Source organism: Budorcas taxicolor, chromosome 20 (genome assembly GCF_023091745.1).
Source record: "Budorcas taxicolor isolate Tak-1 chromosome 20, Takin1.1, whole genome shotgun sequence".
NCBI classification, from domain to species: domain Eukaryota; kingdom Metazoa; phylum Chordata; class Mammalia; order Artiodactyla; family Bovidae; genus Budorcas; species Budorcas taxicolor.
This window is the reverse complement of record NC_068929.1, coordinates 8,063,934-8,134,709: the sequence shown is the minus strand read 5'-3', so window position 1 is coordinate 8,134,709 and position 70,776 is coordinate 8,063,934. Positions and strand designations below refer to the sequence as shown.

The window sequence follows — 70,776 nt, the reverse complement described above, 5'->3', positions numbered from 1 at the left end:
CTGGGTGTTCATTGGAAGCACTAATGCTGAAGCTGAAACTCCAATACTTTGACCACCTGATGTGAAGAGCTGATTCACTTGAAAAGACCCTGATGCTGGGAAAGATTGAAGGCAGGAGGAGAAGGGGATGAGATGGTTGGATGGCGTCACCAACTCAGTGGACGTGGGTTTGAGTAAACTCCGGGAGTTGGTGATGGACAGGGAGGCCTGGTGTGCTGCAGTCCATGGGGTAGCAAGGAGTTGTACACGACTGAGCGACTGAACTGAACTGACTGATCCTTGCATCTCCTCATATCTAGAGAAGCACTAAATCCCTTGACAGTGACATCAGATCCTAACAAAAAAGCCTTTTGGAAAATGAGTACTTCATGGTATTGAACTCCCCCTTCACCAAAACCTTATGACCTTCCCCCACTGCTGCTCTGAAGCAGTCTCTCAGAGCTGAGATGCTGCCTCCCGGGCTGTAGGCCTCATTTTGCCCCAAATAAAACTTAACCTGCAACTCTGAAGTTATGCATCTTTTTTAGTTGGCAAATGTTAACCAATGTTATCTCAAAAAATAATAATAATTCAGCTGGTATAATGCTGTATCTCAGAAGACCTACATGATCGTTACTTGTTGACTTAAAAAATATTCACAGTCTAAAAGTTGAGAGTCATGTTTTATCCAGTGTGAATTTTGAGGACTTCAAGTCCGGAGACAGCATCTCAAGTCACCCTGAGAGAACTGCTTTGGAGGAGGCGAGGGGAGGAGCCAGGTTCTATAGAAGTTTTGCAACAAAGGGCAGGCAGTCTGAACATCAAAAGATTAGTGTTGAAGAAACCCAGATACCCCAAGTTAAGGAGTTTAGAGCTTTTCTATGTATGGGAAAATGCAAGAGCCTGGGCTCACTGAAATCATTCTTTTCATATGCATCTCCGCTTGCCTGGGCCGGCATCCTGCTGTTCACGTCCTGAGCGCCCCTGGGGAGTGGCTTGCAGTCCTGATGGCTGTCGGATATTCTTCTGCCTCCGGAGCATCCTTAGGGGTCAGAAGCTCATTTTGAGGCAAATGCTCAGTCTTTGTGACCCCATGGACTGTAGCCTACCATTCCTCTGTATGTGGAATTTTCCAGGCAAGAACAGGAGCTCATATTAGAGGGCTGATGACTGTGACATCCTTGTTTACTGATTTGGCAGGAAACACTGCATTTTTCACTAGCAATCACTGAGCATATCACTAAGACAGTTTGGGAAGATGGATAGTCCCGGGGTGCTGTACGGCTGTGGTCGGAGGGTGTGGATTTCTAACCTGTGCCCCGGCCATGTACCTGGCCATGCGGCATTCTCACTTTGAGAAGAGCTCCTGTACAAGAGGCCCGCTGGAGGGGTGGTCGGCTGGCAGGCAGGGTGTGAGCAGGGGCTCACCGCACCTCACCAGGCACAGCTGTGCCTGCTTCCTTTCCCATCAAGGGCAGGCAACGACAATAGGCACATCTTTGAGTCTGAGTGACACACGAGAGTAAGGGACCAGAACTGTTCCCAGGTGGTGCAGTGGTAAAGAATCCGCCTGCCACTCCAGGAGTCGCTGGAGATGAGCGTTGGATCCCTGGGTCAGGAAGATCCCCTTGGAGTAGGAAATGGCTAACCACGCCAGTGTTCTTGCTTGGAAACCTTCTTGCCGGGAGGAGCCTGCTGGGCTGCAGTCCATGGGGCCGGCAAGAAAGAGTTGGACAGGACTGAGTACGCACACATTCATTTTTCTTGTCCACTCAGGAGTCCTTTTTCAGGGTGGCCCCTTCCACAGACGTTTCGGGGCAAACACATCTGTTTTCCCCCTTGAGGCTCTTAGGCGCTGGTTTCCACAAGGACAGCGAGGACTTCCGCCATCACCCTGAGGTCTGCGAGAGGGAAGTACCAGCTCCGTGGGGCAGGCGCGGCTGACTCTCCAACTCCACTTGACAGATCGGGACACCGGGGCTGAACGCCCACTGCTCACACCGCGGGGAAGCGGCAGAGAAGGGAGTCGAGCCGGGTCTGAGCTTCCTGCTGCCCCGAGTGCTTCTGCAGGAGGCCGCCGTTCTGCCCGCAGAAGGAAGGAAGCGGTCCCGGGCCGCGGGGACCGGAGGCCGCCGGGCGGTTTCTCGGGGGACGGCGCCCTCTAGTGGTCCGCGTGCAAAAGCGAGACCGCCCGGCAGCCCCTCTCGGCCAGTCTTCTTTCCTTCTTCCCGCCTACCACAGACAGGTCCCGAGCGCCTACTGAGTGCTCGCCGGGACACGCTAGGACTCACAGAGACACGGTGGCTGCTTTGGCCGCAGTTACAGTCCATCTGGGAGAACAGAAGTTACATACCCACGCGGATGCATTCGGTTGGCCGAAGAGGTCGTCTGGATTTTTTACAGGGAATGGTACTGGAAACATCGAACCAACTTTTGGCCAACTTAGTTTGGGCTTCCCTGGTGGCTCAGCTGGTAAAGAATCCGCCTGCAATGCAGGAGACCTGGGTTTGTTCCCTGGGTTGGGAAGATCCCCTGGAGAAGGGAAAGGCTACCCACTCCAGTATTCTGGCCTGGAGAATTCCATGAACCGTATAGTCCATGGGGTCGCCAAGAGTCGGACAGGACTGAGCGACTTTCACTTCCACTTTCATAGAAATACAGCTTGTATTAAAAATTCATGGAGGAACCATTCCAGGTATACGAGCCTATGCCTGAAGCACTGACCTGTGGCTGGGTCAGCCAAGGCCTCTCTGGGATGAGAGGTTTGTTCTTCAGTCATGAATTTGCGTCGGACTCTCTGGGACCCCACGGACTGCAGCACGTCAGGCTTCCCTGACCTTCACTATCTCCTGGAGCTTGCTCAAACTCATGTCCGTTGAACTGGTGATGTCATCCAACCATCTCATCCTCTTCTCCTCCTGCCCTCAAATCTTTTCCAGCATCAGGGTCTTTCCCAATGAGTGCGTTCTTCGCATCAGGTGGCCAAAGTATAGAGAGGCTTGACTAGGAGTTAAGTGGGAGAAGGGGGTGGAGGGGGAGTGAGCATCAGTGGGGAGATTTGGGCAGAAGGCACAACACGTGTGAAGGCTCTGAGCTGGGGATGCCTGGGGGCCCATAGGCTGGAGGAGGCCAGCCAAGCCGGGCAGCTGGGAGTGGGCACCTCCATGGGAGGAGCGCTGGGGCGGCGGGCGGTGAATCTCAAAGAGCTTTCCGAGCCCCAGCCAGCAGGTCTCTTGGGTGCTAGGCACATTAGGATGGTGTCAGGATTACAGGTGTGTGGGCTGTGGCTCCAAGTTGCCCGAGTCTGAATCCTTGCTCTGCTTGTGCCAGCCAGGTGGCCTTCGGCAGGTAGCTGGCACTCTCTGTGCCACCGTCTTCTCCCTTGAATGATTGGGATGAGCATGCAGCCCTCGCAGGGCTCCTGGGAGGGGCAGGAGCGTCTGTGCAGGGAACATGCCCGCAGCAGTGCGGGGCCCTGAGTGCTGGCGGGTACTGTCAGTGTCGTCGTCACGGGGGGATTCTGGGGCTGCGTGGCAGGATCAGAAGCTCAGTGGGGGGACTCCAGCCTCGGATGAAGATGGCTTGTAGGGGGTGGAAGCAGGGAGACGGGGGGGTGGGCGCTGTTGCCCCCCTCCCAAGGGGGGATGTTGGCCACGTGAGCTGGGAGGCTCTGGGGGAGGACTAAACAAGACACACTGCCAGGGCGCTTAGGAAGTGAGGTCAACCCCCCGTGGTTGACGGACTGGAGATGGGTGTGGAGGGTGTCGACTTGAAAACAGAAACAGCCTAAACGTTGCGAGTTGTTTTACTCAGGGGGGATTTTCAGGACTGCAAGCCCGGGAGACATCATCTCAGGCGACCCTGAGGAACCGTTCCGAGAAGGTGGGGGGAGGAGTTGGGTCACTTAGGAGCTTCGCAACAAGGGCAGGCAGTCTGAACGTCAGATTATTTGTTAATTTAAGTTACGGAATTTAGCGCTTTTCTGTGTATGGGGAGATGCAAGCGTCTGGGCTTCCTTTCATATGCCTTTCCGCTATCTGGGTCCAGTATCCTGTGTTTTTCGCATCCTGAGTTCCTCTGGACTCCCTGTCGGGAGTGGCTGCAGCCTGGTGGATCACAGGGCTTCTTCTCCTTCCTGACTGCCCTGGAGGACTGGAATCGCTGATGACTCTGACATCCTTGTTTATTGATCTGGCAGGAAATATTCCAGTTCTCAAGGGTGAAAGAGAAAGGGTCCAACATGATTCCCATGATCCGGGACTTCACAACTGGCTAGAATAGGAGATGAGGCCCAGGGGGTTGCTGTTTGATTGAGTGATGGGGAGGGTGCTGGACCGTCCAGGGTCAGATTGCGGTTCCTGAGCGTGGACCGGAGCAGCTGGTCAGGAGATGGTGTCTGCAGAGTCCAGAGCTTGGAGAGTGGCCCGGGTGAGAAAAGGTTTCAGGATCACCCTCAGAAGGGCCCTTATTAAAGCTGGGGGTGAGGATGTGGAGGTGGGGCACCCACCCGCACCCCCACAGTGGCTGGCCACACAGGAACAGATGGGAAGGACCCCGGGGCTCGAGTCTCTGGATCTGTCAGCGCCCGGCCCGGAAGGTGCATCTGTCTGCTGGACTCAAGCGCTCCTCCCTCTGTGATACTGCTTGGCCTCAGTCCACTGCGCGCTTCTCCCGTTTCTTTTCGATGCTGCTCCCCTGACGCCTTCTGCCATCGCGTGGTCATCCTGGTAGCCTTTGCTTCCTCTCCTCTGGTTCCAGTTCCTTCCTCTGTGTGCCCTGCTCAGCTGACACCCCTGGCAGCTCTCCATGCTTTTCATCCTTCCAGCCCCCAGCCCCTTCCCCCGAGGAGGCCTCTTCCCTGAGGTCTCTCAAATGGGAGTGTTTTTTTTTCAATGTATTTTTGGCTACCCTGGTCTTTGTTGCTGTGCGTGGGCTTTCTCTAGCTGCAGCGAGCGGGGGCTACACTCTCGTGGAGCTCAGGCTGCTCACTGCGGTGCCTTCTCTTGTTGTGGAGCGTGTGAGCTCCGTAGTTTCAGGCTTACTTGCTCCACAGCAGGTGGAATCTTCCTGGACCAGGGATTGAAGACCTCTCCCCTGCATTGGAAGGCAGCGTCTCAACCCTTGGACCAACAGGGAAGTCCAGTGGGAGTGGTTTGATTTTGTAAAACTCATGGACCAGGGGGTAAGTCAATGGAGTGGATGTCTTCCTTGATTCCTCGAACCTCTCCAAGACCTCCTACTTCCTTGCAAAACGCCTGGCTCGTTCGAGCTCTAGGTGTTCAGCCACCTCCCCCTTCCCCTTTGCTCGTCGACGTCCTTGGCATCAGCGTCCTTGACCAACCTTCCATCCCACCCCTTCTCTGAAACTTCGTGGAGAGCTTCACACCCTAGGGTCTTCCTGTTCACCTGGAGCCTCGCCATCTGCTGGCCGTCGGGCAGGTCCAGCCCCTGGCCGTTCCTCCTCCTCCCTGTGTCCCTGGATTTGACGTTTCTTCCAGTTCTGTCAACTTTTACCTTACGTATCATGGGGTCACGTCATTAAGAGCGTGAAGACCTGGAACTATTACAGCTTCCTAATGGGCTAAACTTTTAATCATTATGAAATCACTCTCTCAATCTTTTTTTTTTTAAGTCGACTTTTGGGGGATATTAGTACATCTACACTTCTGACTCTTGTTTGCATGATGCTTCTCTTTCCATATTTTTATTTTCTACATTTCTTAACCTTACATTTTTTAAAAGTTATTTTTATTTATTTTTTTTAGTTTTAGGTTTTTTTTTCTTTTGATGTGGACCATTTTAAAGCCTTTACTGAATTTCTTACAGTATTACTTCTCTTTTTTTTACGTTTTGATTTTTTGGCTGTGAAGCACGTGGGATCTCAGCTCCTCAACCAAGGATCAAACCTGCACCCCCTGCATTAGAAGGCGAAGTCTTAACCACTGGACTGCCAAGTAAGTCTCATCTTAGCCTTACATTTAAATTGTTAAAAAAATTTTTTTCCTATCTGATATTCTTTGTGTTGATTGTAATACTTGAGCTATTTTCATTAAAGTAATCATACGCTTTGAGTTTATGTCTGCCACAGTAGCATTTCTTTCACCTATTTTTCTTCTTTTTGTTTTTGCCTTTTACCAGTTTTCTAGGGCTGCCATGACTAAGTGCCACAGACTGAATGGTTTAAAACAATAGAGATCTATTCTCTCAGAGTTCAGGAAGCCTTCTGAAAAAGCAGGGTGTCATCAGCAGCGTTGTTTCCTGTGGGAGGCGCTAAAGGAGGCCCCCCTTCCCCCATCTCTCTCCTAGCTTCCGGTAATGGCCAGCAAGCCTTGGCCACCTTGACTTTTAAACGTCTTTCCAATCTGCCTGCGTACTTATCTGGTGTTTTACTGGGCCTCTGTGTCTTTACATTGTTGCTGTGCAGCCACTGAGTGGTGTCTGACTCTTTGTGACCCCATGGACCGCAGCACGCCGGCTCCTTTGTCCTTCACCGTCTCCTGGACTTTGCTCAGGTTCCTGTCCAGTGGACCGGTTGCTGATGCTATCTGACCATCTCATCCGCTGCTGCTCCCTTCACCTTTTGCTTTCAATCATTCCCAGCATCAGGGTATTTTCCAGTTTCTTGGTTCTTTGCATCAGGTGGCCAAAGCATTGGAGCTTCAGCCTCAACTGCAGTCCTTCCAATGAATTTAAAGGGTTGATTTCCTTTAGGACTGACTGGTTTGCTACATGGTCATCTTACAAAGACACCAGTCTTATTGGATCAAGGGCCCATTCTACTCCAGTCTGTCTTACCTACTAATTGCATTAGCAAAGGCTATTTTCAAACAAAGTCAAACTCTGAGCCACTGAGAGTTAGACTCAACATATTATTTTTGGAGGGCATAATAATCTTCTCTTGAATTAAATATTTTTGGGCAGGGGGCTGATGCAGGGCGTAGCATGTTGGATCTCAGTTCACTGACCAAGGATCGAACCTGTACCCCCTGCATTGGAAGAGCATAATCTTAACCACTGGACCATCAGGGAAGTTCCCTGAATTAAATACTTTTTATTACTCCATTGTGTGTCTGATAATCTCTTAGTTACATATTTTATTACTATGTTTTCGGTGATTATCATAATGATTGCAGTGTGTACCATACTTAATCAAGTCTAATATTAATTAGTGTTTTTGCCATCTTGGACAATGCACAGACTTTGGAGCTCTGTAACTGCATTTTCTGTCATACTTTGTATGCTATTGTTGTCAAATATATCTTAACTCTACATATATTAAAAATTCCATGAAACATTATTCTTGTTTTATATAACCAATCTTTATTTACATAAAGCCTATAATTACCTTTTCCATGTGTTTTTTTTCTTCCTCTGATACTTCTATCTGAGCTTATTTTCTTTCTGCCTGAAGAAATTCCTTTAATAATTCCTTCACTTGAGGTAGGGGGACTTGCCTGGCTGCCAAGTGGTTAAAGCTCTGTGTTTCCACTGCTGGGGGCACGGGTTCAACCCTTGGTCAGGGAACTAAGATCCTGCATGCTGCAAAGCTTGGCCAAAAAAGGGGGGAAATCCTTTACTGGGGTCTACTGGCTACAAATTAGTAGTTTATTCTCCTCTCGAAATTTTTGTCTTCATTTTGGAAGGCAATATCCATAGCATGTCAAATCCCAAGTTGCAGGTTTTTAAAAACATTCCACCTCTCTTAAGACATTTCATTGTCTTCTATTTCTATCTTGATTCTTGAGAAGTTAGCTGTCAATTGAATATTCTTTCGAAATGAACATATCTTTCTTACTTATAAGAGTCCCTGTTTGATTTTCAGTCATTTTACTATGACTTGCTTAGGTGAGTTTGATTTGTTTTGCTTGGAGGTTCTTGGCATTTCTTGAAACTTTGGCTTGAGGTCTTTCATAATGCCTGAAAAATTTCAGCTACTATTTCTCTGAAAATTGCTTCCACTAACCGCAGGTATTCGATGTGAACGTGACTGAATTTGGAGGGAGGGCCTTTAAAGAAGACAATAAGGTAAAACAAAATCAGTAAATGAAGATTCTGTCTTACAGGAACTCCCAGGAAGTTTCCAAGACAACTACTGTGCATAGGCAAGAATGAGGCTGGTACATAGCAGCTGCGTGGCAAATGGTTATTGGACAAGGGATTGAAGGCCGCAAAGAAGCAGGGGTGGGGGGGGGATGTGAAAAATCACTCAGAAGGGTAAACTTACGGATCTCCCTGGTGGTCCAGTGGTTCAGAATCTGCTTTCCAATGCAGGGGACACAGGTTCAATCCCTGGTCAGGGAACTAGGATCCCACGTGCCATGGGGAAGCAAAGCCTGTGTGCCTCAGGTACTGAGTCCATGTGCCCCAACTTGAGAAGCCACGTGCCACACTGCAAGATCCCTCGTGCCGCAACTAAGCCCCAGTGCATCCGAAAACAAAGAAAGAGAAGAAAGGTAAAGCAGATTTGTACTTCAAGAGTTAAAGCAAAATAAACTCTAGATGATTCGATTATCTAAATGTTAAAACAGTAAAATGTACTAGAAGATAGTGTAGGTGATATTTACATAATTTTTGAGTTGGAAAGCTAAAGCTTCACACCAAAGGCAAAAAACACAAAGGAAAAGATTGATAGCTTTGACTACATCAATTAGACTCTTTTCTTCTATTAAAAACCATCAAAAAGGTTTTTAATTCAAAGTCAAATAATCAACGAGAAGCATTTTCAACATATACAACCAGCAAAGGACTGTTGCTTTTACTAGCATTCTTACCTAACCAATAACACTTTGCCAAAAAATCCCCAAAGGATAAGGAAAAGCAATTCATGATAAGAGTGCCCATACTCAAATAATAAAATGTGTATGCTTGCCAATAAGGAAGCAACAGCGTATTGCAACGGTAGTGAGATGCCATATATTTAAAGATCTAATTAATCAAAGATGAAAAATAAATACTCAGAGTTAGTGAGGTTACGAGGAAGTGGATATTCCCATAGTGCTGCTGAGGTTGTAAACCGTTTCAGTCTTTTCAGAAAGCATTTTGGCAGCACGGATCCAATGACTTAGACGTTTACATGTATTTTGACTGAACAATTCCTCTTCGAGGAACTTGTCCTGTGGAATCAGCTGTGAGATGAGTGAAAGGCTTCAAGGACCTCCATGACAGTGCTGTTAATCATGGGAAAAAATGCATAACATCAAAATGCTCACTTACAGGGAATGATGAATAAGCCATCTAATCAGTGGAATCAAGTGAAGACTTGGACTTGATGATAAAGACGTTCAGTAGCAATTTTGACAACGCGAATGCAGGGCATGGGACCCTGAGGAGCGGTTGCCGTAGAAACCACTGCTCGCTTAGGGTCATAGGAGTTGAGCAGGGTGAGACATCCCCTCTGACCCAGACCCTCAGGAGGACCCCTCATACCTCAGCCATCCCAGACCTTCCCTCAGCCCGGTCCCGCCCTGTTCAGCCCCTCAGCTGACCGGATCCTGCCCATCTGCCCTCTTCCCCCTCCCGCCTCCCTCCCTCCTCCCCACCCCATACAGTAAACAAACCAACCCTGTCTCCCGTTTACACACACCTCCACACCTCCACACTCACAGGCCTTCCCATACACGCACCTTCACCCCACACTCACCACCCACACACACTTTCGCTACACCCCCCCCCACACACACACTCACACTGGATAGCTCCACACTCACCCTCTCACACCCACACGTGTTCACTCTCACACTCATCCAGACTCCACACCCCTACCCCTACACAAATATACACCCATGCTCACATATACACACTCGTCCATGAACATTCACTCACACACATTCACCCACTGATGCTCACACAAGCGTCTGTCCTCACACACACACTCACATATGACACCATCCACCCTTGACTCATTCACATGCATGCTTACCACCCACGGTCACTCACTCACATTCATTGACACAGGCAAAACTCACGCATTCACCATGCCCCTCCCCCCCACCCCCCCCCGCCATCTACTGTTCTGTCTGAGGTCCATGAGCCTGCCTCTTCGCCCAGCTGGCTGGCAGCTGCTCTGAGCCGTCCCTTCCCTCCTGCCTGCCGGGATGCGGTACCCTCTAGGCACCTCAGGTGGGAGATGTTTCCGCCGCACACAGGTGGTGCCCAGGAGCCCGGGGGTGGATTCATACACTCCTGACTCCTCCTCCATGGGAGACTCTGCCACCTGATTCTGTCATCCTCTCCTGCCTCAGGGCTGCCTTTGCCAGTCTGCTGGACGCCCCCTAAGTCACAATGACTGAGGTCACTTGAAGGGACTCTGATGCTCATGGGAGTGGGTGACCCTTCCAGACCCCAGGCTCTGCAGCCTCGCCCCCTCCAACTCTGGTGACCTTCCCATCCCTGCACCTCAGCCACCTACCCCACTGCAGCCTTGGACTCTGGTTTCAGAAACTGCATCTCCGTTGATCCCTCAAACCCAAATGCCCAGCTCCCGGACAACACCTCCCGTCCCACCAGCTTACGCACCCAGGAGCCTCTGTCTGTTCTCACTCTCACCCTCCCCATTGCTCCTCCCTCCTTCCCCAGCTTAGATTTCAGGGCCCATCATTAACTCACTTATAAACGGCCCCCTCCTCTCCAGCTTGCTTGCCTGGCAAAACCCCGACCCTGATGAACCCAACACTTGGCTTCTGCAGACCCATCCCTGATCAGTCCCAATGCCTAGCTCACTGAGCTCACTTTCAGTTCAGTTTTATGATCCAAGCAGTCAGGAGGTCCCTCCCTGCTACACCACCGTGGTTCTCTAGAAGTTTCCCTGTTTCCATCCCCAAAGCACAGTTTTCCTGGGTCTCTTTCCTCAAAGCCCTGACATCTCCCACACTCTCAGCTGGTGACCTCAGCTCACTTTGCAGAGGAACAGATGTCTCTGGGGGCAGACCTCACCCTGCCACCATCACACCTCCCAACTTCTTGCCTCTGACCCACAGCGGCAAAAGTTCTCCTCACCAGGCCCACCACACCTTTGGGGTTCTAGATCCCCTCTAGCTTTTTCAGGAGACTTATTTGGCTTTTTCTTTCCTCAGCACCACAGATGCCTTCTTTAACTGGTCCCCACCAGCATGCAGCCATGCCAGGGCAGGGATCCACAAACCCCAGCTCAAGGGCGAAGCTTGGTCTGCTAACTGCACTTGTAAATAAAGTTTTATTGGCATAGTCAGACCTATCTGTATGGTACATCGATGGCTGCTCCTGCACTAGAGCAGCCGACTTTGAAAGCTGTGACAGAGACCTGACGGCCTGTAATGCTGAAAAATCCGACTGTCTGGCCCTTCATGGGCCCAGTTTGCCTCTCCTACAGCACTGGCTCCTGGCTGTGTTTTGGTGTCACAATTACACACGAGGGGGCTTTTGGAAATGAAAGGGGGTGGTTTTTGTTGTCACCTTGAGGGGCTCTACTGCCCTGTACTGGGAGGAGCCAAGGACGTTAACATTGGGCGGTACACACACTAGTCCTGGGTCACAAAAAACTCTCAACTGCCAATCTCTCCTATGATTAAAACAAATCAGTCCATCCCGCAGTTCAGACACTGTATGCTCCCAGCTACTCACCTTTGCAACCAAACTTGCAGAAAGATTTCATTTTCCCTTCCCCAGTCACTTTCCACGACACTTTGATCAGACATCTGTGTCCACCATTCCATAGAAATTGTTCTTCCCAAGTTCCCTAGTCCCAGCCCCCTGCCCCCCTGCCCACTGCTAATCTACTGGCCCTTCCCTGTTCTCACCATCAGAACCTTCTAGCAGCATCGTGGCAGTTCATGTCTCTCCTTGAGAAGCTCCGCTCAGCCCAGGACACCACAGCAGCCTGCTTCTCCACTGGCTGCTGCTCTCAGATCTTGGGGATCCCCAAGTGTGGTGCTGAGCTCCCTCTTTCTCTCCAGCTGAGCCTGTACAATCTCATGATTTTAAGCACCTTCTGTTTATATTTAAAATCCAGACTGGTGCCCCAGCTCTGGCTGGATTCATACGTCCATCTGCCTGGGCCACACCTCCTCTTGAATGTGTCACAGACAGCTCATAATGTATACATCTCAAACATAAAGCGTAGGCTCCTGCCTAAAACTCGCCCTCTCAGCCCACATTTACCAGCACCACCATCAACACAACTGCTCCAGTTGGAAACTTAGGAGTCATTCTTGATTCCTTCCCTTCCTTTCCCCAATATATCAGCATATTTTGTTATAAGCTAAGCTAAGCTAAGCTAAGCTAAGTTGCTCAGTCGTGTCCGACTCTTTGCGACCCTGTGGACTGTAGCTCACCAGGCTCCTCCGTCCATGGGATTCTCCAGGCAAGAATACTGGAGTGGATTGCCAGTTCCTTCTCCAGGGGATCTTCCCAACCCAGGGATCGAACCCAGGTCTCCAGCATTGCAGGCAGACGCTTTAACCTCTGAGCCACCAGGGAAGCTATTTTGTTATCCCTGCCCCTAAAACATACCCTCCCCCTGTCCATTTGTGTCTGCTGGCCCCAAGTCTCCTGAGTGCAGACCACCTGCCTCCCCTGGACCCCTGAGGGAGCCCTGCACGTCTGTCTGCCTTGCTCTTCTGCAGATCAGGTCACTGTCAAGAGCCCTCTTCACTGAACACCTACCATGAGCCAGGTGCCAGGGGAACAAAGCGAATGAGATAGACTATCTCTGCTTCCCTCACGTCCAATAGGGTGAGGGAGAGAGAGTGAACAGACAAAATGTGATAAATGCTATGGAAATAGGCAAAAATCCACATAGCGTGGTCATGAGGGGTATTCAGAGTAAATGCGGTTCAGGCTGAAACTTGGAGTTGGCAAGGCCTGGTGGGTCCTCTCTGAGGGGCTTTGGGCTTTCTAGGAGACTCTTTGAAGGATTTTAAGCAGAGGAATTATATAATCTGGTTTATGTTTTAAGAAAATCCCTCCAACTGCTGTGTGGACAGTGAATCTGGTGGGGCGAAGTTAGAGGAGGTGGAAGGCACTCGTTGACCAGGCCGTGTGCACAGCTCTCAGCCTCAGCATGGAGATCAGCCAGCTGGATCCACATGGATGGGGTGGGGTAGGGTGGGGTGGGGTCAGGTGGGTGGCTCCCCTGGGGAAGGCTGAGGGTGTTTCCAACATAAACGGAAAGAAGCCTGGGCAGGGAAATAAGGTCAGAGCTACCCACTTCGGGGACCAAGGGGAGTGCATCAGAGGCAGCATTCTGCCGATGAAGAGCGTGAGAGAATAAAGGGTCTTCTGCAGCTGCGATAAATGGGGGCTCAAGGAAACTGGGAAAGACTGAGGGCAGGAGGGGAAGGGGGCGACAGGGGATGAGATGGTTGCATGGCATCACCGACTCAGTGGACGTGAATCTGAGCAAGCTCCAGGAGATGGTGAAGGACAGGCAAGCCTGGTGTGCTGTAGTCCATGGGGTTGAAGAGAGTCAGACACGACTGAGCAACGGCAAGAAAACTTTACTGAATGAAAAGCGAACGCAGATCTAAAGCAGGAAGGGCTGTGCAGACCAGGAAAGAGAATCTTTCTTCTCTTCTGCTGATTTGGGAAGAGGGTGAGAGAAGGGGCGGGAGCTCTCTGCGGTGGTTCCTTAAGGATGTCTTGCCTACAGAGCTGCGGCCCACCTGGCCCAGCCTGAGAACACTGCTGTGAGATCAAGACCAGAGTCCAGTGAACAGAAAAGGCAGTGTCAACACAGTGCGATTCCTCCCCTTGTAGCTCCCAGTCACCACCGAAAGGACTAACTTCCTGCCTTCCTCTCCCACCCATAGTGCTCCTGCCCTGCCTCCCGAATTGCACCGTCCTCCCTGCATGCCTCTGGTGCTTCCCTGACGCTGCCTTTCTGCTGAGAATCTTCCCAGAAAGGAGACAGGGGGAAAGTGGGACGCACTGGGCAGGTGGGAGGCAAGAGAGTTTCAGAAAACATTCCCGGAGGAGTCACAGTGCCCTGGGCCTGGCCTGACCTCCCCCGGGCCGGTCTGCCTCACCCACCATGTGGTCGTTTGTTAAAGTGAAGAAGCGTCTGTGGGGTGCCTACCAGGAGCTGGGCACTGTTCTGAGCATCCTGGGGGAAAGATGAAGTGGAGGGGCTTCCCTGGTGGTCTAGTGGTTAAGAATATGCCTGCCAACGCAGGGGACACAGGTTCTGTCCCTGGTCTGGGAGGATCCCACATACCAAGGAGCAACTGACCCTGTGAGCCACAGCTACTGAGCCTGCGCACCTGGAGCCCGTGCTCTGCAGCAAGAGAAGCCGCGGCAGTGAGAAGCCTGCTCGCCACAAGTGGGAAAAGAGTTACCCCCTCTCGCACAGCTAGAGAGGGCCCACCCGCAGCCACGGAGAGTCAGTGCAGTCAAAAATACACAAACTAAATGCTTGAAGAAATGAACCAGGTATTTCCCCTGCCCTTGAGAAGCTAAGGGTTTACTGAAGGTGATGGAGAAGTAAGCAAATTACCGCAGATCCACCCAGCCTGGTGGTGTGGGAGTAAGGGGTGGGATCTGCCAGGAAAGGGTTTCTGAAGGAGGTCATACGGAAACTGTGAGGTTTGAATGGAGAGCAGGTGAGTAGGTGTGATCCAGGCAAACTGTGTGTGTGTGTGTGTGTATGAGAGAGAGAGTGTGTGTGTGCGTGTCTGTGTGTGTGTGTGAGAGAGAGACAGTGTGTGTGTTTGTGTGAGTATATGCACTTGGTATGTGGGTGGGGGAACATTCCGGAGAAGCATGCGGACAATGGGAATGACTTTCGCTCCATTAACCCAGGCATGCATGAACTTCATTTTTATTTCGAGACCCCATTCCGCTGGGGTTCTCTCTCTTCCCGCAGGGTCACGGCCAGGCTCCAGGGGTTTGTGCCATGCCAAGATGCTGCTGGGGAGCAGGTGTGGGACACAGAGCCAATTCTCAATCCCAGCTGCCCACATGGCAGCAGAAGAGTGCTAGGCCATCTGCGAGCACTGCGTCCTTGCACCCTGGCTGCTCCCTGCCCTGTGAGAGGGAGGGAAGTGCCGGGGCTCGGGGAGACTCAGGCAGTATTAACAAGTGGGAGCCCGCTGCATTCGTAAGGCAGTGTGCTCTGCATAGCAGAGTGCATAGCGAAGTGGAGGCTGGTGGGGGTGCAGAAGCACGGGGAGGGTGGACCCCACACATCCTCTGTCCTTCATCCATGAAGAAGGGGGTGGCCAGGACTTGACAGGCATCCCTGCTCTCTCCAGAGGACGTGGGTGGGCTTTTTAAGGCCACCTGGGGTCTCACAACTTCACTCTAACCAAATCACGCAATAAGAGGTTGTCTAGGTTGTTTGGGGCTCTCACATATCTATCCTGCCATCGGAGAAACTGAGGGGAACAGGTGCCGAGGACTAGTCCACCTCTTACCCCCAACCCAGGGCACCACGTCTTCCCTGGCAGACAAGTAGGGAATGATACACAGCCCTGGAGAAGGGGACTCCCGCGTCTGATTTAACTGAACTTACCCTCTGAACATTAGCTGGGCAATTTGCAATTTAACGACGAAACCACAGCTCTGGGGAGAGGTTTAACAAGTGAATTAGAGCTTAAGTGTTTACCGTTCTATGTGAAGTAGAAAACAAAAGTGAAGGGAAAATAAAAGGGACTATATTCAAAACATATTCAAAAGCTATCCTCAAAGTGGAGTATATCTCCCTCTCCAAACTGGCTCCTGTTTTATCTTTGATGGTTTTGTTTGTTTCTTGGCCATACCACAGGGCCTGCGGGAGTCTCTGCCTGGGGTCGAACCTGGGGCACAGCAATGAAAGCACCAAGCCCTAACCAGTAGGCCCCCGGGGGCCCCAGGTTTTGTTTGTTTGTTATTGGCCCGATGAGCCACTGAGGCTGGAAGGAAGGGAGGCCCCGAGGTTTCTTCTGCCTGGAAACCACCTGTCCCCTTTTAAGATGCTCCTCAAGAGTTCCCTCCTCCTGGAAGCCTCCCTCACCGTCTCAGCATTGATGAGCGCGCCCACATTGTCCTGGGCTTACCCCAGCCATGGCGCGGGCCGCTCTTGCACCGTCTGCTTCCGCGTCTGTCCCTGCCCTCTGACGGTGAGGCTGGTGCGGACAGAGCCTGTGTGTATTAGACACACAGGGCCGCACTCTGCCCACTCTCTCATCCTGCCAGTTCTCTTTGTGTAACTTCGTTCTCTTGCCTTAAAGAACTGTAATAGTAGTTTTATTTTTCTAATGGTGATATATATTCCTGATAGAACTTTATTTTTTACATGCAGAGAAGCAAAAGAAAATCAAACCATTCAGGGCACCACCATCATCTCTCTGTCAAGGTAATCACTGTTCACATTTTGGCATATTTCTTCCAGCTTTTTTTCTGTGTCAATCATTTGTGTTTATTTTAATGTTACCGATTTGTTTAGAGGGTCTGTATTTTCCGCTTTTAATAGCTCATCAATATTCCTCTCCTGTTAAGTGTGCTCTGATGAGGTGGACTCGCAGGAATTGAACTGAGATGCCGGGAAGAGGAGCTCTGAGTGGAGGCTGGGAGGGTGTGGCCCTGGAGGGTCAGGACTCCCGTGTGCAGAGGCGGTCCCGGACGCACCCGGCCAGCCTCACCTGTGGGTTTTCCACTCCACACCTGGCCATCAGTACCATCCATTACTTCCACCCCGCAGGCTACTCGTACTGGGATTTCTCCACTTCCACCCAAAAATGGTTGCGTTTACTGGCTCTTGGCTTGTCACAAACCTACATCAGACTTCCTGACTGGCTTATCTCACTTAGCAGAAGGACTCGAGGGTTTTTCTTTGTTGTCTTCCTTGCCTTCCTTTATTGTGCCTGACACAGGGTTGCGTGTGGGTTAAGCGGAGCCAATCAGACCAGTGGCCCGAGGTGGGGACCAGAGCTAGGAGCCGTGTCCCACCCTCCCAGCACTGTGGGGTCTGGGAAGGATCCCGTCCTGGGCCCAGCCTGAGTCCACTGCCACTGTGTCTGCCACCTTGGTTCTAGCCCGACCCCAGACTCAGATGGAACCTCAGCACACCGTCACCCTAACATGCCTCCTCAAGCTTACGCAGATCCGCCCTGCCATTTGCAGAAGCCTGGATTCCCGGGTCACCTGGGGACATCCGAACACTGCTGGGGATGGGGTCGGGGGCAGTAGAGCCCACCCAGCACGTGGACCTTGACTTTGATTTTTGCCACCTTGTGCCAAAGCCACTAGAGGGCAACAGTACTCCAGCTTCTAGAAAGAAACCTCCGCTCCCTCTCAAGGAGGAGCCAAGAAAGCCCCCTTCTCTGGAGCGTGGGACTTCCAGGGTCACTGCCTAATGGTGGGAATGGGGAAAGGTGATCCCAGGAGAGGGCGCCCCCATCCAGCATCACAAGGCCACCCTCCAAGGGCTACTCTCTTGCCCTCGGCCCACCCTTCTGTCTGTCCCTCCTGGAGCCCTGTCTTCAGTCTGTCCAGGAGCCTCCGGGTAGGGGAGTCGTGGGAACCTCTTGGAGAAAGAGAGGCTGGTTGGAGCAGAAGGAAAATGTCTCTGGGGACCTCTGCCCCGCCGTGGACAGCTCCTTAAACAGCTGCCCGCAGCCTCTGTGCTCACACCACTCTGTTGCTGACCCCACTTGCTCAGCCCGATCCTCTCTGCTTGCCAACAGCTGTCCATCCTCCAGGGCCCAGCTCTTGGGCGACCTCCCCAGGGAAGCCTCCCCCAGCACTGGCGCCTCTGAGAACAACCCTGGGGGTAGGCAGTAGGGCTGACAGCAAGGCTGGGCTGGAAGAGATGGCCCTGCAGTTGGCTCCAGACAGCCTTGGGACCACCTGTTGGGGGACAGAGGCTCGGGGGAGACCTGGATTGTTCACAATTGTAGAGAAGATTCCTTTTCTTCTGGAGGTGGGGATGACCGTAGCAAAGGGGGCGGCAAATCAGCTACCGCCAGGAGCTGAGGGTAGATGGGATCGCTAGAGCTTCTCCCCGGCACCTCCCTGCATTCCTGCCCTGTGGTGGCATTGGGCATCCCCTCTCGGAACCCCGTCTCCATGGCTCCACGGTGGGGCAGGTCCCCCTTAGGGGATGCCAGAGGGGATGCAGGCCAGTGCCGACTTGAGGATGGCCTGGGGGCGGGCAGCTCCCCGCTCAGCTCAGTCAGTGGGGGAGGCCTGGCCCTTCCCACGCCCTTCCTGGAATGCAGGGTTGCTCCCGGGAATTGAACGAAAGTGTGACTTTCCCTCTGGAGTCTGAGGTCAGTCAGCCTCCCAGGCCTGGGCCAGCATTCTTGACAGGGAGCCAAAACAAGCCCGGGGTGAGGGGCTGGGGCCAGCTCAGAGGCCTGGGGGCCCCCGCCACCTGATGGCCCCTCACTTTCATCCCTTATGGGTGGGAGGTGGGCTACTGCCAGAAATCTCACGCTGCGGGAGGGAGACGTTGAAGTCAACGTTCTGCTGTTGGGAGCCCTGGGCTGGCCACCAGCAGGGGCTGCCAGCAGTGCCCTGAGCGCACTCCTTGAGGGAGGGCAGGCCCAGAGGGAGGTCCAAGGGGCTGCAGCGGGCAGAGGTGGCCCCTGGCTAGGCTGGGACAGGGAGAGGGGAGTGGCGTGGTGGGCCTACAGTCCCGGTGGAGACAGTGGCCGCCACGCTGGGCGCCGCCGACGGGCCAGCCACGTCCTGACACAGAGCGTCCTGAGCATCCGCGGGGGCTGACACCCCTCCCTCAAGGAGGCGGAGGCTCAGAGGGGGCCCGCGACTCGCTCCACAGCAGAGGCGGGGCGGGGCCTTCAGGCCTGTGTGTCTCCCGAGCCGCGTTCTCACCTCCGACCCCCACCCCGTGCTAGACTTCATCACACTGGGTCCACCTGCTGGGAACCGAGAAGCCAGGGTGTAGCCCCCTCAAAGGGCTTCCCTGGTGGCTCAGACGGTAAAGAATCTGCCTGCATCGCAGGAGACCCGGGTTCGATCCCTGGGTCGGGAAGATCCCCTGGAGAAGGGAATGGCTACCCACTCCAGTATTCTTGCCCGGGAAATCCCATGGACGGAGGAGCCTGGCGAGCTGCAGTCCACGGGGTCACAAAGAGTCGGACACAGCAGAGCCACTAACGCTTTCACACCGGCTGGGTCAGGACCTGGGGAGTGAGTGCTCTACAGCCCCACCTAGAGGCAGTGAAGCGAGGCGCAGAGAAGGCGCCTCCTAATCTCATCCACAGACTTCCAGATGAACAGCATTCCCTGGAGGCATCTTGGGGAGACCAAAGTGCCCCAGCTTGTTGTTCTGAGTGTGGCCATGACCTCCGGCCTGTCTGGCTGACTCCTGAGTAGTTCCCCCAGACTCCTCAAAGGATGGCTGAAGTCTTTCCCTAGCACGGGAGAGAGGCGAGAGGGGAGTCTGAGGCTCTGAATTCAGAGAGAAAGGGTTAGACCTGGGCAAGTCATAGCCAGGAGGAGCAGGGGCTGAGGAAGTGGGACCAGCCTGCTCAGAGCACTATTTTGCAGCTGCCCCAGGGGCTTCTGGAAGCTTCTCCTGGGTGCATTTAACAGCCAAGATTGGGGCTTGGTTCCCATAGCTGGATGCCTGGAAAGTTGATGTTTTCCACATCTCTGTGTGGGAGCCAAGATCAGCTTCCAAGAGCCAGGAGACTTGAGCCTGAAGGGAGAGGCAAAGATCTCCTGTCCCCGGAGTTGGACTAGTGGGCGTTATGTAAGCTGAGGACCCAGCCTGACACAGCTTTTCTCGCTCCTTCCCCTTCTAGGTGCTGAGTCTGGTTCCCTCCCCTCTGCTTCTCTTCCGTCCCCTCCTCTCTCACTTTTCCTGCTCTCTCTTCTCTTTCCCCTTCTTCTCTTCCTCCGCACCCCCCTCCCCACCCCACACATAATTTACTCGCAGACAAGCTGTGATGCCATGCAAGGAACCAGACTTGATTCATATCCTGGGCTCCACAGCTCACAAGTTGTGTGATTCAGGCAGGGCATTGTACTCTCTGAGCCTCTCTTTCCTTGTCTGTAAAATGGGACCATAATACTTCCCTGAATGGCTGTTTGTAGGTCAATGAAAACACAGGTGCATATGTTTCAGGCCCACTTGCCCTTGAAAAATCACTAAGTTCAGATTCTGGGAAATCACTGCTAAAAGAAAGAGAAGAAATTATTTTGTTTTTGAGAGGCCATAGACCATGGGAAAAAGTTACTTAAGCTCTCTGAATCCTGGTTTTCTCTCCATTAGTTTTAGTCGCTAAGTTGTATCCGACTCTTTGACGACCCCATGGGCTGTAGCCCACCAGGCTCCTCTGTCCATGGGTTTTCCCAGGAATACCGGAGTGGGTTGCCATTTCCTTCTCCAGGGTATCTTACCAATGCAGGGATTAAACCGCTATCTCCTGCATTGGGAGGCAGGTTCTTTTACCACTACCACCACCTGGGAAGCCCTACCACATAGTAAGTGGTCATTAAATGATTTGCTATTATCGTTGATTGTTGTCATGCAGGAACCCAGGGAACGAGGGAAAGAGAAATCCCCATGTATGCACTGTGGCAAAACTCCTCTGAGGCCAGCTGCATCAGGGATGCTCAGGGTCAGGGCGTGGGCTTTGCCTGCTGAAGCATTAGACAAGAATATGATGTGACTGGGTGTTCAGCTTGAACTTCCAGGAAAAAGAGGGATGCTTAATGTAATTATCACCAAATGGTCCAGAGCCTTTGTTATTGGATTTGATCCAGGAGCCTCAGAACTCCACTGCTCTGGACATGTCTGGTTTGGGGGCTTCCTTCCCTTTCCAGGTTGGTTGATTCTTGAGGGAAAAGGCCATGTCATACCTAGTTTTGTATCAGGTGTGGGTATGTGACAGAGATTGGTTCAGGGGATTAAGCTTTTCACTGCAGTGGTCAATGGAAATACAGACGGCCCTGAAATTTTCCTGAAACTTTCGAAAGAGTTACTAAGCTGGCATGATATGAGTTAGGAGCTCCTGGAGGATTTCTTTGTTACCACAAAGGGAGAGCCTGCCTGAGCATGATGTCAACCAAGAGGACAGTAGACGAGAGAGACAGGGGTAGATATCCAATAGCATCATGTGAACACCTGGATCCAGCCATTCCTGAAGCTGAAGGACTTGTTTAGTTGTGTGAGTTGTTTCCTAGGTTAGGTTTTTTTTGCAGCTGGGTTTCAGGCTCTTATAACCAAAAGGACGAAGATAAATATAGTCTTCCCCCCGCCCCCAGTTTCCTTAAAAAAGTCTTATTAGATGGCATCCATGAAAATATCTCCTGGCCCAGTACAAGTGGCTGATATCATGAAAAGGATACATAGGAGGCGAGAAAGATGCCTATGTTCCGGGCAGACTCTGCCGTCGAGACCTAAGGGATAGGTGCAGATTGTACCTCTGAAGGATTCTGCCTTTCCTCTGGAGCAGGCATTTGTCGTTGTCACTAAGCCACGTCCAACTCTTTGTGACCTCAGGGACTGCAGCCTGCCAGTCTCCACTACCCTCTGCGGGAGCAGGCACACCTGGGGCCTAACACTTCTTATACCTTGGAGGGGGTCCGGTTCCCTCCCTGTCAATTAGGGAGACAAATATGTTTGTGAAGATTCATTGAGAGAATGTGTGCAAATCATGATTTCTTCTGTTTAATAAATCCTGGTTCATTTCTCTTTTGCCCCTAAAATTCAGTCACCAAGCTGGGCTGTTCTAACAAGTCAGGAGGAACATGCCTGGGCAGTAATTTCACTTTCCCCTTTGCCCCACGCCTGATACCACTGCAAAGTTCCACCCTGGAACTTTGGGCCATAAAGCCTGTCCTGGTGGAAGCCCAGCCAACCTGGTCAGCCTGGCCTGGCCTCACCTAGAAACTTACAGGTCCTTATCTCTACCATGACTAAATTTGGATCTCAAATGCAGACAATCAGCCTGGGAATTTCTGATGAACTGCAGCAAGGGCCAGTTATTCCTGTTGGTTTTTGCAGAGTAGAGAGAGAATTTTTCCTAAGAAGTTTAAAAGTAATAATTGGTTATTAAATAAAAGTTGGAAATCATAATGGGAAAAAAGTTACCAATAATGCCAGCAACTGGATACATCCCCATGGGCATTTTGCTTCCTTTCTTTTGATCATTCCAATGCTTGGTCAGATTTTGAGGCTATTGGTCGTTAATTTTTTAAAACATCCATGAGATCAGAGTGTATGTGCAACGTTGTCTTTTGTTTGCTTTCATTTTGTCTTGAATTTTTATTGAGGTGTAGTTGATTTACGATGCTGTGTCCGTTTCAGGTATAAAGCAAAGTGAGTCAGGTATACATACACACAGATCCAGTCTTTTTAAAAAATTCTTTTCCCAGGTAGGCCACCAGAGTACTGAGTAGAGTTCGCTGTGCTCCACATCAGGTTATTATCCGCTACCCATTTTGCACATAGTAGTGTCTATATGGGGCTTTGCAGGTAGCAGGTAAAGAACTGCCTGCAATGCAGGAGACCCCAGTTCGATTCCTGGGTTAGGAAGATCCGCTGGAGAAAGGCATGGCAACCCATTCCAGTATTCTTGCCTGGAGAATTCCCATGAACAGAGGCGCCTGGCAGGCTACAGTCCACGGGGTTGCAAAGTCAGACACGACTGAGTGACCAAGCACAGCACATCACAGTGTGTATATGTCCGCCCCAATCTCCCCATTTATCCCACCCTCCTCTCCTTATCCCCTGGGAATCATAAGCTTGCTTTCTACATCCATGACTCTGCTTCTGTTTTGTGAATAAGTTCATTTGTTACCCCCCCCCCCCTTTTTTTAGATTCCACATATAAGCAATATCACGTTTGTCTTTCTGTGTCTGACTTACTATCACTCAATATGGTAATCTCTAGGTCTATCCATGTTGTTGCAAATGGCTTATTTCACTTTTTCTAATGGCTGAGTAATATCCCATTGTGTGTCTGTACCACATCGTTATCCATCCCTCTGCTGATGGACATTCAGGTCGCTTCCATGTCCTGGCTCTTACAGACAGCGCTGCAACTGGGATGCATGCATGCTTTTGAATTATGGCTTTCTCTGGATATATGCCCAGGATTGGGATTGCGGGGTCATATGGTAGTTCTATCTTCAGTTTTTTAAAGAACTTCCGTACTTTTCTCCATAGTGGCTGTACCAATTTACATTTCTACCAACAGTGTAGGAGGATTCCCTTTTCTCTACACCATCTCCAGCATTTATAGTTTGTAGATCTTTTGATGATGGCCATTTTGACCAGTGTGAGGTGATATCTCACTGTAGTTTTAATTAGCATTTCTCTAATGATTAGCGATGCTGAGCATCTTTTCATGTGCTTTTGGGCCACCTGTATGTCTTCTTTGGAGAAATGTCTGTTTAGATATTCCCCCATTGTTTGTTGAGTTGTTTTTGTATGTGTAGTTTTATATCTTGATTTCCCCAGTATATTTTAATATAAACATGTTCCTGTGCACATCACTTGAATGAGCTCAGTAATACATTCATCCTAAAACCAGGAGCTCTTATTATTCTTGCTTTGCAGGTGAGGAAACTGAGACACAAAAAGGTTAAGTGGCCCAGTGTCGCGGTGAGGACCTGGCTGTCCGGCTCCACAGTCCATATTATTAGCCGGGGATGTATCTTTATCATGTTTTATTCAACATTTTTTAGACATCTGTTGTTCCCCCCTGCCCAGCTTTCCTTCATTGCTCCAATTTTCCCTTCCAGTCGGTGAGTCCCACCCCCAACTCTTAATTGAACAGGTGTGGCTATGGGGTGCAGGTGAGCGCATGCCCTGCGTCTGACCAGTCAGCGCCCTGGATCTCCCTGGCTTCCATGCCTGGCTAAGGAAGGGGCACATGATGCAGTCTGGTCCACTTGGGGACTTCCTCAAAGGCAGGGTGTAGCCTGGACCTGCTGTCAGCTGTCTCATGGAGCTTCCTGGGAACGGGGGACAGAAGAGAGCAGAGGTAAAAGGGGCCAGGCCACATCCTGTCGCAGCTTTTCAGATTCCAGGTCAAAGGCACCCAAAGTGAGTTCTTGGGTTTTGATATGGAACGCCTCAGTTACCTGAGCCTTTTAATCTCCCCAAAGCCAGTTCCAGCTGGGTTTCTTTTTCTCTCTCTTTTTTTAAGAATAGTAAAATATGTTTATCAGTTTTCACAGTCAGACAAAAAGTAAAAGATAATTACAATTGCAAGCCATAATGGAAACATGACTGACCTAACAATATAAAGTAATTACAGTCTGAGGGGGTGAAGGAGAGTGATGTGGTAAGTGCAAGTGCATACATGAACATGTTCTCATCCACCCAGCCATTCCAGTCTATGTCTTTCGGTTGGTGCACTTAATCCATTTACATTTAAGGTAATTATTGATATGCATGATCCTATTACCATTTTCTTAATTGTTTTGGGTTTATTTTTTGTAGGTTTTTTCCTTCTCTTGCATTTCCTGCCTAGAGTGGTTCCTTTAGCATTGGTTGTGAAACTGGTTTGGTGGTGCTGAATTCTCTTAACTTTTGCTTATCTGTAAAGATTTTGATTTCTCTGTCAAATCTGAACAAGAGTTTTGCTGGGTAGAGTAGTCTTGGTTGTAGGTTCTTCCCTTTTATCACTTTAAATATATCACGCCATTCCTTTCTGGCTTTTAGAGTTTCTGTTGAGAAATCAGCTGATAATCTTATGGGAGTTCCCTTGTATGTTATCTGTTGTTTATCCCTTGTTGCTTTTGATACTTTGTTTTTGTGAGTTTGACTAGTATGTGTCTCAGTGTGTTCTTCCTTAGGTTTATCCTGCCTGGGACTCTGCACGTCCTGGACTTGGTTGAATATTTCCTTTCCCACGTTAGGGAAGTTTTCAGCTACTATCTCTTCAAATATTTTCTCAGGTCCTTTCTCTCTCTCTTCTTCTGAGACCTCTATAATGCAAACGTTCGTGTTTAATGTTGTCCCGGAGGTCTCTTAGGCTGTCTTCATTTCTCTTCATTCTTTCCTCCCTATTCTGTTCTGCCGCAGCGCTTTCCACCGTTCTGTCCTCCACGTCATTTATCCGTGCTTCTGCCTCAGTTTTTCTGCTATGGATTCCTTCCAGTGTATTATCCATCTCCGGCTGTTCTTCAGTTCTTCTGGGTCTTTGGTAAACATCTCTTGCGTCTTCTCCTTTCTTTTTCCGAGATCCTGGACCATCTTCGCTATCATTATTCTGACTTGTTTTTCTGGGAGGTTGCTTATCTCCACCTCATTCAGTTGTTTTTCTGGGGTTTTATCTTGTCTCTTCCCCTGGGGACATAATCCTCTTCATTTTCATTTTGATTACTTTTCTGTGATATAGTTTTCATTCTGGCAGCTACAGGATTGTGGTTCTTCTTGCTTATTCTGTCTGCCCTCTGGTGGATGAGGCTTGTGTAAGCTTCCTGATGGGAGAGACTACTGCTAAGTCACTTCAGTCGTGTCCGACTCTGTGCGACCCCATAGATGGCAGCCCACCAGGCTCCCCCGTCCCTGGGATTCTCCAGACAAGAACCCTGGAGTGGGTTGCCATTTCCTTCTCCAGTGCATGAAAGTGAAAAGTGAAAGTGAAGTCGCTCAGTCGTGTCCGACCCTCAGCGACCCCATGGACTGCAGCCTTCCAGGCTCCTCCGTCCATGGGATTTTCCAGGCAAGAGTACTGGAGTGGGGTGCCATTGAGAGACCAGCGATGGGAACAACTGGGTCTTGCTCTGGTGGACAGGGCAGTCCTCAGTTAAACTGTAACACAATCGTCTGTTGATGAGCGGAGCTCTGCTCCCTCCCTGTTAGTTGTTTGGTGTGAGGCAACCCAGCCCTGGAGTCTACGGGCTCTATAGTAGGGTTAATGGTGACCTCCAAGAGGGCTCATGCCAAGGAGCACCTCCCAGGACTGCCGCTGCCAGTGTCCCAGTCCCCACAGCGAGCCACTGCCACTGTCAACCCGTGCCTCCACAGGAGAGCCTCCGACATTAGCAGTTGGGTCTGGCTCAGTGTCTTATGGGGTCACTGCTCCTTTCCCCTGGGTCCTGGTGTGCACAAGACTTTGTGCCAAGACTGGAGTCTGTGTAAGCCCTGTGGTCAAGTCCCACTGGCCTGCAGTCAGATTCCCTGGGGATTCCTATTACCTTTGCTGGATCCCCAAGCAGGGATGCCTGCTGTGGGGCTCAGAACCTCACGACACTGGAAGGACTTCTTTGGTAGAACTGTCCTCCATTCTGTGGTGGCCCACCTAGTGGGCATGGAATTTGATTTTATTATGATTGTGATTTTATTATGACTGTGTCCCTCCTGCTGTCTCACTGCGGCTTCTCCTTCGTCTGTGGATGTGGGGGTATGTTTTTTTTGTGGGTCCTAGCATCCTCCTGTCAATTGTCCAACAGCTAGTTGTGATTTGGGTGCTCTCACGGGAGGAGATGAGTGCATGTCCTTCTACTCCCCATCTTGAACCAATCTTCATGCCAGCTGGGTTTCCGTCACTTGCAACCAAGAACTCTGACAAGTACAGTTGGTTCTCCGTATTTTCAGGCTCTGTATCTGTGAATTCAACCAGCCTCAGATGGAAAGTATTTGAAACCAAAATTTCAGAAAATTTCCAAAAAGCAGAACTTGAATTTGTTGCACTGGCAGCATTTAAATAGCATATGCGTTGTGTTAGGTATTATAAGTACTCCAGAGATGATTTAAAGTATACGGAGGGTGTGCCCAGGTCAAATGCAAATACTACACTATTCTATATAAGTGACTTGGGCATCTGTGGGTAGCCCAAGGTGGGGTGGTGGTGGTCCTGGAGCCAGTCCTGTGAGCAAAGAATGATGAGGGACAACTATATAGCCTAGTTGTTGGTTATTATGGTTATTTCTAGTTTTTCACTATTATAAATAATGCTGTAATGACCATCCTTAAATATGGAGCTTATCCTCAATAAGAATTAGTTCCTGAGGTTATTTTCTTAGGAGTTACTAAGCAAAAGGTTTGAATATGCTCAGGGGTCTATAGACATTTTGCAAATTATTTTCTCAAGGCTGGCGATGATTTGTATTCCTCACCTCCACTCCCTGTCAATGTAGGTAACTGTGATTTTTTAAAACAGTCCTGAAGAGACTTTCTTTTTTAACAAGCCAAAGTTGTATTTGTTTTTTTTAAACAGGAAAATTATGTTAATATAAAACAAATAAAAACAGACAAAAATAGAAACACACAACACGCAAAAGCACAACACACAGGACCAGCGCAAACCCTTCCCAACCCACTGCCCTCAGGTTTTGAAACCTTTATTACAGATCCCCAAAGATTAGTCTGTATTGGAGAGGTCACAGTATTGAATCAGAAAAATAAGAAAAACACATGTTTTAGAAGGTCTGTACACAGGTAGTGGAGGGGTGGGGTGGGGAACATACACTTCTTCACGCCAACATTAAACACACAAGGCAGAAGCTTCAGTGAAACACCACCATGTATGCTAGCTCCTGGCCCACTTTTTAAAGTTGCTCTTAAAAGAGGGTTAAAAGTGTACAGACACTTTCATAAGGCACAGACAGATTGTGGTACAAGTCATCTCGTTAGAAAGACGGTGAGACAGTTAGACACGGAGAGAGGCCCCGTGTTCCTGAGCCAGAGCCTCTCTGCCAGAGCCAGGGCGGAGACCAGACTGAGCAGCGGGAGACGGCCTCTCATTTGCCAGCTCTGTACACTCCTGTTCTGGAAATGACTGCGGGTCCCTGGCCACTTGGGGATTGATCTCCAGCCACCAGCCCCAAGGCCTGAAAGTAGCAGCTAGCTCTCTCCCCACGCCTCCCTCCCTGGCAGGGCCTGAGGGCGGCCACTAGTTGGTGGGGCCCTGAACGGGTCTTCCCAAGGCCATTTCAGCAGAAGTTTGCTGCCTATAAGGTGCCTGGCATTCCTAATGCAGAGAAGGGTTTTTGAAGTGTGCAGGGGTCTCTGGGTCTGGAAAGCAGTTGTGCACTGACCAAGATAGACCCCCGAGGCAACAGAAGGGCCAAGAGAGCCCTCGAACTCTGCCCCAAATGTCTCATGTTGTCCATCCTCTGACGCCAGAGCTGGGCTCCTGTCCCTCGGTCGGTCCTCCTCGTACTTCACAGGCAGTAGACGCTCAGCACATGTTCACTGGATGACTGTGTGCACGTGTACGTGATGTTTTACCAAATCCTTGAACACTCATAACCGGATCTCTGGACTACTCAGGAAACCTTTAATGAGTACCTACTATGTGCCATCACAGGACCCAGCGCTGGACGGGCCAAATACACGTCTACAAACCTGTCCACCTCCTGCTCTGCGCCACGAGCTGCCCGTAGGCTTGTCTTTAGACCCAGTTCCCGTCCCTGTGTCCAGAACACAGGCCACGCTGACCAGGAGTTGTGGATGGCTGAAAAAGCCTTGCTACACTTCAGGGAGCAGTGCCCCAGGTAGCTAAATCCCAGAAGACTCCCAGGCCAAAAATGGGCTAGACAAAGGAGTTTGTCTTGACTTGGAAACAGCCAGATTTCTCTGGTGGCACCAGATCACAACAAAGGGGGCATCTTCCAGTCTCCCCTCCCCACCCCCCAGGGGGCCCTGCTTAACAGGGTGGTGGTCACAGGGCCCAGGAAGGTGAATGGGACAAGGCTCTCCCCCAGGCTGCCCAGACGGGTGCCTGTGTGTAATAGCAAGAGGCCAGGAGAAGGTGGCAGTGGGCAGATGAGCCTGAAAGAAAGGACGTGAGTCTTCCCAGGCTTCGGGTGGCAAAGAGGCGTCAGTCTGGGGCTGGAACCCTCACACAGGGGCATGTGCCCGGCTCTCTCCAGGGGCTGCCCAGGTGAGCTTGAAGAAAGAAAACTCAAGCAATTTCTTGAGCTTTCTGGACCTGGGGAGAGGCAGTGGAGAGCGTGGGGTTCAGCACCAGGCACCACCAGGCTTGAAGCCCAGTCCTGCCACCTCCTGCTTCACTTCGTGGACCTCAGTTTTCTCACCTGCCAAATGGGGGCAATAGCAGATTCCACTGATTCTAAAGAACACAGCTTTTCTACATAACATGTCTGAATAAAATGCATTGTATAGCTGTGGCACCTTACAGTTAAAATTGGCAGTTTTTCCCTTAGTGGCACACAGAATGGTGTTTTATAATTGGTGGTGTTTTCAATATAGTACGAAGACCTGCCTCGCAGGATTGACATAGGGAAGCACCTCTCCAGCGCCGTGCAGGGCACATAGGGCTGCCAAATAAAGGAGCATGGTTCCCGTCCCTTTACTTCTGCCCCTTCTCCAGACAGAACCTAGAGGGCAGTGTGGGCAGCTTCTCTGCAGTGCTGAATAAATCAGTTTAGAGGAAATGTCTAAACTGGAAATGTCTGGTTTTGAAAAGATAAACACCCCTTTAATTCCTCTTGGAAATGGGGATGCTACTAATAGCGGCTGCACAGTGAGTTACACAGGCCATGAGCTCCCTCCTTCCCAGGTGACAAGTCACCAGGCACGTGTCCTGGTCCGCCCTGGGTCCAGGCCCCAGGTCCCTGAATTCCTGGCCGTGGCTGCACTGAGCCTGGCTGGAACCCGAGGTGACAGGAGAGAGGCGCTGGCTGCAGAGACTTCTGGGGCTTGTGACTGTGGTTCAGTCCAGCCAGGGGAGTTGCTGCCTGGAGAACACCAACCCAGGGGGGTGATTAGCCTTCTCTCCTGGGGCCTGTGCGTGGCTTTGCCCACACCCAACACGAGGGGGGAAAGAATTCTGCTGGCCGCTGAGCACTGCCTAGGTTTGCAAACTCAATCTGGCAAATGGTGAGGTGTCAGTTGCTCCCCTGAAGGTTCTGCTGTGAAATTAAAATCTGGGTGTAGTTCCCAAGTTCATGAGGGGAAAAAAAAAACCAATCAGGGATTCCTGCAGGGGCAAGAGGAGGATTTCTGAAGCTGAGAGCAGGTCAGAATACCAGGTGAAGAAGCAGATAGTCCAAGACCCGGAGCACCACAAGGGCGTGGACCGACTGGCCTTAGGAGACTTGATCTACAGTAGGGGCCTCCAGACACCCAGCAAAATGTGTCATATGAACGCATAAACTCTGAAAGTCCTCCTTTGCTTGTCTGCCTCAATAGATGAACAGATTAGGAACTGGACTAAAAATACCTGTTCTTCACAAGGTATCTTGGACTTTGTAGAATGTTGTGCTGGTCCTCCCAAAAGCTCCGGAGTGGGCAGGTACTAGGTTTCTTCTTAGACAGATCAGGAAGTGAGAAACACAGAGGCTCAGGGCCCTCTAAAGATACAGCACAAGACAGGGGGAAGGTGGGGCCCAGAACTGGGGCCTAGATGGGAACTGCAGGCCGGCCAACTCGTCAACCCAGGCGTGGTCTGGGAGTCTGCAGAGATGGGCCGGGGCAGGGGTGAGCGGGTAAGGGAGGGGAAGCAGGGCCAGGGGCCTAGAAAATGCCCAACAAATTGCCCTGGGGAGGGGGAGAGTCGCAAGGTCAGCATTTTCAGAGAGTGTCTCAGTTCCTAGCTAACATCCTAATGATCAGTTAACATCTCAGTAATCAGCAGGGGAAGATGAACTGAGAATCAGAACAAAGATGGTGGCAAAGCCGCGCTTCCTCCCTCTACTTGGCAGCAGGTCACCTTGGTGATGCTCACAGCTGCTGGCGAATGCCAGACCTAGCATTTCAGCAGGAAATGTGGAGAGCTGAGGAGTGGCCCTTTCCAACCCCAGGGGGCTCACTGGAGTCTAGGATTCTTTCCCTCCCCCAGGAAAAGGGGACCTGCTGTTTTATTTTCCTGCAGATGGTGAGGGTGGTACAGACTGAAAGCATTTATGGGTGGAGTCAAGGGGTGTAGCACTTATTATTAGGTGGTCTGGGGGTGGAGGGGTGACAAGGCTTCTAGAGGGGACACCACCCAGAGCTCTGGCCCCAGCACCCGTCAAAACTGCTCTCTGAGCCTGAGAGACTGAGTTACATACTAAAAAAGCAAATTGTTCTTTTAGGTTCTCCACCCACCTACCCCCCGCCCCCCTCTAAGGAGCTGCCGCTTTGGAGCTGTAAACAATGAGCTATTTTTCCCTCGCCTTAGAAAATCTGAGTGTCCCTTTCCTATACCATCCGTGGGAGTTCTGTTTAGGTGCAGGTTCCGTATATTCAAAACCAGCTGACGTCATAGCCCCAGAAAGTGAACAGCTTCTTGTCCCGCTGCCGTCTGGGCTCCAGATTGCACATTCCTTAGTGTTAAATAACCTCCCAGAGCCAGGATCCCTGGATAAATACCAATGGGTTTCTCTCAGTCATTCTCAGCCCGCCCCTCTCGCACACACACTCAACCAACCCCAGCAGAAGGCATTGCACACAGGACAGTTTCCCAGCTGAGACCACCGGGGGACGGCCTTTTGGGGGCACAGCACTTTCAGGCCAGAAGCAACCCTCACTTGAACTCGGGCCCCCGGGGGCCTCATCTCCATGACTGTCACGCCGTGCCCACCACTGCAGGGTGGCGGGCGAGATGGCAGTGCCCTTGGGCTCCCTGGCGGCCATGGTGGTTGCCTGGCCCAGGGGGTGGGCTTCAGAAAGCTGGCCTTGCTCTGGCCACGGCCCGTGGGCGGGCCAGGCTACGGCCTGTAGGTCTTAATGACGTCCTTGATGGGCCGCCGGCAGATGGGGCAGCAGGCCCGGGCCTGCCTCTTGAGCCGCAGGCCACAGCCGTGGCACAGACACATGTGTCCGCACGTGTAGATGACCGTGTCCACCTCGCCGTCGAAGCACACGGTGCACTCGCTGCTCTTGCCGCCCCCCAGCTCCGGCGGGGAGGACATGGGCGACACCGGTGGGCTCAGCGGGGAGCTGGGTGCCGTCACTGCAGGGAGGGAGAACAGGCAAACCTCAACTCGCGGTTCCCAGGTGGGCTCTGCTGGGCAACCCCACGAGGGCAGACAGAACCCAAGGGGGATAACTCTGGGAGACACGGAGTTCAGTTTTTCTCCTTTTCCTATGCTCCTACCCCCAAGCAGCAAGCACCGTAATCACCCTTTGGAACGCCACATCCAGATGCTTCTCCTTCCTCCAGGAGAGGATGCGGAGCTGGGGGCAAGGTCAGGAAGGGCTGGCACAGCCACCAGTGCAGCCCATCTCCCTGCACCCCCGAGGGTCCACACGTCCTTACCCAGGGATGACTCAGATGCTGAGGAGGACTGGTTGACACTGAAGGCCATGTCGGAGTCGCTGTCGTCCTGGGAGCCGCTGAGGGACCCTGACGGGGATGTGGTCGCAGGGCTGGACTGCAGGGTTCCTGAGATCAAAGAGAATCCATCAGGGACATGGGAGGTGGGCGCTGCTCTGCTAGTCCCTGGCTCTTTACTGCTTTGCACCTTCACTTCCTCATGGATCTAATGGAGAACAAGAGCTACTGTGTAGGATTCTGCTAAGAATTGATGGCATCGCACAAGTGGGGTAGACATCTGGTCTGTGTCTGCCTGACCTCCATTCCTGTTTCAGAAACAGCACTGGAATTTTGTTGGAGGTACTACTTCACCCTCATGCACACGATCCAGGCCAAGCCAATAAGAAAGAACTTCTACCCTTGGTCTCAATGGTGGTTCAGGGAAAGTGGAAGTGAAAGTCACTCAGTTGTGTCTGAATCTTTGCAACCCCATGGACTATAGCCTGCCAGGCTTCTCTGTCCATGGAATTCTCCAGGCCAGAATACTGGAGTGAGTTGCCATTCCCTTCTCTAGGGAATCTTCCCAACCCAGGGATTGAACCAGGTCTCCCGCATTACAGGTGGATTCTTTACCATCTGATCTACCAGGGAAGCCCAGGAATACTGGAGTGGGTAGCCTATCCCTTCTCCAGCAGATCTTCCCCACCTGGGAACTGAACCAGGGTCTCCAGCATTGCAGGTGGATTCTTAACCAGTGAAGGGCACAAAACTCAAGCAAAGCCTGCAAGCCCAAATTCTGTGACTTTCACTAGCACCGCTAGGAAAGAAGGGACCCATTCCATCGAGGGAAAAGTGTGGTGCTGTAGGGTGTGTCTGAGAGGGAAGCCAACACAGAGGAAAGTAGAGCTTAGAGATGGAAAGAGAAGTAGAATCCTGATGACATACTTTTAACACCTAGATCCAGCTGTTCCTGAATCCATCCAATACACTCCCAGACTTCTAAGGTATGTGGGTACTCCCCAAATTCCTTTTGCTTACGGCACTGTGAGTGGGGTTTTGTTACTTGCAACTACAAGACTCCTGACTAGTGTTCAACGTGGATGGGTTTTCTTCCCTGAACTGTTGGTTCAGGAAATAATGGTTATTTCTGATGTGAAGAGACACACCCCGTTCTGCGCCCTACTAGAGGACTGATAGGCAGATTACAGCACCAGGGCTGCTGTCAGATAGGGATCAGGAGGGCAAGTCTCTGGCCTCTGAATGCTGCTCTCTTCTCCTCCTGACCACTCAAAGGCTCATCCTGGTTCTCCCAGGGGTGCTGGGGAGAGGGAGAAGGACTCTAGGCTTAGTTCTTGCAAAGCCCCAGTGGGAACTCGGGCAACTTATTTCAGGATGAAATGATGACTATATCTGATGGTCCCTTAAACAAACCCCAAACCAACCAAATGACCACCACTGCCACCCTGTTCCTGCTCTGTCCTCAGTTAAACAGCACGTCACTGTCGTTACTAATGCTAAGTAGCACTAAACACGCTGCATATGGCAGGCACATGCTAAAAGCGTTGTATACATCATTTTATCCTCACAACCGCACGATGCGGGTCATCGCTCCCTTTCTACACGGAAGACATCTTCATGGAGAATGATACTGGTTTTACAGGGGTATCAGGAGGATAAAACTGAATGACGTGACATATGAAGCGTTCATTATTTCTGTCATTGTTTGGACTTTCTAAAACTTGAAAACAGAGTTATGCTCTCTGGAAGCCTTCCCTGAACACCAGCCCGGCTCCACCAAGCTGGAGAAGCCCCTCTGCTGTAGCGAACATCACACCGTGCAAATCTCCATTTGGGTGCCAGAGAGGATGTGAGGAGGTCCAAGGTCTGTAACCAGTCTTCTGCCCTGCCCATCTTGGGAGCTCACGGACTGGCCCATAGCTGGAGGCGGGGTGCACTGTGTGTTTATGTGTGGCATGAATGAATGCAAAACTCCATCTCAAAAGGTGGTGGGTCAAGCCTGCACCCCATTTTCTGTAGATGATGGTATTCTCATTTTCCTCTTTTAAATGTAGCTGTATTTTCTTTATCTCTGGCACGTAACATACTCTATATAATGTGAAAATATGCATATAATAAAGCATAATAATGGGGAAAAAAAAATGCCAGGTCCTAACACCAGCGGGTTACTTGGGTTGGTATGCCCAGGGTGTGGTCCAGGGATAGGCATCCGCAGGGCCCTGGTTAAAAATGCATCTTCTGGGGGCCCACCAGTACTGAATCGGAAACTCTAAGTGGAGGCCAGAAGGTTCTGCTAAGCGCTCAAGTCTGGGGGACTGCTGGCTGGGCTTCAGCGGCCGCAGGAGCGGCTACCTATCCCGCGGCGCCGGGTTTCGGGGACGAGCCCCGCGCACGCGCAGTCGGGGGACTCACCAAGGAGGCGCAGCTGGCCGGCGGCGCCACCGCGCACGGCGAAGAAAGCCCAGAGCGCCTGCGTGGTGTCGACGCACAGCAGGCGGCCGCGCGGGCGCCCGTTGACGCCCAGGAGCACGTCGCCGCCGGGCCGCAGCGTGAAGCTGAGCGCGTCGCCGCCGCTCGGCACCGGCCCGGCGCGCGCCACCACCCAGTACTCCTTGCGGTCGATGAGCGCGTCGGGGTCGGCGGGCAGCTCGGCGGGCCGGAGCCCTCCCGGGTCGCACGACGTGATGCCGAAGGCCAGCGCGCCGGGCGCCGCCAGCCCCGGGCGGCCCACTTCCACCAAGAGGCTCTCGCCGGGCCGCAGGGGGCGCTCGGAGAAGACGAGGGTGCGGCCGCCGTCGGGGCGCGGCGCGCAGGCCACCTTGCGGTCGAGCGACAGGCTCACGTCGGGCCCGCGCGTCGCGTGGAAGCGCAGGTCGGCCTCGAGCAGCGCCGGCGACGACGAGGGCCGCTGGCGCTCGCGCGGCCCGCACGGGATGGCGGCGGCCGCGTGGTCGGCGGGGGCCGGGCCTGGGGCGCGGCCCAGCGCCAGGTGGCCCAGCTTGGCCACCACCTGGTTGTTCTCGAGCTCGTTGTTGTCGAAGTTGGCCGCGTCGTGGCTGCTGGGCGGCAGGCAGGCGCTGAAGCGGGCCTGGCCGAGGCGCGCGGGCGTCAGCGTGTCGGCGAACCCGCTCTCTGCGCAAGGAGGGCAGAAGATGGGCGGTGAGCGCGAGCCCGCAGAGCAGGCCGTGACCTCCCCGCGCCCCACCCCGCCCGGCCCGCCGTTTCCTTCCCTGTTTCCTTCCTTATTTAAGATCTCCCGGAGCGTAGACTTGAATTAAGCATCGCCCCCTCGTATCTTTGGGATGGTGCGACCAGGCCCTTCCTCCCTTTTTCCTCCTCTTACCCGCATCCCTCCATCCTTTCCTCTCCCTCTTTACTCTCTTCTACTTTCCACCTTTGCAGCATCTCCTCCTCCCTACCCCCCCCCCCCCCGCCACCCCCCCGAAGATTTTGAAGATTTAAAGGGCCTTTAAAAATCACTACTCTCTGCCTCCCCAACGAGTACATAAGCTCCTAGGGAAGGAGCAAACCCTTTGAGTTTGTGGCCTTACTCTGACAGGGTGTCACTTCAAGTAAGCTTCTTTCCACAGATTCTCATTTAGTCTTCATGCTACCTCCGAGGTGTGTACTGTTCCCACCCACCATTCATTCAGCAAAGAAGGGAGCTGAGGCACAGAGGGGCTAGGGAACATGACCAGGGTCGCCCAGCAACCAGGTGACAAAGTCAGGACTGGACCCCGGGGCTGTCAAGTTCATGCTGCCTCTGAAAGAAGGCCTGTCCTCACTGCTGTGTCTGCAGCAGGGAGCGCGATACTTGGGTGCTATTCAAACTTTTAATGTGTAAGGTTTCTGCAGGAAAGGGACTCATTTTATAGAACAGGACACCAAGGGGGAGTTTTTTAAAAAAGTCACAGTCATGAAGATATTTTTTGAGTAACTTAGTAATATGAAAAAATGCTCCTGATCTATATTAAGTAAAAAAGCAAATAAAAAGTGTTTGTCATTCAGGTAATAGAGGTCTTCATGCTTTGGTAGATTACTTGTTGATCATCTCCCCACCTACACCGTGAGTCCCTGGAGGGCAGCGTCTGTGACAGTCTGTTTACCACCAAGTCTCAGGGCTTAGCAGAGTGCTTGGCAGATAGCCTTCATTATTATGTAGTATATTAGATGAGGAAGTGAATGAGATCTCTAGGTCTGACTGCCAGTCAATAACAGATATCAGGGAAAGAAAGAATTAGTTTGAAATTGTTTTTGTGATAAAAATAATTCTTGTTAACAAGTAAATGAAGCAAGAAAAAGTGTTTTCTCAAACTTTTAAAACTGGACCACTCCAGCTAAGATTTTCTTAGTGTTCTGTCATTTATATCATGGGAAAAAATATTTGTTTCTCTTTAGTTTTTCAAATATTAAATCATAACGTGAACATGATTTTCAAAAAGCACGCCTGAACCGCTGGTGAGAGCCTCATATGTTATTCCCTACCCTGACTCCCTCCATCACCAACTCAGTGGACATGAGTTAGAGCAAACTCTGGGAGATGGTGAAGGACAGGAAAGCCCAGTGTGCTGCAGTCCATGGGGTTGCAAGGAGTCAGACGTGACTGAGGGACTGAACAACTCCCTCCATGTACAGGGCGGAGGTTGCATACTGGCCTTCCAGGTTCTGATGCTGGTTCACAGACCTGCCTGGTTGGCCTACTGGTGTTCTTCCTTGGTTTTGTTTTTTAAACTTTTTGAAAAAAATAAATGCATACAATTGATTATCGCAAACATACCTAATCATTGGTTCTTCCCCAGAGTCCACAGTTATCATTCATGACCAATCTTGTTTCATTGATGCCCCCATCATTCTCCCTCCTATTACTATTTTGAAGCAAATCCTAGACATGCCATTTTATCTTAAAAAATTTCAGTATGTCTGTATCAAATTTAAAGACTTCTTGTCATATTGTGTGTGAGAATATGCTTTTTTCCCAGTTTGTTTGAATGAAGATCCAAATAAAATCCACTCATTGTCATTGGTCTCTTTTAAGCTATGGATGTCTCTTTTCCCCCTTTCTGTTGGTTTGTTAAATCAACACTTGGTCTTTAAAAAAAATTTTTTTTTAAATTCATGGCCAAGACTTGTGAGTCAGGATATTTCACTTTAAACTGGATTTGCAGCCTCTTTTGGAAAATCAGTTCTGGTAACGCAAGGGTCTGAATTCCAGCATGTCACCAGTGGGTGAAAGCTTGCTCCCTTTCCCCATGGCCATGAGCTGCCCCCTTCACCCATCTCGGCTACTTGCTTGGGCTCTGTGGGCATTTGAGTTTGTCTTGTGTTACAGGATGTTTCCCTGTAACATGAAGGAAGAACAACGATTTCAGTTTGGTCCTTAGTTTGGTGCTTGTGTCTCTATATCTGTCTGTACTACTATATGTGCAGAGGAAATCAAGGTCTAGAAAACATAAAATGTTAATGGTTATTATTTCTCAGGTGGGTAAGGTTATGAGGAATTGTCTTCAGATTTTTCTGTATTTTCCAACTTTTCTACAGTAAACATGTATACTACAAGGTTTTATCATCAAAACCCCCGATATTTTTAAAAATCAAGTTTTCAATCAATATTTAACAATGTGGGCAAATGCCTGTGATACTGAACAACAAAGAATACTAAACTGTATGATTTGGTTCTAATTATGTGGGAAATGTGTGCATGGGATGCACAGGAAGGAACGAAATACATAGAGATTTGAGGGTGATTGTCTCTGGGTAGAAATTTGCTTCTTAAGAGTTCAGATGTTTTCATTTTTCTTTAATGAACAGATACTGATTTTCTGGGGCTTCCCTAGGAGCTGGTGGTAAAAAAAATCCACCTGTTAATGTAGGAGACATGGGTTTGATCCCTGGGTTGGGGAGATCCCCTGGAGAAGGAATTGGCAACCCGCTCCAGTATTCTTGCCTGGAGAGTCCCATGGACAGAGGATTGCACCTGTGGGCTATAGTCGCAAAGAGTTGGACATGACTTAATGCCTCAAACAACAAAGCAACTGATTTTGTAATCAGATAAAAAAACAACAACCCAAAATGAATAAGAGTAGACTAACACACGCACTTCTTTTTTTTTTTTTTTTGATAAAGCATTTAGGACAAGTGGATGTTTCCGTGAGCCTGTTGGTGAAATGCATTTTCTCAGGGTTCCCTGCCCACCACAGTCATCCTGTGAGGCCATGCCCAAAGCTCTTCTTCCTTGCCCCTAAGAGCTCCACAGAAGAACCCTTTCTTCAGTAGAGCACCCTAATTAAGATCATGGCCTGGAGATGGCTACACTTAGGTTCAAGTCTTGGCTTCAGCCCTTCCTGACTATGTGACTATAGGTTAGTCACTTCACCTCTTGGAATCTCAACTTTCTCAGCTTAAAATGGAATAATGATGATACCTGCCCTCCACACGTAGCCATGGTGTTACAGAGTTTAAATTAGATGCTTTTGTAGAGTCTAGCACAGCATGGCACAAAGTGCTCAAAAGCTGTTGATTATCATTATTCCTTCAACACTCACTAACAAAATGTATAGAGTGCTTGCCATGTGCCAAGCAGTGTGCTGGACCCTGGGCGAAGAGGACAACAAGCAGGCACAGAGCTCCCGTTCCAGTGGGAGGGACAGACGGTAATGAAGCATCTGACAGAAAACTAACTCTTCTTCCCAACTCTGACGAGTGCCACCATCACAGGTGAGAGCTGCCATCTCACGATGCTCTGAAAAATGGGAACATGCCAGTAGGGGGTTTTGGAGACTCCGAGAGGCAAGGTGAGTTACTCCAAGTCCCGCATCCAGGCAGTGACAGAACTGGTATTCTCTGAGTGTATCAAAGGTCAGAAGGGCCTGAGAATGGGTCAGAACAGCTCTCTTGGAGCCAAGACACAAAGGCTGAGGGAATGGTGGCTGGGGGTGGAGCGTGAGCATTCCAGAAGAAAGAACAGCGTGTGCGAAGTCGGAGGCAGTGCACGCTGGTCTGTTTTCCAGGCTAGCATCAGAGTGTGTGACAGCACCTCCCCTCGGGCCTGGCACCCAGGAGTCCCTCAGGAAGGCTGGGTCTCCCTGCGTTATTCAGGGTGCTGTGTCCCCATCAGGCGCTGTCCCTGGGCGAGACAGGCCCAGGATGGCAGAGTGCTGGCTTACGCCTGACACGAGAATCTACCTATCAAAGATTCCCTGTGGAGCATCTGACAGGTGGCTACAGGCAGAAATCCAGCCACATCAAGAGACCACCAAGGAAGCTTATCAAAACTGCCTGGCTCTAACCTGTGACTCGACTCCAAACCCGCTCTCTGGACCTGGTGAAAGTATATACAGCCATTTACTTAAGCATCAGTCAGAAGCAACTCCATGCATTCATTATCCTTAGCAATCCTTAACCACTATCCCATGCAAGCACATTTCACAGTGGGAGAACACAGGCTTTGCGAGGTAGAGTGTTACTCAAGGTCACCTAGCCAGAGTTGACGGAAATGGGATTCCATCTCAGGCTATGTGACTCGTAAGCCAGGCTCCTTTATACTAGTAATACTGCCCCCAAATGTAGCTATCCTTGTTGTTCTTTGAGCTGCCCAGCACGGGGACTCAGTCCCAGGCCAGCTGGAGCTATTGCCCCCAGGGGGCCTGATTTCCCTAAGGAAGCGTCCAACAGGCACCCCTTCCCTCCACGATCATCCGCCAAGCACCGCCACAGAGCAGCAGTCCCAGGTGCGGCACGTGGAGGCTGGACTAGCTGGGCTGGTGCCCTGACTTCCCACTCTCTAAACCACCTCCAGGCCTGCTTCTGGTCTGCGATGGAGTTCAGTTCCTCCCCTTCTTCCCGGCTTTCCCAGGTCAACCATGTCTGGGCCTAGCAGTAAAGCAGAATTTATGCCACGAGAGAAACTATCTTTGTGTGAAGATGAAAATGAGGACTGAAGAACCGGAGACAAGGGACCACCCCCCCAGTCACTTCAGTGTGTCAGAAGGACCGCTTTGGGATGTGTCCTGGAGGCAGACGTGCCAGAACAGTCTCACAGGAGGGGTGCTGGATGAGAAATCGAGCATGACTCTTGAAGTTTGGACCGATTCACCAAGTGGGTGGTGCCATCCACGGTGACGGCTGTCTGAATGTGCTCTGTGTGGGAAGCCTCTTCAGACGCCAGGAGGAGATGTGAGTGGGCAGGGCAAGTCTGGAGTTCAAGGGCGGCGTTAGGGCTGGGAATATGGATTTGGGAGCCAGCAGCTTAGACATGGGATTCAAGGGCCAATGACAAGCTCAGACCATCTGGAGAAAGGGGAGATAAAAAGAAATACTTTGCCAACAAAGGTCTGTCTAGTCAAAACTATGGTTTTTCCAGTAGCCATGTATGGATGTCAGAGTTGGACTATAAAGAAAGCTGCGCACCAAAGAATTGATGCTTTTGAACTGTGGTGTTGGAGAAGACTCTTGAGAGTCCCTTGGACTGCAAGGAGATCCAACCAGTCCATCCTAAAGGAAATCAGTCCTGAATGTTCATTGGAGGACTGATGCTAAAGCTGCAACTCCAATACTTTGGCTACCTGATGCAAAGAACTGACTCATTGGAAAAGACTCTGATGCTGGGAAAGACTGAAGGTGGGAGAAGGGACCAACAGAGGATGAGATGGTTGGATGGCATCACCGACTCAATGGACATGAGTTTGAGCAAGCTCCGGCAGTTGGTGATGGACAGGGAGGCCTGGCGTGCTCAGTCCATGGGGTCGCAAAGAGTCGGACACGACTAAGCAACTGAGCTGAACTGAAATAGAAATGGCCTTGCCTCAGCTGTTTAACTGTACAGTTGTGTATGCACTTTCCTCCATGCATATTTAAGTAAGAGGACACTTTAATAGTGAGAAGGAAAGAGAATGAAGAGGGCCTAGGACAGAATGCTGGGGCTTTCAGCATGTGGAGCCAGGCAGGGAGGAGCCAGCAAGTGGGCCCAGGAGGAGAGGTGCAGGAGGTGGAAGGAGAACCAGGAGCTTTGGAGGCCTGGGGCCAGAAGCAGGGTGGCGAGGCGGGAGAGGTCACCTGGGGCAGGAGTGAGGCCTGGTGAGAGAATGGGGACGACCGCTCTGGGCTTGGCAGCACGAGGCCGAAGCCCACGGAGCAGTGGGGACAGCTCTGCTGCAGCCAGATTTTGGTACATGAGGGAGACATTGCCTAAGATGGGAGAAGGGTTTCTGGTGGTCCACGAGCACTGGCTTCCCGTGTGCTACTATGGCGGCTGGGAACACCTTTCTTCATAGCACCTGAGGGTGCCGTAGCCAGGAGGAGATGAAGTTGAAGGGCTAACACTGACCCAGCTGGGGCGTGGGGTGAGTCAGGCCAGATCGGATCACTGTGCGTAACTGGTAGAGATCAAGTGTTGAACCTCCTCGGTACCCATCCATTGCTGCACATACGACAAAGCCTTGGGAATATAAGCAGCTGTTTTTGGTTTAACTTCAAGAGAAAGCCTTGTTGGCAGAACCTAAAAATTACCGGCTGGTACCTGCCCCACTGTCTGAATGGACGATACACCAGGCTACGGACCCACCGTTTCTTGTCTCCCTCGGCTCCTAAGCAGGTTCAGCTTTACCCACGACTGCAGTCCTGTGCCAGTGCAGAAACAGCAGAAACGGTCTGGAAGCACAGCGATACGCAGTGTAGAACACACATGGTCAGAGAGGGTTTGGGGCTTGTCTCCTTCCCTGTTCTTAAGTTGCTAGCTATACTTTCTATTGTTTGAATAGTAATTATGAGAAGTCAGAGGGGGGTGTAAAGGTGATAATGTTTCATTTCCTTTGGGATCTACTCATACTGTTTTGTACAGTGTTAAAGAAAGTTGCTTTCTATTTGTGTCTTTTTAATTTCACATTCAACTTTTTTTTTTTTTTAATTAAATTTCACTGGGCTGAGCTGAAGCAGGGATTGGGAGGGGGCAGTATAGACAACACCTTTAAGGAAGTTTTGCTCTGAAGGAGAGCAGAGAAATTGGTAGTAGCCAGTGGAAGAGATTGTCAAGGGCATTTTCTTTAAAGATGGGAGCTACCAGAACCCTGTGTCTGCTCATGGGGATGGTTCTGTGGAGCGGGAGCGGGAGGCTGGAGAAAGGGATAAATGACCAGAGAATGTCCCTAAACAGGCAGAGAGGACAGGAGCAGAGCTCCTTCCACCACGGGCGCGGGAGGGCAGGCAGCAGGCAGGGTGCTGGGGACCGAGACGGAGTGAGGATGTCGGGCACCGAGCCTGTGCTTTTCTGCATGCCGCCCAAAGGTGGCTGGACAGGTCGACAGACAGACCTCGGCTGGTCCCTGGCAGTGCTGGCTGTGGCCTCAGCTTCCCCTTGCAGTGTGGGGAGCCCCACCCCTGCCTCACAGGCCTGTGGGGAGGACGGAGGGCAGAGCTGTAGAAAGAGTAACCGTGTGCCTAGCGCTGCACCCGGCACACAGTGGGCCTTCAGGGCCCCTAGCAGGACATGGCCACAGAGTGGCGATCCCACACCTGACGGGGAAAGAAGCCTTCAGGCCAGCCTGCCAGGCAGAGGCCTGACTGTGGGGGTGGGGCTGGGCGCTGGGCTGGGCTGTTTGTAAAGGAAACTATACCGACGCCCATTGCTCTGAGCGGGTCCCCTTCAGGCCAGATCAAGCCAGCAGCAGCCACTACCGCCAGCCTGATGCGGGTGCTCACAGATCCCACGCCAAGGCACTTCTCTGCGTCCCGGGCCACACCCTATCACCCCATGGCCACTGGTGAGCTGGCAGGTCCCTGCCCCTCTTTGGGCCTCAGTTTCCTCATCTGCAGCATCTGGAGTGATGCACTCAGACCAGCAGGCCATGATTTAGATCGACACGTTTGTCTTTATCACATAATTTGTTCCTAAGCCTAACGAACAGATACTGACTCTGGAACCACCAACCGTTAGGTGACCTTGGCCAAGTTATCCATCCATGCTGGGTGTGCGGATGGGGACAAAACTGTTTCCTATTTCACGGGGTTCTTGTGAGGACTGGAGGACATCACCAGGTAAAGCCCTCAGCATGGTGCCCGGGCTGAGTAGGTCCAGCAAGTTAACAGAAGGGCTCACGGCTTTCAAGGTTGGTTAATAACTCCCATATAAAGCCTTTGGAGAGCTGCTGTTACTGGCTTCTGGCATCCAGTCCCTGCTGCTTCTGGTCTCAGCACCAGCTTTTCTTTAGAGGGAACTACTCCCCGCCCCATTTCCATTCAGTACCTTGAGCAGGGAGCCTTCACTTGGCCAGTCCCTCTAGCTCATCCCTCTGGCCGTGGAGATCAGTGAGGCCAGATCTTGAGATCACAGCAGCTTTCCTGCTAGACTTGTTAAGTTCACGAGATATGGAACTGGTGGCCTTGCCCCCATCCCAACGGGAAAGCCTGCTGGAGGATGACACAAAGACAGGAAAAGGGATAAAGGCAGGCCAATATTCTGGGTGCTATTCCTCGGGCCCCTGCATTGAGCCAGGCTAACAAGCAGCTGCTTCCTGGAATTTGCAGTCCATGAGACATTAATTCCCTTTATTTTTGCTTCAGTGAGATTGAACCAGTTTCCATCTCTTGAAAGCAAAGGTTTCTGAAGCCCAGTCTGTGATGCCATGGCCTTGGGCTGGTGGCCTATGTTCAGTCTGACCAGCATTCTGCCACTGGGCAGCGGCCCTGATGTGGACCACTCCCGAGCTGCCTGGAAGACGGACAGGGCCACCCCAGGACAGCATGAGGCCTACACTCCAGAGCTCGGGGAAAGGGCTTCTTCAGAGGAAAAGGAGCCAGGAGAGGGGGGACAAGTGTGCATGACTTGGCTGAACCTTCCTCTCCTGGGTCCCAGAACTGCTCGACTCAGCAGAAAGTAATTTGCTCCTTCTCTTTGGTCCAGAGGAGCATCCAGGGAAATCACAGGCTCTCAGGATAGACCACTCTGGGCCCCAGTAAGCCCATCCTGATCAGTGCCCCAGAGAATGTAACCTCAGCAGCCACAGGGCAGCCCTGGGGAAGAATGTTTCCAGTAATGCTGTCTGCATGGGGGCAACCCAGGTATCCATCAGTTAGGAAACACGGAACCAGACAGACACTGATAAATCTTAAAATGGGGCAAGTGAAAAAGGAAAACAGTAAGATCTTTAGCACGATGCCATCCACCTATGCATGCCAATCATACAAAATAGCTCTATGTATTTTTTAAAAATACATGCTCAAGGACTTACGCCAAACATCAAGAGTGGTGCTTATTTGGGCAGGGGAAAGTGTGAGTGGGAGTCAGGATTGGAGATGAAGCAGAAAAGTCAAAACAAGAGAAGGAGCTTGTGTGATGCTGCCATGCCCTGAACTAGAGGTCTGAGGAACTCGGTACCAGAAAGGGAGGAGGAACAGGCGCTCGTTCAGAGAGGATCATTGTGATCACAGTCCTGGCTGCACCCGGGGATCACCCCAGGAGCCTTAAGAAGTCTGGATGCCCGGAGCCAACCCCCAGGTTCTGATCTAATTGGCCTGGGTGCAGCCTGGAAAGTGGAGTTCTGAGAGGCACGACCCCCACGCCCCTCAACAGGCGACCTCAATATGCAGCCAAGGCTGAGACCACCAAACTAAAGGGAGACGCACCTGGCCTCTAATCCTGGCTCTGTCACTCTCAAACCAAGATATTCCCTTCTCCAAGCCCTCGACTGCTCATCTAGAAGGGCCTCAGTTATTTCCTCCGCGAGGGGATCTTCCTGACCCAGGGATCAAACCCCTGTGTCCTTGTCTCCTGCATTGCAGGTGGATTCTTTACCCACAGCGCCATCAAGAAAGTCTTTCTAACATGAACCCACAGTGATGAGAGAACAGACTCTGATTTCAGTACTTTTAGACCATGAAATTATTGTACTTTATGTCCAGGGTCTCCTAGTTTACAGTCTATGGGAACCTGAATAGAATCTGTATCCTACTCTTGCGTGAAAAGTGTATAAGTCTTAATCATGTTGAACTGGTTCACGGTGCTTTTCAGGTCTGCTACATCCTCCTACTTTTCTGTATATCCATCCTATTAATTTTTGAGAGCTTGATACTGAAACTCCAACTAAAAATCTTCATTTATCTACTTAAAAAATAATTGTAATATATAGTGGAACTATAAAAATAAATAAAAAGGGGCTAAGTCACCCTATCTTGAGGAAAGACTGAACATCACAAGAAGGGGAACCTCCGGGTCCGGCCACAGAGAGGCGGTGCTCTCTGCTGTAGTTGGACCCCCTCGCAGGATGCTGGGCTGAAAGCACAATTCCAGCATGTGAAAGAAACAGGCAAGGACTACGAATCCCTTTTTATTTCTGAGACTTAATTTTGGCTCAAGATCCAGGGTGAATACAGGGCACCCCCATTCCATCAGATGAGAAGGACACTTCCCAGGTGAGGGCTGCCAGATAAAGTATAGGAAGCAAAGTTACATTTGAATTTCAGATAAACAACACATTCTTCTCTACCGAGTTTTCTGTAATATATGGGGAAAGAATCTGGAAAAGGATGGATATACGTATAACTGAATCACTTTGCTGTACACTTGTAAATGAACTATATTCCAATACAAAATAAAAATTAAAAAACCAAATTCTAAGTACGCCCCCAAAATTGCTTGGGATATACTTAAGGAAATTATTCATCATTTTTCTGAAATTCAAGTGTAACTGGGCATCCTAAACCCGACAGCCTTACCCAGAGGCTGCTGTAGCTTGTTGGTGTTGAGGCTGTATCCAGTGGGACCCGAGAGAGGCGAGGGAGGGACAGATGGACGTCGCTGCACTTGAGTCATGTCTGACTCTTTGTGACCCCGCAGACTGTAGCCCGCCAGGCTCCCCCGTCTATGGGATTGTCCCTGCAAGAGGACTGGAGTGGGTTGCCACTTCCCTCACCAGGGGATCTCTGGACCTGGGGTTTGGACCTGTGTCTCCCGCTCTGCAGGCAGATCCTTCGCTGCTAGCGCCGCCTGAGCCGGGGATGAGGGGTCCCTATTCTGGAGTCTCACGGCTAAGACTCTAAAGGAACTGTGTTAACCTTCTTGTTCCTCATGAGAAAAAGGAGGCCAGAGCCTCCTCTTATTGATCCAGGCGGTACAGTGGACACCACCTTCAGAAGCCCAGTTCTTCCAGCAACTGGGAGGGAGGGACCCCACTTATGGTGGGATTTCTGTGGTTCTTGCGCTGTGCTGGCAACAGCTGAGTGCCTACTGCCCGGACTCAAACCGTACAGAATCGTGACTACTTTGCCTCCTTATTTTATTATAACTTCTTTTTCTGATTATAAATCATTGTTGATAACTTGGGAGAGGGAAAAAAAAGAAAATAAAAACACCCATAACCCCTTCACCCTGATATAACCAATGTCAATTTGCTCTTTCCCTGGGAAGGAAACATTTATTGAGCCTCGATCACATGTCAGTAAGTTCTCCATTATCTCATATAACCTTCAGAAAGGAAAATAACTTTATTGCCCTTTCTGCTTGTAAAAGCAATATCAGCCCTTTCCATATATATTAAAAAGATAACTCAGAGAGGTATAAAGAAGGAAGTGAGATTCACCTATGCTCCCTTCCCCCGTGGATGGCATTCTTTCCGATCTCATCTTCCCTCTTGCATGTCATTGTGAACATTGTCCCACGACACCAGTGCTGGGTGCCCCGCGTCAGCCGCCCATCGTGGGCACCACTGGCAGATTAGAAAACGGAGGCTCCCGTCTGCCCCCTGACGCTGGTGCTCCATGGGCCCTCTCCTTTCCTCCCAGGGGTGTGGGGTGCTGGAGAGGCTCAGTAAAGGCAGGGAGGAGAGGATCCACGACTCCTCACAGGTCTGTTCAGTTCATTAAGGCATCAGGAGAGGCTGCTTCCAACTTGTATTTTTTTTTTTTTTTAAATCCTAATCCACTTGTGCTGATTACGGAGTGGCTGTGATTTCTCAGCTGGTACCAAGACTTGGGCTGCCTGAAGGAGCAGGTGAATGAGGCCCGATTGTCTCCCCGCTCCATAGGAATAAAGAGCTTCAAAAAAGAGTGGTCTAGAGTGGGGTCTAGACAGGGGATCTAGAGGAGGTTTTTAGAAACCTGCATTTCCTGCAGGTAAAATACCAGAACCTTCCATGGAAAAGAGCATGGGGGAACACGGCTGAAATGCCCGAGTAAGGCCCCAGCTTGGAGGATGGGTAGCTACTTATACTTTGGTCTGCCTAAGCCTGGATTTCAGACATATGCCTTAGCGCCTGTGCAGACGGGCAGAGATTCTCATTTCTTAGCTATTATTTCTTGAGCGCCTTCCATGTGCCAGGCTTCATGCGGCATCCCTTTCATACACCATCTCATACACCCTGCTAACACTCCCATGAGGTAGGTACTATCATGAACTCATTTTACAGATGAAGAGACTGAGGTACAGAGAGGTTTGGTCACCTGGCCAAGGCCACTCAGCTGGCAAGTGGAGAGCCAGGTGTGCGGCAGAGATCCATGTGACTCCCACCCCTCTCCTCCCAGCTGCTCGGTTCTGCTGCCTTTCTTCTTCTGGGGAGTTGGGGCCCGAATGCATGCATCTCCCCTCCCTGCCCAATGGTGGTGTGGGCAGTGCCGGGGGCAGCAAGGAGCCCAGGGCCAGGGTTTTCCCTCAGGATGCAGGGCTGAAAGACCAGAAACTGCCCAGATATTCAGATACACAAACTGTACTCCATCCAAATCAAGGCATACTCCTGGGCAATGAAAAAGGAACACATTTCTGATACAGTAACAACATGGATGAATCTCAAAAGACCTTGTGCTGAGGTTAAGGGGCCAGACACAAATGCATATACTGCATGGTTCCATTTATGTGACGCTCAAGTAGTGGTGCAACAGTCTATGGTGAAACGTCGGAACAGTGGCTGCCCCGGTGGGGAGGGGGCTGCCTTAAAGGGGCAGGCAGCAACTTGGCTTATGGTGTACTGTGTATGCTGCTGCTGCTGCTGCTAAGTCGCTTCAGTCGTGTCCAACTCTGTGCGACCCCACAGACTGGACTATGCAGCCCACCAGGCTCTGCCGTCCCTGGGATTCTCCAGGCAAGAACACTGGAGTGGGTTGCCATTTCCTTCTTCAATGCATGAAAGTGAAAAGTGAAAGTGAAGTTGCTCAGTTGTGTCCGACTCAGCGACCCCATGGACTGCAGCCTACCAGGCTCCTCCGTCCATGAGATTTTCCAGGCAGGAGTACTGGAGTGGTGTGCCATTGTATAACTCCATCAAAATTCAAACTTTAGATCTGTGCTTTCATTGCAGATAAATACATATAAGGCTGTGTCCCCTGAGAAACCTGCTCTCCTTTTTCTCCCCCAGAAGTGGAGGCTGGGCTGCTCACGTGCAACCTGAGTTCAAGAGCTAATGTCACAAAGAGAAAGCAGGCCAAGAGCTGGGCGGAGGATGGGAGCGGCAGCTTAATGGGTATGGATTTCTCTTTGTAGTGATGAAAATGTTTTGGAACTAAACTGAGGTGATGGTTGCCAAACCTGTATGACGAATGCCACGAAACTGGACACTACTTTTGTGTTATGGGAATTTTACCTCCATCTTTAAAAAACCTTTAAAAAGAGAGAGAGACCCCAGACCCCCCAAAAAAATAAAATAAAATAAAAAGAGACAGAAATAGGGTCTTAAGGGCAACAGACTTGTATCCCGTGAGTTCTCACCACCAGGACTTCAGCATTAGTCACTCCTCCTCTGTTGGAGCCGGGGCCACACTTACCTGCCTGAGCATCCCCAGTGGACCCTGACCCCCTTAACCACGGACCTTGAGATGATACTTACTGTCCACTACCTGGGCAGCATAGGGGCTGGAAGATTAGGTCATGGGTTTGACTGCTGAGTGAGGAAGTGGATTGTGAGTGAATAAATGAGCAAATGCATAAACAGATATATGAATGAGTGAATATATGAATGAGTGAGCAAAGGAATAAATGCTTGCATCAATGAATGAATGAGCAAGTGAACAAGGGAGTGAAGGAACACACACAGGAACGGACGAAAGAATGAGCCCGCGAGTGAGCACACCGCTGGGTGAAGGAGCAAGTGAAGGGGCCTGGACCGGGCGTGGACTCTGGGCCACACCCGTGTGGACTCCCATCCAGGTTTTGCAAGGCAAATAGTTTAATCACTCCGGGCCTCAGTCTTCTCATCGGTAAAACGGGGATGGTGGGTTGTTGCCAGAGATAAATGAATGGAAATGTGTAAACTGCTTAGAAGACGCCTGGCAAAGGGAGCCCTGGGTATTCGTGAAAGTTAAAGAAACACACCCTCATGCGCACCAGGGCCCACTACCTGGTCCCGGCGGGGCCACCCTCATGCGCACCAGGGCCCACTACCTGGTCCCGGCGGGGCCACCCTATATCCCTTCCAGTGGGGACCACCGCCTACCGAGGAGCTGCACCTCGTCCGTGATGCCGTAGACGTCGATGAGCGCCCAGAGCGGGCCGCCCACCGCCACGCCGCAGTGGAAGAGCACGGGCTCGCCGTCGTTGACGCTGTAGAAGACGCGGCCGTGGCGGTCCGCCCAGTAGGCCAGCACCGTGTCGCGCAGCGCCAGGTTCTCTGGCAGCGCCTTGGCCCAGTAGCCGGGCCGCGTGACCAGGTCAGGACAGGCGTACTTGGGGATGTCCTGGGCACTCATGAGCGACGGGTCGTGGGCTGTGAAGCCGAAGCGCAGCGCCCCGCTCCAGCCCGGGCGCACGGCCACCAGGCGCAGCCGCACCTGCTCGTACAGCCGGATGGGCCGCTGCGTGAACGTGACCCCGTTGCAGAAACTGTTGCGCCGCGTGGCTCGGCGCGAGTGGCCGTCTAGCCGCACGTTCTTGCCCTTGGCCTGCGCGTGGAAGCGCGGCGCTTCGCCCAGCACCGGGCGCCGCTCCGGGCCGGGGCCGCAGCAAGGCCGGGTGGCCAGGAGGCGCGCCGGCGGGCTGGACTCTGCGGGAAGAGACAAACAGGAGGGTCAGGCCCCCTGACGACATTGTGGCCCCAATTTGTCTGTAATCATGTCGTTTTTAAATTCCATCTTAATTTGACCTGTAATCGCAAGTTTCAGTCACTGCAAACTGCCCAGGACTGCTACAGCAAACTCACTCTGCTCCCTTCGCAGATAAGCGAAGAGCAGGGGTTGGTGTCTGTCCGTCCAGTGAAGCACTGTTCAGAGCCGTTTCACTGGCGGACGGGCCAAACCAGTGAGCTTGTCACCACTGCCAGTGTGGGGCCAACTGACTTTTCTGTCCCCATCAAAACCCTCCACATCTAGAAAGTGTGTGAAAGTTGCTCAGTCGTGCCCGACTCTTTGGGACCCCATGGACTATACAGTCCATGGAATTCTCCAGGCCAGAATATGGAGTGGGTAACTGTTCCCTTCTCCAGGGATTTTTCCCAACCCAGAGATTGAACCCAGGTCTCCCATATTGCAGGTGGATTCTTTACCAGCTGAGCCACTAGGGAAGCCGCTTCTAGAGGCTTCCTCCAAAAGCCACTTCTGGACTGCAAAGTCCCTCTAAAGGCCACAGCAGCCTTGGATTCTTGAAGAGTAGTGGAAGGTGTCTGGCTGCTTTCCTCTGTGTAATTTTTATTAAAAAGGCAATTTGGGGGCCCTCCTGGGATCCCCAGTACAGCCTGGAATCTCAGTTTTCTGGCACTTCCTGGTTGTGCGACACACAGCAGACCCAGTCACTTCTCTAGCCTGTTTCCTTGCCCGTAAAATGGGAACATCAGCGTAACTCACACAGCTGCTAAAAGATCATGTGGGTGAGTTCCTAGAAGACTGCCTGGCACAGAGCATGTGTTTAATAGGCAACCAATAACATGAGTGTAATACTGAGTTCCAAAGGACCCCCGAGCCAGAATTCTGACTTCTCCTCCCCTTTACCCACAGAAGAGGAAGGCATTCTTTATAAGCAAGGCTGGCTTTTCTAGAACATACACCTTTCGTAATTCATTTCTATGGGGATTGTGCCCTGAAGACCCTGGAGAAACTTGGGACAGTCTCCTTACAAAGCATCTGGTTGCTGGCCACAAACCAGGGTGACCTGGACTGGAGGTGGGGGCATCGTCCTTCCCAGCTTTCCTCCTCCATCAAGGGGGCAGCTCCTGGGAGGCTCCGGTAGCCTGGGAGGTAGCCAGGTGGGTGATTACTGCACAAGTCTCTGGTGCTTGCTCACAACAGCAGCTGAGGACAATTTTCAAGGCAAAGGCTCACAACGTACAGGCAGCCCCTGGCACACAACAGTCTGTAGAATGACGACCACGGGGAATGAGAGCCCACTGCAGGGCTTCCCACACCAGCCCTGGGGTTCACTGTGCTCTGGTGGCATCGTGGGGTTCCATTAACACTGAAGTTCTGGGGAGTGAGGACAGGAGGAAACGAAGAGGGACAGGCAATGAGAATGCCGGCTCCCCAGGCCTGAGGGGATGGAGGCCCCGGTCACCGAGGCAGGGGTTCCTGCTCCAGACACAAGCCACTGACCCACGGAAGACAAATAACAAGCAGGAAAGCAAGAGGAAATAGGAAAAAATAACCCTCGGGACTTCAGTCATTCATCCACTCAACAGACGTTTAGCGAGCACCCAGAAAGTGCCAGGTGCCATGTTAGGCAATGGAAACACAGCTGTCACCAAGACTGATAAGGTTCCCACTTGGACGGCGCTGTCATTCCAGTGGGCAAAGCAAGACAATAAACAAGACATACCCGGTGGGATGCAGTCAGAGGAGGGGGCAGAAAGGAGTGTTATGCCAGACAGGAGTTTCCAGGGAGGGCCTCTGACGAGTGACTTTTTTTTCTACTTTTTGGTCATACCTTCAGCATCTGGGATCCTAGTTTCCTGACCTGGGATGCGACCTGCACGCCTGCAATGGAAGTGTGGTGTTTTAACCACTGGATCGCCGTGGAAGTCCTTCTGATGAGTGACTTTGAGCTGACCTGAAGCTAAAGGTACTGGGGGAAGAGCATTCCAGGCAGGAGTAGCACCAAGTGCAAGGCCCTGAGGTGGGAATGTGCCCGTGTGGGTGGAATCGTGTCACTGGGTTCGGTGTGGAAGGGAATGACCAGAGCTGGAAATTCCAGCAGAGCTGGAATGGTGGGGAGTGGGGGTGGGGTGGGAAAGAGATCCTCTGGTTGTGGTCTGTCTTTTCTTTCACCATTTCACTGAGTGAGACGGGACATTATTGGAGATTTAGAGCACTGGCCCCCCACTCCAGTGCTCTTGCCTGGAAGATCCCATGGACAGAGGAGCCTGGTGGGCTGCAGTCCATCGGGTTGCTAGGAGTCGGACACGACTGAGCAACTTCACTTTCACTTTTCACTTTCATGCATTGGAGAAGGAAATGGCAACCCACGCCAGTGTTCTTGCCTAGAGAATCCCAGGGACGGGGGAGCTTGGTGGGCTGCCATCTATGGGGTCGCACAGGGTCGGACACGACTGAAGCGACTTAGCAGCAGCCACAGAGCAAAGAAATGGTAGGAAAGTTCAGGCCACAGGGTGGAGAGTAGACTGTTGGTGGGGGGGGGCAGGAGGGCGGGGTGGGGTCTGGGCAAGTAAGCCAGGGGCTAGGACAAGGCTGTGGGATTCCTCCAGGGTAGAGACGATGGTGCCTCAAATATGGGGCGGGGAGCTGTGAGTAAATGTGGTGAGAAGGGGTCTGATTCTGGATATGTTTTGAAGGTAAGGTAGTAGAGATTTGGAGGTTTTAGTTTTTCATGAGAGAAATAAAAAACGTTTTCCGGCTCTGTGTCACTGAATTCAACCAACCACGGATTGAAAATATTCAGGGGAAACAGATTCCAGAAAATTCCAAAAACCAAAACTTGAATTTGCTGTGAATCGGAAACTACTTACATAGCATTTGCATTGTATTTATAACTATTTACATAGCATTTACATTGTATTAGGTATTATAAGTAATCTAGAGATGATTTAAAGTATAAGGAAGGATGCATGTAGGTTATATGCAAATACTACACCATCTTATATAAGTGACTTGGGCATCAGAGTTGGGGTATCTGTGGGGGGTCCTGGAATTAATCCTCCTGCCCCCAGGATACTGACGAATGACCGTATTTGCTTTGGATGTTTAAGCTGTATAGAATAAATACAGCTTAAACTATATTTTAAAAGTATACAAAAATTTTAAAAAGGTGTCTTGGTTCTATGATGGATACTGGAAGTGGCAAGGAAAGGCTGGGCAATACCAGGCGTGGACCCTGGAAAGCAGGGGCTTGTCTATATCATCTGTGATTCCAGTGCCCAGCAAAGGCCTGGCACACATCAGGTACTTGATAAATGCCAGCTGCTGGCTTTATTATAGTTAGAGCAGACTTTGGAGAGCATCTCCTTGAATAAGTCCATTTTGCAGATGAAAAAAATGGGTCCACAGAGGGAGAAGGAACCCGCCCAATCTCAAGGTCACTAAGGGCCTGGGCAGGAACCCCTTCCTTGTGGGTTCTTCTGGCCAACTACCCCTGACACAGGGAGGCAGAATGTCAGCGGTCACTCCCACCCAAGGAGGGTAAGGAGAGCCCTGGGCGGGGATGGGGGGTGCTGGCCACGCACCACCTCCCACAGGCCCTGGCCTATTGTGAATGAGGTCCAGGTTTCTGCGGCTCCCATGCAGGGCAGCCCTGTGGGCACGTGCTGCCCCTCCCTCCTCCTCCACACGGAGGAGAGATCTAGCTTCTCTCCAACTAGGGGGTTGATCTCATCCCAACTCAGAAACTGGGGTGTGCCTCAAGCCTGGCCAATCAGATCACTGTAAACTTTTCAGGTAGGGGAGCCTTCTTTTGCTTATAAGCCAGGTTGAGCTAGGTTTTTGATACTTGCAAACAAAACTGTTCTGACTGACAGTTACCATGCATTCAATTACCTTGTATGGAATACCAGCTTTGGCCTGGCTACTTACCATGCATTTCCTCATTTAATCTTTATAATAACCCTTTGAGTTAAGGATGACCATTAACCTCATTATGCAGATGAAGACATGGAGTTTCAGAGAGGTTGAGTTATTTGCCTAAAGTCACACAGGAGGCTTAGCTAAAGGCAGAGCTGCGACTGAAGCCACGTTTGTGTGACCTCCATCGGCCTTTTGAGCTATTTTACCATATTCTCTCTGCCCTTTAGGAATTAACACAGGATAGACAGAATGACTGAGCTGCAGATCCCTGATGTAGAGAGGGAAGCAAGAAGCCACCTATTGATTCCTTGTACCCCTAGGTGGGTCTGCTAAGCACTGGACAGGTGTATGAGGGCAGCAGGCAAGATGCTCACTCCATTATTCATGCATGCATCCACCCACCTATCCATCCATCCATCCATCCAATCATCTTCCATCTACATCCATCCTTCCATACATCCATTGTTCATCTTCCTATCCATCCATCCAACCATCCTTCCATCCATCTATCCAGCCATCCATCAGTGCATTCATCGATCCACTCATTCATCCATCGGTCCATCATCCATCCATCATCCACCCATCTGTCCATCTTTTCTGAAGATATATCTGCTGAAGTGAAGCACTGAGGGAGCAGAGGTGAGGATACAATCCTGCCCTTGTGGAGATCTGAGTCTTTCCACGGAAGAGAAGACACACAGGTGGACAGACATGAACATTAGGGACCAATAATAACAATAGAGACCACATTAGGCATTGGGACTCGGGGGCTATCAGGCCCAGAGGAGATCCCAGATTTAGCCAGGGGCTGGGGGGCAGGGGGTGATGCCCACAGAGCCAGGTGTTAAGGGAGGAGATGAAACACTCCAGGCAATAAGGACAGAGGTTAGGCAAGCTGGACCTGGAAGGAAGGTTTAGTCCTATGGAAGGTGTAGCAGAAAGCATCTGAGGTTAGGCAGCCACTGCTTTGCAGGGGTGAGGGCTGAGGGGTGAGGGTGCAGTCAACGTCATGGGGACCAGATGGGAAGGCCCTAAATGCCCGCCGGGGAGGCTCAGAGTACACAGCATGGGCAGAGGGAGCCACAGGCTTCTGGCAGAGCAGGCCAGCACTGTCTGTTAGGGAAGGTCCCTGAGGCGGCAAGGAGGGTGCACACAGGGTCAGGCTGTGGGCCATCTGCAGAACTACAAGGATGAAAGCAAGGGCCCGCTGGACAGCAATACCCGCGGGACAAAAGTGAAGCAGCTGGGAGAAATACTGCCCGGTGTGAACTGTCAGGAGATGCCGCCCAGGACAGTAGAGCCTGCATTCTCCACGCCCGCTGTGGCCTTGTGCCAGCCACCTGACTCTGGATGGCAGCGTCCTCCAGTGTCCAAGAGACCGGACTCCCTCCAAGTTCCCCGCGGCTGGCAGACTCTCCAGGAAACATTAAATAGGACCACAAATCAAAAGCACGAAAGACCACAGGCCGCCCTTATTTGATGATTTTTATCTGTTTTTCTGACCTTATCTCTTCATCAGAGTTGCTTTACGAAACTGGCTTGGGGACCCTGAGTAGATGTCCCTTCAGAGTGGCCTGGCGATTTCAGTGGATGCTGGAGTCAGGAGAAATGCTGCCTTGTACTATAAGGGGAAGTTTCCTGCTAAACCAGCTATATGTTAGGATAAAAGGCAGCCAAGAAACCAGGGAAGTTTACGTATTTGTTTAATTTTGATTATAAGATCCAGCTTCCTTCAGGGAATGAGGGATAAACACTATTTTTCCCTCCTCCTCTGAGGCCTGAGTCCTGATGGGAGATAAAGAAAACCAGAGTGAAAAAGTCTGTAAGAGGATGTGTTATTTACACAAACTGACACTGCTTAAAATAAAAGAACAACATGAAGCGATCTTTAAATTGTACACCCGCGTCAGCTTAGGGGAAGCAGCTTCCCCATGAAACAGACGGCGTGGACCCTGGGGGCCTCGGAGAACACCCCAGTCCGGGCATGTCAACAGAAAGCCTGCACTTTATTATTTAAGTCACAGCAGTGAACACGACAGCCTTATTAGAGGAAGTCTGGGGAGAAGGAGAAAATTCCCGTCCCCCCACACTCTCACCTTAACTCATGATACATTTTGCGTTGTCCCTGACTGGCCCTTATTCCAGAAACACCATCGGCTGAGCTCTCACTACGCGCCATGTCTGGAGCCGGCTGTTGCTGCTATCATGGTGGTGGTGGTGGTTTAGTCGCTAAGTCGTATCCTACTCTTTGTGACCCCATGAAAGGTAGCCTGTCAGGCTCCTCTGACCATGGGATTCTCCAGGCAAGAATACTGGAGTGGGTTTCCATTTCTTTCTCCAGGGGATCTTTCAGACCCAGGGACTGGACCCACGTCTCCTACACTGGCTGGTGGATTCTTCACCACTGAGCCACCTGGGAAACCTTTTGATAACATGGTGATGGTTTAGTTGCTAAGTCGTGTCCGACTCTTGCGACCCCATGGATTGTAACCTGCCAGGCTCCTCTGTCCATGGGATTCTCCAGGCAAGAACACTGGAATGGGTTGCTATTTCCTTCTCCAGGGGATCTTCCTGACCCAGGGATGGAATCTGGGTCTCCTGCATTGCAGGAAAATTCTTTACCAACTGAGCTACAAGGGAAGCCTTTGATAACATGGTTGTAGTTAATTCTCACAACAGATCTTCACCTACAGGATTCTCATCTGCATTTTCCAGGAGAAAACACTTCCTGCAGATCCAAGGAGCAGCACTGAGAGGTGAACCCAGCGTGGTCTGACCTCTAACCGAGTGTTCTTTCCTCTTGCCTGACTTTCCTCCATTTGTAGTGTGGAAGTACTAAGCATGAAGTAGTACTGAGTACCCTTTCTAATTTCCTTGCAATCAGAGAACACAGATAATTCTGCTTCCTGCCTTTTCTAACTCAACATTACATAAAAAGCATTTTCCCCACATGGCTCCCAAGCATTCACTGTGCTGTTTCATGGCTGCAGAGTATTCCACAGAGAGCCAAGAAGCCCCCCACTGCTCCCCTCCTGGGATCACGTCAGCTGTTCCCCCAAATGGCTGGGTCTGTGAGCAGTTTCCCGGCTGCTGGCACCGGGACCGGATTCAGATGGACCCCCATCTCACTGGTGAGAAAACCTTCTGCCAGGAAGGGGCCCAGCCCACGCCAGGGACCAGACCTTTCCCCCCAAGCAAGGGCGAGTCCCAGCTGGCCCCATGGGGGTGCTGCCTCTGGCCGGTGAGCCCCCTGGCTCTCTGGCCAGGAACTGGGTCCTGGGACTCCAAGAAAAAGGCGGGGGGGGGGGGGGGGAGACTTCTCTGCGGTGGGAACCAAGGGGAGATCTCTGCTCTAAGCCCCTTCCTACGGGTAGGAGGGAGGGCACCGTCCTGGCCCACCCCTCAGAATTAACCAAAGGCTTCTCCAGCCTGCCAAGAACAGAGGGGCAGGGCTTTCCAGCATCTAGTCATGGAAGCAATGCCCCAACTCAAAAATGTATGAGCAGAGGTCTTCCCTGGCGGTCTAGTCGTTGAGACTCTGCACTTCACAGCAAGGCTCGCGGCTTCGATGCCCATTTGGGGGAAGTTCTGCACGCCATGGGGTATGGCCAATAAAAAAAAAGCAAAAATTTTATGAGCAGAGATGTGGGGGGTAGAGGATGAGCGGCTGTGGCAGTTAAGGAGAAAGGGGCTCTGTTTGGGAAAAACAAGTGTTGGCACTGCCAACCTTGGGCTAGCTGTTCCGGAAGGCAGGGGGACAGCAGAGCTGGTCCTTGAGCTGGTCCTTCAAGGGTGGCTCTGCGGTTTACTCGCATGTGCTTTAGAACAGCCTTCATGGGCTCTGGGTTTGAGCCCCTGCTTTGCTGCTCACTAGCCTGAGGGGCCTTTGGGCAAGTCACCACCTGTTGACGGTGTGTGAACACAGACCTGCCCCTCCCCCAGGCCGCAGGGGGGGGCGGTGAAAGCACAGAAGGTGCCCAGCGGGAGCCCCAGCACACCGGACATTCCCTCCCTTACGGGCAACATCGGGGTCCGACACTTGGGCAAGCCCCTCACACCATCTCTCCCACACTGTTATCTCCTAAATCTCAATTTGAGAGGCGGTTAAAAAGAGCACAGGCCTAGAGTCAGACAGACAAGGGTTCAGATTCTGATTTTTGTCATTTTGCAGCTGTATGATCTTGAGGTACATGCTTAACTTCTCCGGGCCCCCAACCAGACCTAGAAAACTGGTGAGAGTCACCTCCACCCTGCATGATTGCTGTGAGGACAGATGAGGCCAGCTAGTCAGGCGTGGCATGTGGCACGGAGTAGCTGTTCAGTTAACTGGGCTTACTCCCTTTAGCGACCTTTTGTCATTCCTTTACGGAGAAAAGGTTTACTCCCGGGTCCGAGATGGCTGTCTGTGGGTCTGGAGAATACATCCTACAACGTTTCTCCCTTGGAGGGCTGGAAACCTGGGCCAGGAAAGGCCTGTTGAAAACCCCAGGGTCACTTTCCCTATGTCCAAGGACAGAGGCCTATTTTTAAGCCACCCCAGCAGCATCCCAAACACGCGCTGTGCCACCCTCTGAATGATGCTGCTCATTGCCCCAACCCAGCCTTTCCTTTGATCTAAAAAGAGTCCAAGGAGATGGCATTTACCGCCAGGAGGATGGCAGGAAGCACAGCTCTGGCTTCTCTGGATGCCGAGCTGACGGCCTCCAGCGTGCTGGCGTTCAGCAGATGGCATTCTGGCTGAGATTTTCAGCAGATTCCACTCCACCGGGAAACGGAATTGCCAACCCTGAGGACAGTCTATCCTGCCCCCTCCCTCTCACCAGAGGATTTAACTAGCCTTTTACTGAGCCCTGGGTACACACCCGCATGGCTCCTAGTGTGTAGAGCTGACAGTCTTACAACCCTTCAGGGGGAGACTGTACTGCCTTCAATTTCCAGATGAGGACACCATGGCAGCAGAGCCGGGCAGTGGCAGGAGGGGCCTTTCCCCACCCCCACCCCTCTCCAAGATGGCCGGGGCCTTGCTAAGGGTGATGAGAGCTGTGCCGGCCTCTCTCCCTTGGAACACAGCCACACTCCACTCACACAATTTGATGGACAATGTCTGGGGCTTCCCGAACCCACACACATCTGACCTCAGACTACGGACTTTCAGTAAGAAGTCTCTGGTTCAAGTGACAGTGGGAGGAAACAGCATGGTGCACGTGTGTGTGTGTGCACGCGAGCACACACACGCGCACACACTCTAAAGAGGAAAAGGCAAGGCTGGTATTGGCAGGCTTTCTGTCACCCAAAGCAGGGCAAGGATGTCGGTCTCCTTTGGCAACAGAGCACCTTTTCTATTGGTGGGTTTGAAAGTGGGTTAGAAAGAAAACAACCACGCCTCCCTCACCTCTGCCAAAAAGAGCAGTGACATGCACCCAGGAGACAGACACCAGCCTAATGGGACTTTGTTCTCTGTGTCCGAGGCCTGGTCGGCAGCACTCAGGGTGGAAAGGGGCCAGCCCACACTGGGAACCACCACCCGGCTCCTCCCCGCTCCTATTCTCTGCAAACAGAGTCGGTCCGTGCAGTGCAGCGGCCTGACACTCCTGTTGACAGCTGCGAGGAGGCCCGGGAGTGGGGCTGGAGGTCACGCGGCACTGCCAGTTGGGAGAAAAGGCTGCTCCTTCCAGGTCTAAGTGGCAGCCCTCTTGGCTCAAGTGGGCTCCGATGCACTGAGTTCCCAGGGGGTGAGGTCATCCCCACCCCCCACCCCCAAGTCTGTTCAACAGAGCTGGGATTCCCAAGCTGGCTCTGACCCTCTTCTGGGCCCCTTGGTTGAGGTCTCTTCTTGATAAAGGGGCCCGGGAAACTCCAACTTCAGAAGCGCCGGCACGCAGGGTCAGGGCCCCCTGCTGTGGAGGATGGTGGGGGGATGCACCCTCATTCTTTCTCAGGGACATCACTTCCTCCTGCATCTGACATTTACAAAGCATCTGCTCTAGGCCGGGGCTGCGCTGGCTGCAGGCTCACACGCGCTGACGACTCACGCAGAGCCGAGGCCAGTGCGGGGTGGACGCAGACACCATGATTTCATGAGGGGGCCAGCACCGAGGGCTGGAGCCAAGCTTCCCACGGGGGCCACTCTGGGGGGTGACAAATGGTGGGGAACTGTGTTTCAGGCTGAGGGAACAGTACAGAAAAAGGCCTGGAAGAGGGAACAAGCTGAGTGCCCTTGGGGAAGGGCGGGGAACAGTGTATAGAAGGCAGAGGGGTGGGTGGAGAGGGAGTCAAGGGCTCTATCACAAACGGTCTTAAAGGCTGAGCAGAGGAGGTTAAGGTCCTCAAGAAGACTGGGGGCCTCTGAAGGGTTGGAAGCAAGGAAGGAATCCCTGAGGATCCATCTCTCTGAAGAATGAGATTCAAGTCCTGGGTCTTCCCATAGAAACCGTCCTTTCCTCTCTTCCCTGCCTATCAGAAGGACCTGGCAGGGCGGGAATGGGAAAACCAGGCCAGGTTTCAAACACTGCTTCCAACGGCTGGCACAGTCCTGCCCTCGGCACCTGCTTCTCCTCCAGGCAGCTTCTGGCAGCTGCCTGCTGATAAGCCAGCTGATTGGCCAGCAGGCTCCTTCTCTTCGCCCTGAGGGCAGCCACTCCCCCAGCCTGGGTGGGGCCCAGAAGCCTGACAGTTCACTCCTAGCCTCAGCCCTAGGAGGGAACCTGCAGGGACCCGGTCCCAACTTTGAATCAGCAGATCCACTGGCCCTACTTTTCAGGATCAAATGCAGCTGGAAACTCTCCTAGAACTTCACTGCTGTGGCTCCTGGAGCTGAAGAAATGCTCTTCAGAAGCATCAGGGCTGGGTAGCGTATGCTGGCCTTGAGGGGTGGGAGCCTACCCCTGCGGCACCCCCAGTGTATACCAAGGGCAAACCATGCTGCCCATTCATTTATGGCCTCACCCTGCCAGGTGGCTTCCTCAAGAGGAAACTGAGGCCCAGAGAGGCAGACATCCCAGCCAGAGGCCACCCAGACTGTGAGGGCAGTGCCTGTCTTTGAGTCTGGTCCTGTCTGACCCTGGAAGTTTCATCCTTCTTGTTGTATGCCTCATTTCTCCCCAGGGTTTCTCACTTATCCCCTGAACTGCAAGAAAAAAACAATTGGCTATGTATTAGAGACAAAGGTGGAGTGAGGCCTGGCTTGGTCTTGGGGGTGGGGGGGCAGGGGTGGTGTTGCTTGTCATCAATCAGCCTGTTTTGAGCAACTCAAAGGTCAGGGGATGGCAGAACTTGGGATGGACAATCAGCAGCATCTAAAAAAAGAAAGCAGATTATAGCAGGGGGTGGAGTCCCAGTGCCTAATGGCCCCAAGGTCAGAAGAGGGGATTGGAGATGGGCATGATCAGAGAGGGAAACTCCCAGGGGCCATGTAGAGCCCGGGGCTGGTCCTCTGCCCACCAGATGTCCTGTGATCCTCCTGACAGCACTGAAGGAGGTGACTGCTACCAGACCTACTGCTGCTGAGGAAGGAAGGCTCAAAGAGGCTGGGAGAGCGGCCCCAGGCCACAGGGCCAGGAAGTGGTGCAGTCAGCGTCAGAACACATGCCAGCTGGGTGCCCACGGCTAGGAAGAAGACGCTCTGGGTGCTTCGGGCAAAGGGCAGATGTTATCCCTACAGGGAAGGAACAGCACAAAGCTTGGTCCTCAGCTAAGGTCGAGTCCTTCCCTGCTATGTTTGGCTCTGAGGCCCACAGAGAAGTGCCTCAAGGGCGCCCCTCCCACTCTCCTCCTTTCTCCAAAGATCCAGGTTTCTCTTTCTTCCCCCTCCAGACCTGTCAGGCTGGCCTTTCTTCAAATACCTGAGGGCTCCGGACAGCCGGTGAGTGTAGGCTGAGGACGCCTGCAGGATTCTGCATGGCCTTCTGCCCTCTGACCCGAGGGGTAAAGGGCAATGATAAGAATCTCCGTTTCATACATCCTCAGCGCTGCTGATCCTAGAGTTGCTGGCTCCCTGGGGCCTCTCTACATCCCTATGGCTCTGTTTCTCAGATGAGAACATAGGTCCAGATGGGGAGGGGCTGGCCCAGGGTCATGGTGCAGGCAAACAGCTGGGTCAGGATTTGACTCAGATCTGACTCCAAAGCCATGCCCGCTCTTCTGTGGAATCGCCTCCCTAGCCAGCCAGGGAGTACTTTTGGACTCGTCACCGGGCCTTGAGAGTGTGACCCCGCACTACTGGGCCCTATTGCTCCTCTCTGCTTCATCAGCTTCAGGAGCACAGATTCCTTGCCTTATGGAGTCCCCATCTTATATCGGCTCAGACTTTTCATGGAGTCTCCTATTTATTCCTCATCAAAATCCCACGAGGGAGGCACCATCATTCTCCCCACCCTAAAGGTGGGAAAGCAAGGTTCAGAGACGGGGAGTGGCTTGCCCAGGGTCACACAGCTTAGATATAGAACTGAGACTTGAACACAAGACTGCCTCCAAAACCAGTGCTCTTTCTACCCCCTCTCTTAGGGATTCCAGCCAAAGACCCTATCTGCAATCTCTCTGTGACCCTTTGTAAGGCTCTGGGCCTCAGTGTTCTGATCTGTCAGATGGGAGGTGGGACGTGGTGATTCCGAGCATTCTCTAGTCCTGGGAACAGAGTCCTGCAGGGATGAAGGTCTACACCAATCCCCAGAGACAGGGAAATTCCACTGTTCCGTGTTCTGCCCTTGAAGTGCCCAGAGTCTTAAGGGGAAGGGAATGTCTTCTGAGGGTAAGGAGCTGCCCCTGTGGGGTGGAAAGTTACCAAGCAAACCCGGCTTGGAGACCCAGGGCACGCAGGTGCCCACCCATCTCATAAATCCATCATCCTTGGGGAAAAGGAAAGAAACCATGTGTCTGCGGGACATAATCATGACATAAACAACGCATACTGTTGAGGACGTAAACAGAACACACGTGTTCACGGCTGTGGGCATTCTGCCAGCTGCCAGTGCCGCCCTGACTCTCTCACCCCACCCATGTGCCCGAATGGCTTATTCATCAAAGAACTTTCTCCCCTCTATCCAGCATGAGACGAGAGGCTGCCCTGGGTCCCAGAAAAAAGGAGAATGAAAGGCAAGGGATGAGAGTGAGCTGGGACTGACACCCAAGAATGGCTGCTACTCAGAAGTACCTGCCGCTAAGCGTGTGAAAGTGCTGAGGCTGGGAGGTCATGGGGGAAGGTACAGGCCCAGAAGGGGGCAGGTTGCTTCATCTTTCTGTGCCTCAGCTTCCTGATCCATAAAATGGGCCTAAAACCTCCCAATATGCAGAACTGGCAGGGGGATTATATAAACGAGAGATTATGAAGAGCCCTCCATGCGTTCAGCAGATGAGCACTGGGGAGCACATCCTATAAGACCCTTGGGTCAAAGGCACCTTCGCAGACAATTTATCCCAGACCCGTCTGCTGCTCCAGGTGCGTCTGCCACATCCACGTCAAGCCCCAGTCGGGCCTGACGCCGGTGCCGCTCCAGTGAAGGACACGTCTTCCCCTGCCCTACTGCCAGACAGCCTCCACAGTTAGAAAGTGCTTCCTTTGACTGAGCTGAGATCTCACCGATGTCCACACATGTCTGGTCGTGTCTATGCTTGGTCCATAGTGCCCTTCCCTATCAAGTCTGCTCCCCTGCCTCATGGACCTGAGACATGTAGGATGTGAGACAGACAACTACAGAAGTTGATGAGCAACTAAAAAGAAAACTGCCAGACAAACATAAAGGCTCACAATTTTAACACTACGAAGGCTTCCAGGGCAAATGTGAAATGCCACCCACCTGACCCCCTGTCCCAACCCGGCAGTCATCCATCCAGCTTCAACACCCCTTCCTTCTCGTCGGAATCGCGTTGGCCTACTAGCGCTGTGTGCCCTTAGGCAAGTCACTTTCCCTCTCTGTTCTCCCAACAGTTACATGGCACTTAAAGTAGTAAGCGTCTCACAGGGCTTGTCCTGAGGGCTAAATGCAGGCGCCTGCCGAGAACAGTGTCTGGCACAGACTGGTTGAGTGATACGAGCTGGTGGTTATTATTATTCTTTTGTGCCTGTCTCCCTTGGGAGTGTCGGGCTCAGCAGGGAGCAGGGGCTTGCTTGCCTAGTGACTACACAATCATAACAGGTGCCCCCCGAGCATTCACTATCTGTCAGACACTTTGCAGGCCTGAGACCTAACATCATTATCTCCTTTCTGCAGAAAAGGGAATCGAAGCAAAGAGAGGTCAAGGCGTTTGCCTGGATAATAAGACTCAGACCCAGGGATGGGGGCACCCAGCCCATGGGGCCACCAGCTCTGCTAATGATGACAGCACAGCGTGGGAACAGGATTCTCCTGGCCTGCAGGAGAGCCTGGGTGCGGGGTGGCGAAGTGCCCTCGCTTGGGCCCCGTACCCCTGCTGCGGGACTGGCAGGGGCTGCCTGTGGCTCTGAGTGAGAGGGGGCTGCGAGCCCCGTCAGTGGGAAGGATGCGGGTGTCAGTGGGGCTGGAGGTGACCAAGCACAGGCCAGCTTTTATCAGGCAGACGGGGCAGGAGGAAGGGGTGCGGAGCTCCAGTTCACCCCTTCTCCTCCAGAGCAAGATTCCCAGAGGCCACCTCCACCTTAAGAGTTAGAGTCTCCAGGCCTGGGGTGAGGCAGGTGGGGCTGGGGGCTGGTCCTTTTCTATAGGCAGTTTCACTCTGGCTGCTGAGGACAGAGGTGCTTCACCTCCCCAGGACAGAGAAAGTAAGAAGGTGTGCCTGCGGGAAGGACAGCCTGTGGGGAGGGGGGTTCAGGAGCTCAGGATGAGGACAAGAGGCCCCGGGGGCAGTGTCCCACAGTGACGGGGAAGGGGCTCTGGGGTCAGGCAGACTTCGGATCAAATTCTGCTCTGCTACTGCCTTGCCACCTAGGCTGTGCCAGTTCTCAGGATCCTTCTGAGCTCAGTGTCCTCATCTGTGAAGTGGGAGCCAACGTCTGGAAGATGTGTCCTGATGGTTTAAAGGGGATGAAACAGAGAAAGGGCCTGGCACGGGGCAGGCGTGCTGCAGTGCTGACCATTTGGCTACACCCCCCAGGTGGGTGCTCACAACCTACAGCACGTTGGCCCCCTTCCTCTTCCCTCTCTGCTTTAAGCTCCTGCCACACACCTGGCCTCTGGGCTTCTATTTTCAGCCCTCAGAGAGCACCACCAAGTACAGAGAGCCCTTTGGTCCAGAAGAGGAGAGAGCCGACTCTTTGTCCACGGAGAAGATTAAACAGCCTGCTCTGGGCAGCCTTTGTGGCCCAGCCCAGCAGACACAGAGCTTCATCCCAGTGGGCAGTGTGGCATCTGAGAAGCTGAGTCTCCTGACTGCAGGCCAGAAACCCCTCCTCCTCTGACCTGATCTTCGCCCACCACTCTGACTTCATATTGCCACCCCCACTTGCACGGGGACCCCCGAACTCTGCATCTCCCCCTCTACACGCCCTGCTCTCCCTCCCCTTGGGCCTTTGCACATCGAATCCTCTGCCTTGAGCAGCCTTTCCCATTCCCTTGTGGCTAACTTCTTGGCTTTCTGGTCTCGGCTGGACAGCACCGCCTCCAGGAAGCCTTCCCTGCTTCTCCTCCCAGCCCCTGCGCTCCCCTCCCCAACTTATCATAACTGCCCTGTCCTTGCTGGTCTCTCCCACTATACCTGGCAGTCTGGGGGGCCAATGCAAACTGCAAAATGCAACCTGCCATGCAGATTCTTCTCATCAGAAATGAAAGGTCTTGGACAGGGCTCAAGGAACCTTGGGGAGCTACTGTTCGTGCTATGAAAGGGAGGCCTCCCAATCCAGGCTTTTGACTCGAGCCTTGTGGTCACCTGGGGCAGGGTTTTCAAGGCAGAAAGTGAAGGGCACTTGTCAGTCAACCCCCTCTAGGGACCCCAGGAACAGGCCTCAGGGCTCTCCTTTCCATGGAGGCAACAAGAACCACAACAGTGGCCGCCCTGGGCATTGTGCTAAAGCCTCTGCCTGCTCTATGCCATCTAACGCTCACCCCGCCCACTGTGAGGGAGCTGCTCACCCCCACTTCACCTGAGGAAACAGGCTCGGAGGGGAGTCCTTGCCCACCATCCCCGCCCCAGGAAGTGGTCCCGCTGAGGTGGACCCAGGCAGTCTGATGACGAGGTGTGTCTAGACCAGGACGCCAGACCTCCCACTGCTGTCGGCCACTGAGCATGCTCATCACAGCCCTTAACCGCAGCCAACCCCAGAGAAAAATGCATTTGACACCGTAACACGCAACACACACACACACACCGGAAGCAAAAACTTCTGAGAAAAGAATACTTCCTGCCTGAACACACTCGATATTTTACTTTTTATCCTAGTCTATGTCATTAAAGGGCTTCCCTGGCGGCTCAGTGGTAATGAGTCTGCCGGCAAATGCAGGAGACCCTGGGTATGAACCCTGGGTTGGAAGATCCCCTGGAGAAGGGAATGGCAACCCACTCCAGTATTCTTGCCTGGAGGATCCCATGGACAGAGGAGCCTGGTGGGCTGCAGTCCGTGGGGGTCGCAGAGAGTGGGACACGACTGAGCGACTAACATTGTCACTTTCGTCTCACTAACGGTTCTTTAAAAGCTGGTCTCACACGATCCACAGTAGGTAGACCACTTGATCTGGTGGCCAGGCCTTGTTTACGGTGTCAGCCCCTCCCTCTCTGAGGCACAGGGTAACACTACCTCATGCTCTGCGGTGATATAACCAACCATGTGACTGTTTTACTAGAGCATTCCATCCTTCTTCCACCAGTGGCCAGTTCCCGGGGGAGGCGGGTGCCAGTGGCTGTCCATTCATTCATTCCAGGGCTAGTACACAAGATGTGCCCAACAGATGTCAGGTAAATGAACGAAGGTGCACACTCAGGAAAATGCAGAGCAGAGCACACCCCAGGGTCACCCCAGCCTGGGTGCACAGCACTTAAGCAGAGATCAGGGTGGCTTCAGGGCAACTGAGCCACAAAAAACCCTGAAGGCAGACAGAGAAAGAAGACATTTGAGTGGGGAGAGGCAGATATTCAGTGGGACTTTCCTTCAGATGTCGCCTCTTCCAGGAAGCCTTCCTTACCCCCATCACCCCAGGGCTCCTTCCTTTCCTGCCAGGGGAGACAGAGAGGAAAGGAGAAGTGGGATCAGAAAGAGGGTAAAAACAGAGGGAGGCCTTAGTTCCTTTTGGCTCCAGACTCTCCACGGCAACTTCTCCACGTTCGCTATGCATTGGACAGACCCGTCCCTCTTTCTCACTCCCGTGGATGAGTGAGACTGCTGCTCCACTCTGCCCTGCCCGGCCCCCAGCATCCTCGTGGGGCCATCACCAAGGAGCCTGGACTGGCCAGGGTCCCTAACCGCGTGCTGACAGCCTGGCAGGTTTCAGGGCTGTTGGAGGAACCGCTGTCACTTCGAGAGGCTCAGGCTCAGGCCTCAGATAGAGGGCTACAAAAGTGATTCTTCAAGACCTGTGGGAGGGAGGCAGACGGGGCCAGACAAGGCAGGCAGGCCCAACCGAACTTTGTACTGTGAGTGGGTAAGGGAGGAGGAGAGGCGCAGAGAGACGGGGATGGCACTGGCTGGGTCATCCGTGCAGCCGCCGGGATGGGAGGCCGCTGTCCTCCTAGGGCTGAGACAGTCCAGGTCTAGGGAGGAGAGTGGCTGCTGGGTCCTCGGCGCATTGGCCCCTCTGCCAGAGGGCAGAAGACCCAGGAGGCCTAATACCCACACGGCTCTGGAGCCATGTCAAATAAAGAGAGAGGCTGGGCAGGGAGGGCCCCAGAGTGGCAGGTGCCTCCGGTCTGGATGCAGCATCTGCAGATTGACTGTCTGTGTTAGGAAGACTGGATCTCCGCCTTATACTGGTGTGCCTTTATCCTTTATGTCTCCAGTCCCCCATCTGCCTCCCTGTAAGATGCGGATAAATACAGACCCTCTAAACGGTGTTAGGAGGATCTGAAATAGGTGATGTGGGTAAAGGCCCTGACTCAGGGCACAGAGCAGGTTGAGCACGCTTCCCATACTCCAGAGCTTCGGGACACCGCTCACTGACGTAACACTAGAGAGGGCTGTTGATTTGGTCAAGCATGGACTGGCTTAATAATTAAACCCAACCAGCAGTTTGAATTCAGCCTCTTCTCCAACCAGAACTACCAGTGAGTCCCAGAGTGAGCCCCAGGGGTGCATGGAGGGAAGGGACTGAAATGGGCTGGTGGAGAACGGGGAGAGTGCCTCCTTCTCCCTCCCTCCCTGTGGAATTCTGCTCTCCCCTCCCCCGCCCTGTATACACTTCTCATTTTTTTTCCTTTGCAAAACCCAGATTAAGGCTAAAGGAGTGCAGGGAAAAAAAAAAGGCCATGCGGTGGTATTAAAAGAGAGGCCTGGGTCTGCTGAGCCCAGCTTCGCCACTGCCTAACTATGTGAGTTGGGGCAGGTGTTGCAACCTCTCTGGGCCTCTGTCTCCTGTTCTGTGAAGTGGAAGAGAATGACAACTTATTTTGCAGGACTGAACTGAAACTAGAAAGGGAATGGGTAATGACGCAGTAAGAGCATAGCAAACATGAGTTTCCACGGCCAACCCTTAATGCTTGTTTATAGGGCATTTCAAGGGACCGCCACGGTGCTGCCCCTCAGTCGATCACAAAAGACATTCCTTTTGGGGGGGCATTTCCTTATCATATGCAATAGCACAGCAGGTGTACTCCGGGGCACTCAATAAATGGTATCTGAACCATCGGTTGGGAGGCTACTGCATGTCATGGGAAGACTGCAGGACTTTGGAGCTAAATAAACCTGGATTTCAATCCTGGTTCTGCCAATTGGATAAGCCATGTGAAGGGGAATGAGTCATTTTACCTTTCTGAGCCTTGGTTTCCTTATCTGTAAGACAGAGATGATAATCCCCACTTTACAGGGCTGTTGCGAGAACTCAGTTCATTCATCCATTCAACAAATATTTACTGAACATCTATTATGTGCTACCCACTGCTGCAGATGCTGAATATATGGCAGTGAACAAAATGGGCAAAATCCTCCTGGGGGAGACAGACAATAAACAGCTAACTGCACAGGCCATGTAGCGCATGGTGGCCCACGCTAAGGAAAAACCCAAAGCAGGGGGAGGGAGTGGGCCGTGCTGGGGGCAGGGGCGATGACAAGAGCTGCCTGGAGTAGACACCATGTGGAGGTCTGGGGGAAGAATGTTCCAGGCAGAGGGATTGGCAAGTGCAGGAGCTTTAAGGAGAAGTGTGCTTGGCATGTAAATAAAGCCACATATGCAGGAAGCCTGGCGTGGAATCCAGGTGCTCAGCAAATGCCAGCTCTCTATTTCAAGTCCCATAGAAGGAACACCATGCATGTGTCCTTTTCCTGAGAATGAAAGCACAAGGATTTCTACAGGGCGATGCTGAGCCAAGGGCTCTTTCCGCCTAAGATGCAGACAACATGTGAGCTCCACCACCGGCTTTGGGGCCTCACCGAGCCCAGCTCTGTGCTGGGCAACCAGGGATAAAAAGATGGTCAAGATGTGGTCTCTGTCCTCATGTAGCCCCAAGGAGAGTCATGGAGCTGGGTGATGACAAAGCAAAGTGGTCCGATGAACATGCAGAGACAAGAAGGTACTGGGGTGGCAGAGTAAAGGATGGGATTGGGTGTGGGTGGTCAGGGAAGGCTTCCTGGAGGAGGTGACAACTGAGCTGGGTTTTGAAAGATAGACTAGACAGTGAAAGGATATTCTGGGTGTGGAGAGCATCAGGTACTGAGCACAGAGGTGTAAAAAACGGCACAGCGTGTGTAAGAAACTAAGTACAGGCAGGTCAGAAAACAATAAATGGTTCCTCATGTTCTTGGCGCCTGCAGCCTGATGTGGCGCAGCAATTCCAGTTTTAAATGCAGTGCAGGCTTCAGTCCCAGTGGAGTCTGAATTTTTCACGCTTAGCTACTGCTGCGAGTAACCAACCTTTACCCCAGGTTTCCAGCCCCGGGGTGACCCAGTCCACAGAGAGAGAGGGCTGAGTGGGATGGAGACTTCATAAATATCCAGCTATATTTAGCCTTCCTGGCAGGCGTCTGTCCCTTCATCTACCCCAAAGCCGACCCACAGGTGGCAGAATGGCTTTTTTTTCTTTTTACTAGAACAGCATAAACATTTCTTAATTAAGAAATCCCACAAAGGGGGCTTGTATCTTTGTGGCTAGGAGGACATCTGCTGTTCTATTTGCCAACATCCCTGGACACCTCCAAACTGGGTGGGTGGGTTCTCTCCATCCCTATTAGGGCCATAGCCTTGGCCACGGGGGCGTGGCCACACTCGGGTAAGAAGACCTGGATTCGAATCCCACCTCTGTCACTGACTAGCTGGTGACCCTCTGCTGGCAACTTCACCTCTCAGAGAACTGGTGAATTCTGTGTGCATTGGCCTGAAAGCTACCCAGGGGCTTATAAGCAGAAGGAGAGGCTCCTCTTCTATAATCCAGCTTCGAGAATGCAGGACTCAGCACCATGCATTTCAGTCCCTCCCAGAGAAAGAAACAATTATTTTTTATATAGAATTATTTTTTGATATAGCTCTAGAGCAGAGATGGGATGGTACCTTCCTTTCCTCCTAAAATCTCACATATGTGACCCTCACCTTCTGCCCAGGATGCTACAAATGCCCAGCCCTAAGGCAGAATAAAGACTTATTCTAAAGATTTGGGGGAGGGGAGAAAGGTAGGCAGACAGACACAGATCCCAATCTCAACGCGGCCCCCCCAACACCAGCAACATGACCTTGCGTGT

At 51.9% G+C, this 70,776-nt stretch overlaps 1 protein-coding gene across 1 annotated transcript; it reads right to left on the bottom strand.

Moving 5' to 3' along the window:
- Positions 1-31,484: 31,484 nt before the first annotated feature.
- Positions 31,485-62,122, bottom strand: NEURL1B (neuralized E3 ubiquitin protein ligase 1B). Its single transcript, XM_052659363.1, has 6 exons — positions 62,055-62,122; positions 61,491-61,621; positions 49,490-50,035; positions 34,494-35,213; positions 32,067-32,192; positions 31,485-31,760 (listed from the first exon to the last, which is right to left on the bottom strand). Exons 1-6 carry the CDS (start codon positions 62,120-62,122, stop codon positions 31,516-31,518), a joined length of 1,836 nt encoding a protein of 611 aa, XP_052515323.1. The 3' UTR covers positions 31,485-31,515.
- Between the last annotated feature and the right edge of the window lie 8,654 nt (positions 62,123-70,776).

Bases quoted from the DNA above. Each gene is read 5' to 3' on its own strand.
- NEURL1B (XM_052659363.1), bottom strand. From the start codon at position 62,122: ATGGCTTTGGAGTCAGATCTGAGTCAAATCCTGACCCAGCTGTTTGCC. The intron at 32,193-34,493 runs GTGAGTCCCCCG...CTTTGATCTCAG, and splicing joins CGGCCAGCTGCGCCTCCTTG to GAACCCTGCAGTCCAGCCCT. The intron at 31,761-32,066 runs GTAAGGACGTGT...CCCTCCCTGCAG, and splicing joins AGCATCTGAGTCATCCCTGG to TGACGGCACCCAGCTCCCCG.